Raw genomic sequence first — 72089 nt, 5'->3', positions numbered from 1 at the left:
TCCCTTCATTCATGAAACCCAAACATTATTAGATGCCTACACATCACTGCCTCGACATCTGTCTCGTCACTGCCTCATCACTGCCTTAATAATTTTATGTTCCTTTTCCCCTTGTTTTCATGGGTTGTTGATTTTTTGTTGTTTAAAGTAGCAAAGATTTCTTGGTGCATTTCTTTTGTTTTTATTTATGATGTCAACATTCTTATGAATCTGGTTGGATATCTGTAAAAATTTATACTATGAAGTAGGTTTTGTTATTATATATAAATGTCAGTTTGTGATTTTGTTATAATTTTAACTGTTTGGAATTGATTTTGCATCAATTTGACATATAATGCAAAAAAAAAAACTTTTTATTTTTTTCATGGTCCAAAAGGGCTGCGGTTTTGGGCTAAAACCGCAGCCCTTCTATGTTAAAAGGGTTGCGGTTTTTGACCGCAACCCTTCTTTTCTATTGAAAGGCTGCTGCGGAAAGGGCTGCTGGCCAAAAACGCATCCCTTAGGGTTGTTTTGACCGCAGCCCTTCCTTATTTTTCCACTAGTGAAATGAATTAAACTAGTCACTATTGGCTAATTCTCTTTTTAAAATTGCGCTTACCATTGCCTAATTTTAATTTGAAAGCAGGGGGTCTCTTACAAGACAAACTCTTTTTAATATTTTTAAAAACAGAGTTCTAAATAGATTTAAATACACAGAAGAAGTTCTAGATAACTTAAAATTAGAGTTTGATTTTGCATGAACAACCTAAAGTATTATATTACGTAAATTTTGTATAACTTTTGCTACGTAATTTGGAATATTATAATTTTTGTTCCATTGGATAGTGCTCGAAATATGCTCTAATAAATAAGATCCATTTACAATATAGTTCTACAACTTATGAAATAGAGAGCGCCACATAGGATTGTCATGTCATCAATTTTTATTTTGAATATTTTAAAAAATAAAATCCTACATATATTTAAATACATAAAAGGAGTTTTGCATAACGAGAAATTAGAGTTTCGTTTTAAATAAACAGCATAAATTATTATATTATATATATAAATTGAATATAATTTTTGCTACCTAATTCAAAACATTATAATTTTTCACCACTTGTTAGTGCTTGAAATATACTTCAAAATAAGAACCATTTACAATATAGTTTTAGTCATAAAAATATATTTAACTAGATGAAGGATAAGACATTATTTAGTCTTCCTTTTAGATAAATATAATAACAGTTATAACTATAGTATACTGTATGTGACTATAGTATTTTATCATAGGTTCAACTTACATGATTAAACATATTATCTTTCAAAACCTCAGTCTTACGAGTCCGAATCCTCTAGAGTTTTAATAAAATTCTACAAGTTAGAGTTGTATATGAACCATACATTTAAAATCAAGAGCGTGTATTGGGGAAAGGGGGAAAATAAGGCGATGGATTTTGATGAGAAAAAATAGAGTGGGTTTTGGAAAGATAATATATAATCTATTGATTTTTTATTCAATGGTTGATATTGCTCTAACTCTACATTTGTAAAGTTCTTTTAGAACTCTAGAGGATCCAAACACCAGTCTTACTCGACTGAACCAAAAAAATTTAGTATTCCAACAAAAATTATTAAGGAAAATTTGTTGTTACAACAAAATTAAAATCTATAGCGATATGATGAAAAAATTAGAGTATAATTTTACAAAAAAAAAACTTAGAATATTATAGAGAGCTCCACCTAAGCATGACATGTCATTCTCTTTAATTTTTATTTAAAAAAATAGTGTTGAAACTTGATATAAATACAGATAAGGTATTTTTAATAAGTGAATATTACTCTCTGATTTGGAATAAACAACATAAAATTATTCAACTATGTAAATTAAATATAGATTTTGCTACATAATTCGCAATATTATATTTATTTTACCATCGAGAGTGTTTGAAATATGTTTCGAAATAAGTTCCATATATAATATAATTTTGCAACTTATGAAAATATATTTATTTAGATAAACAATAACGTATTATCATTTATTTTAAATACAAATAAAATTAACTCTAAAAATAGCGTATTATAATTTATATGTAATAATAGCAATTATGCTTTTCAAAATCATACTTTGAAAATTGAGTTATATAAAGATTAAAAAAAAACATATAGTTTTGAACCTATAGCATACCATTATGATATTACATGCATGAAAAATCAAATGAAAGTTTGTCAACGACATAAGTGTATTATGCAATTGACTAATTAGTTATTTTATTCTTAGAATATTTGTTATATAAATAATTATTTGTGCTTTTATTTTTCATATATCTATATGTCAGATCTTATTTTTTTTCTCAAAAAACTTAATTCTACTAAAACTAATTGGAAAATCAAGGTTCGAGTTTCTAGAATATTTTAGGTCGCAAATCATAAAAAGGGGAAGTTTGATAAGTCTTGATGTGGTCATGACTGATGAATATATTTTTTTTCTCTTAAATAGTATTTTTAATTATTATTAGAGATTAGTTTTATATTTAATTTAATTTATTCATGATACCATCATTATGATCTTCTCTTTTGCTTTCCCATCGTCTATTCTATATGCATTAGTGTTTATGTGCTGTGCTAATAATTAAAGGTTGAAGTTGTGGCAGACCTCATATTAAAGTATCATTCGGGTAATTTTCATGTTAAATATGTGTTAGCTATTGTTAGTCATACCAATTATTGGGATACTATATAATAATAAACTTAGCTATAATATTCAATCGAACATTAAAAATATAAAATTTATATATCACAATAACAAATCTAGAAATTAAAGTAAAACGACAAATACTTTTTCTGTCCTTTTCTACTGCAACAATGAGTTTGGGCATGTATGGTTTGTAAGAAAATAAAAAGGGCAGTTTAACATAGATGGTTAAACTAGAGTATGGGATAAGTAAATCCTTAATAAAGTAAACGCAACTCTATGAGACAATTTGAGTAATTAATGATGGTTTTATCTCTATTATATAAGGGAATGGGGGAGCAATAATGGTGTCCTCTTTTGAAATATCTATTCCCCCCCCCCCCCTTTCCTTTCTAAATTACAAAAGCAATGTCAAAATCAAAATCGACACTCAAAGAAAACTACTGAAAATTAATTTACAACACTCACTCACAAATCACTTAAAAGAAGAAACTTTACAGATCACTTATACAATTGACAAAATCACGTTATAAAAATCACACAAATCACTCAAATAATCAGGAAACTTTATCAAAACTTAAAATTAACATACAAACTAAAACTAATAACCTAGAACGTCAATACATACAAAAGCATTTACAAAAATTTACTTACGAATCACTATTCTCAAGAATCATTCACAATTAATGGTGAGTCATGATAAAAAAATAATAGTGGTGTATTTTGTAGTGAAATCAGAATTTAGAAGTTAGACAAGGAAAAAAAAATTATTTACTTTCTTTATAGTATTTCCTGTATATAATGAAACTTTTACATATATTTGGACCTATCTTTTTCTATTATATAATAACGATTAATTATCAAAGTAAAAAGGTTTATGTAAAATATCATTCAAGAATTAAAGTACAACATATCTCTATTATATAAGCAAAGGGAGAAGCTATGGTGTCCCCGAATGAAGAGACTATGTTACCCCCTTCCCATTCTAAATTACAAATTCACTTACAAATCAAAAGGGGTTTCAAACAAAAATACCAAAAATATAATTATAACAATCATCACAAGTCAACTAAAATCATAAAATTGCATAATTTACGTTATGCAAATCACTAAAATGTGGAAACTTTACAGAAACTTAAATATTCACTTACAAACTACAACTTATGAAAAAATTGACTTGAAATCAAATTGTCCACTTTCTTTACAATTTATGAAGTACTGTACTTCATTCAAAAATCAACTAATAAAAAAGTATAATATTAGAAATCATAAATAAATTCAATAAAATTTCTATTTTGTTCATAGAATTTAACTTTGAAAACTAAAAAAAAAAAATGGTGAAGGACTTAAGTGACAGAAACCAAACCAATCAAAATTTGTAACTAAAAACAATTATACTTCGTATGTCTAATGTTCGAAATTGGCTCTTATGCCGAAGAAAATCGAGTTTCTGTTTCGAAAAAAATTCAAGCACGCATTGCGTGCAAAAAATTCTAGTTAACATAAAGTAAAGGCGATATTGTTAACTGTAGTTGTTTTTTTCCCAAAAGTAAAGTGATTCGAATAGATAAACTACTCAGAGTGGTAATTGTTGCAATAGAAAAAGTTCGGAGAAACTATAGATAACACAAAAATAAAAAATTTGCTTCACAACTAGTTTTTTATATTTTATAATCCGAAATTTAAATTTGACACATTTATGTACTTTTAAGTATTTAGAAATGCACTAATATTATCTTCATTGTACATGACATGCTTGGTAACTAGACTGACCTAGATTTAGGAACATTTTTATATTTTTACTATCAAATTAAAATTGAAACATGATTTTACTTTTAATCTATCAATAAATTAAAGGGCCCAATATAATATTTATTGTACAACCTCCGTTAGGATAGATTTAGAAGTATTTTCTAAATCTTTTATCTAGAAGTGTTTATTTAAATATAATATTTATTAGAATTATATTTAATTTAGGATATATTTTTTCAGTTTTAACTAAGTTAGATTTTATGTGATGTACTATAAATATCCCCTATGGGTTAATAAGAACTCCAAGCTATTTCCTTCAATCTATTTTTTCATGATATCAGAAGCGGTTAGATCTTGGAGTCGTCTACAAATATTTCTTTCCCGCCGGCATGGGTAAACAAATTACCAAATTATTATAATAGACGGTCTAATTTTAATATAAAATTAGACAACTTAAGTCTACATTCTCTTGACAAACTCACTCCATTTCTCTCTAACCCAACACTATCTCTAGGTATCTTGCACCATCGTAGTCGTTTATTCTCTTCTCCCTTCCTTTATTCCCCTTTTGAATCTCGAGTTACAACAAGTAATATTTAGAAATAGCCTGACAATCTTACGGAATGGATTAAACTCGTCCACTACAAAAAAAGCTCATATAGCGACGGATTTTTGGCGACAATATATATCCGTTTTTAATTTAGAGACGTAATATTGATAATCCGTCTCTAAATTTAAATATGAATATTTTATTGCACTTATTTAATTTAGAGATGGATTTTGAAAATCCGTCTCTAATTTAGGGACGGATTTTTAGTATCCGTCTCTAATTTAGGGACGGATTTTTAAAATCCGTCTCTGATTTAGGGACGGGTTTTTAAAATCCGTCTCTAAATTTAGAGACGGATTCTAAAAATTCGTCTCTAAATTTAAATATGAATATTTTATTGCGCTTCTTTAATTTAGGGACGGATTTTAAAAATAATCCGTCTTTAAGTTAGAGACGGATTTTAAAAATCCGTAAAAATCCGTCTCTAAGTTAGAGACGGATGTTGACATCCGTCTCTAATTTAGAGACGGATTTAAAAATCTGTCTCTAATTTAGGGACGGGTTTTTAAAATCCGTCTCTAAATTTAAATATAAATATTTTATTGCACTTTTTTAATTTAGAGACGAATTTTAAAAATCCGTCTCTAATTTAGGGACGGATTTTGAAAATCCGTTTCTACATTAGAGACGAATTTTAAAATCCGTCTCTAAATTAGGGACGGATTTTTGAATCCATCTCTAAATTAGGGACGAATTTTTGGATCCGTCTATAATATTTCTTCTACATATTAACAATATTACGTAGAGAAGTATACAAGTTGTATATGGTGTAGTTGGTTGGAGCTTCTTCTCGTTTCTTTGAGGTCACAAGTTCGATTCCTACGAACATCGATTCTTGCAATTGTGGATTCTTCTTATCCTTTCCCTTGTAGAGCTGAACCGGGTTTACTTGAGTGATATTCCAAAATGGTAATGAGATCAACTTGAACTAGGTAGGTAATAATAGGTGATTAAATATAATCATGATAATATTAGGAATTATCTTGTTGTTAATTTTGTTTATATATTTTTTAAATTTTCAGCGAATTTAGAGAAGGATTTTGGAAATCCGTCTCTAAACTTAGAGATGGATTTTGGAAACCCGTCTCTAAGCTTAGAGACGGATTTTGAAAATCCGTCTCTAAACGGATTTTGCAAATCTGTCTCTAAACTTTAGAGACGAATTTTCGGAATCCATCTCTAACTCGAATTAGTGACGAGGGTTTTGGGACAATATCCGTCTCTAAGCCCATATAGCGACGGATTTGACCTATTTAGGGACGGATTTTGTCCGTCTCTAAATGGACTTTTTTTTGTAGTGGTCACTAAATGGATTAAACCAGTTACTAAATATATTAAAGAATGTGATTACTGAATATATTAAAATTGGTTCATAAATAGAGTTAAATGGTCATTAAGTAGGTTAGAATAGTCACTATGTTTAAAAAGGTGGTGTGCTATCTTTTTAATATTGGGCTTGGACAACACCTACTTTTAAATTGAAAGTAGATGGCCTTTTACAAGACCAACCGAACAAATTAAATCCACCGGTGGGATTCACGAGCCTTTATGTAGAACCAGAAATTTTGTTCCAAACTCTTCATTACCTAAATCATATAGGCAAATCTTTAAACCAAATACATAAACTGTAACTGAAATCTAAATATCATATCAGTTATCAAATAACAATATATATATACTTGAAAAATTGAACAAGAAATTTAGATTTTTATTTTCTCTTATTATTATAATTATACCATATGATTTTATGTTGCAAAACACCATTCCAAATTGATGATTGATGATTGATGATTTAATATTGCTCGCCCAACTTGCTAAGATGATGATTGATGAATCACTGAACCAGCATCTCAAGACCATAACACAAGTACATATACAACTCAAAGATCCATCAAACAGTACACCAAGCTAAGATATATAATTTGACGCACAAAACAAAACAAAACAAAAAGAAAAAGAATTGTAATAACCCAAAACTAATAATGAACAAGAACATTAGAACTTGAAGAAAATAACGAAACTGCATGCATGATGAACAAGAAACTTAAAACTTGTTTATTATTATTATTATTACTATTACAAAGATTGATAAGTTAAAAAGATGGGAAGGGTTTAAGAAGGCAAAAAACCCTCTAACATACGAGGGGAAAAACGCCGTGCTCCCTCAAGATGGTGGCCTCAAATTAATGAGACACTTTTTGCGGGTAACTAAAAGGAAACCCACACCAGCAAGCTCGAAGTAAACCCAACCTACTACTGTAGTACTGTTACAACCTAATTAAACTCCAAATTAACTATCTAATACAACGTAACTTTAATTTGACATAAAAATATTAATTAAAACAAGCTAAGACTAAGCTAAAATTTACTACTTAATAATCGTTTTGCAGTATCCGAGACTTATATTTTTGTTGAAGCGGAGCAAGACTAAACAATACGGCGGGAGTACTCGAAACCTTGCTTATCATTATTGCCGCTACTGTCGCCGCTGCGGACTTGCGTTGTTCTTGGAGTGCTGGATGCATGATCAATAACTTTGTTGTTGTTGTTCATGTTGTTGTTGTTGTTGTTCTTGTTTACTACACTCGTACCACAAGAAGCAGGATGAACTTGAGAATCTTGTTTACTCTTAATCTTATTCTTCCTTTTTCCCGATTTCTTTAAATCAGAACCACGACGTGTTAACGAAACCATCACACGAGACACAATCTCTCTAATAACTTTAGCCATTATTGCGTATGCTAAAATATTATTAATTCACAAAGCTTTGAAGAATATATATAGCTGGTGAGTGAGACGATATGGAGGAAGACTTGTAGAGTCTAGAGAGACCTCTTCATATTGGGTTGGGTTTTTAAATACTTGGATTCTTCCTTGGATTGATTCTCTTAGCTTCTTACGTAGAGGTTAAGGTATTCTTTACTGCATGTTTTCCTCTTTATCTTAATGTCACCACTCTATCTAATTTTTCAATATCTTACTACCGTTTTTCAATATGATGGTCAAAATAATATCTCTTACATTCATCTAGGTATGTATAACTCCTACATATATAATGTTTATGTTATACTTGTATTTATATAGTTTTATGTAAAGGTTAAGGTGGCGAAGTATCTCACCGGCCTTCTAATGTAAGGTTTAGGGATTAAATTTCATCAAACTTATTATATATACTAGCTTTTGGACCCGTGCACGGGAACTTTTTTGTTTAATAAGCGTGTTTATATACCAACTACAGTAAAAGCATATATAAAAGATTCTCTACGTCTACTCGATTTAATATAAGCTTATGTATTGCTCAAAACTCAAATGAGTTTAACCTTTATACCATATTAAATTAATAAACTTTGAACGATGTATTGAAATACAGAATAATCCTATACATATTTAACCAAAAACAAAGCATCAATGATGCACTTTTCACAGAAAGACAAAAAATGCTCCTTTATGTTAATTATAAAGTTGTTTTTGCAAATACATGACACTCTTAGGGTTGTAGAAGACTTAATTATATATGTCATTAGCTGTAATATTAGACATATCATGTTCTTTCTCACTAATCAATATTATTATACACTTTCTACCCGTGACTTTAAAAATGACCACATAAAATTGGCTATGGCTGAAAACCGAACTTGGGACAAACCCATATGTGATAGGGATATATTTGACTTTTATTTATAATCATTGCAAAACACAATTCAAGGGAAATTTTATTCCATTTGACAGAATGAGTGTCATACGGGGTATAAATACCATACTATTCCCCTTTCCTTGACATACTATACTCAGACCCCCTTTAAATGATTCTCTAGAAAATACCAAATTTATGTTTTCTACTATATATAGTTGATATAGGATCATTTCCCTTTCCCCAGCTAAAAAAGTAACGTGATTGATTTTCTTGTTGCTGGCTCCTTGAGCCACCCCGTGTCCTTACCACCGCCTGATTGGTTGTTTTTCTATCTTTTTTTATTCTCATTTTAGTAGTGTAGTCTCCTTTTATTTGGAGCCCCTTAGCTTGAACATGTCTATGACCTCGAATATGAATGTTGATTATCCATGTACCACAATTAACCAAATTTAGTAGAAGTAGAAATACGCTACCATTGGTAGAAAATATGACTTGTTTTGTAGAAAATTAATAATTCATAATTTACGTTTAATAAAAATGCACGGGATGAGATAGCCCGTGCAATAAAAAAAACTCAAACGCATGAGATAATACATCACGTTGATGTCATTATTTGTATAATCCATGTTATTTAAAGTCATTAATTTTACTCAAACAAAATTATGGTTTTTCTTTAAAGAATTATGATTACCATAACTATCATAACTTACTAATAGAAAGTGGTCCTACTCGACCAAAATGCACACTAAATACCCTCTATTATGCAACTTAGTAAAATTAGAATTTAGCATATACTATTTTTCATATTGTTTTGCCCTACTTAATGTAAACCAACCTTAAATAGAAACCACCCTCATCCCTTTAATTTTATTCCCATAGCCACCCCACTAATCATACAATAAACTTCAAATTGAACAAAAATATTGACTTCAATTTATACTTGACATGCACCTATCGTTTATCTCTAGAACAAAGGGGTATTATAGACATTTATTTAGTTCCACTATAAAAATCATGATATGAATATATAGGTGTTAAATAAATTTAACACGCCAAGTTTGGATTTGTCAATATTTAAACTTATAGTATGATTAATACGATTCGATAAGTGTTTCAATAAAATAACCAACCCATTTCTTTACATTTGAAAATTTCATGTGATAGAATAGATCTAGTTCGATCTTGGTTATGCATTAGTTCTAGGTGATTATGCTCCACTTATGATGAAACTAATTTTAATTATGTTATAATCTTAACATATATTTATTGAGATATAAAGAGTTTTCTAACTTTCTTCCTTCTTTAATATATCATAATTGCATAAATGAAATCTCCTAATCATCTACAAACTTTATTTAAGTTATCAAATAGTTAACTATTTTCTTCCCATTGAGATCTCAAAAATTCCTTAAATCTAAACCATAATGTTATGATGTTATCAACTGAACTTTCCTTGATCTTTTTTTGTTTTTTGACTAAAGTTATCTTCATAATCTTTTGTGTTCCTTCACCAAGTGATATCTACCATTTTGTTTGATGACTCAATTTTTAGCTTCATTGAAAAATTCTCTAACTTCATACCATGTGGCTTCAAGGATTTTGTTTTAGATATAGAATATATAATTCAAAAAAAAATTTAAATACATACTTTATTTAATGGTTGTGTACAAATTTTAAATTTTTTGATAGTCATTATTAAATCCATTTCAACAACAATCACGATTTTCAAAATTATGAGTAGATAAAGGAAATGTTAACACAAAATCTATTATATTTATAAATGTGATCAATTATAATGAAAGTGAAATAAGTTATCTATGGACTTTACCTACAAAAAATAAGAAAAAATTATAATAATGTATTACATATAACTATACTTTACCTACAAAAAATATGCACTATATACATCCCACCTTTTTTCGCTATCATAATGTTAACTTTCACCAACAAATTTAACGACAATCTTTCATAGGCAAGTTTAAGCTCTCCCTCTTTAAATTTGCAACTTAGACCCGAAATTTTAGTCAGAGTAGATTAACACCACCCCCCCCCCCAAACACCCCACACACATTTTATTCAATGCTCAATATGATTTAACCCAATTTTTTATATGAACATTAATATATTCATTTCTTTTTTGTAGAAGATTATTAACATATAATATTTTCTGGATTTATAATTGTAAGACATAAATTATACTTTTACCCATGAAAATAATGTATTGTATAAATATACATAATTACACTTTCCAGTGTTTTCTCTCTGCAACATGAACTCTCACCCCAAAATTATGGTCATCTTTCATGAATATTTTTCATGATTTTCGTGATTGATATGTATCATATGATTACCATATCATAAATGCTTTAAAATTTAGGTGCGTTCTCCATTGATTTTATGACTTAAATCTCCATTGATTTTAAACTCCACACAATTTGTTCACACTAATGATAGATATTTCATCTTTTACTCTCAAACTTTTTGTGTTATTGGTTGCCTATCAGATTAACTCAAAGGCTTATATTCTTTATTTTAGTTCATTTCATTTTATTTAAAATATAAAATCTTTCCCATTTTTAAAGTTATATTGGCTTTTTCGATTATAAAAGAAAATAGAGGGAGTGGTATTTTCACCAAAATTATTTTTAAAGTTTTTTATTACTTTGTTGAAAAATATATTCATTGAACATATTGCTATACTCCAGTGTAGGTTGCACACAAAACTTTAATATTCCGATATGCTTGAGTATTTATAGTATTTTACTGTATACTTAATTACATCTAGTGTCTTTTTGTAGTTGGTGTTATATTCTATAAAATTGTAGATATTATTTATATCACTTTAAATTATTCTACTAAAATCACACCAAAAAAATCGCGTTTATTGTTACTTTCTATTAGAATTTGATTCTGCCTTCTACATTTGGCAAGCAATTACACTATATAGACTAATATGTTTATCCTTAATATATATGATTGAAACGATTTAACAACAACTATATAAAATAAATAAATTAACAAAATAAAGCTATAGATCTTACATTAAGATTTAATAAGAACCTTCGTCAAAATTTTATGATTGGCATGTACTTGTTGAACTTGAAATACCACTATGTAATTTTCTTGTCAAGATTCTCATATAGTTATATACCTTTTGCTTAACTGGATTATATCTTGTATATATATATATATATATATATATATATATATAACATTTACTTGCATCTATTTTTATTTGTCCCAAATCAATAGAAAAGAATTCAATAGATTTACTTGCAATAGAGTTGACTCACATTACGCTTATGCTAAATTTAAAATTGATCGTTATTTAATAACTGTTACAATATGAGTAAACGCAAATAATCGTAAAGAAATCAGAAATATCTGGAAAAAAAACATGCAAAAATATCAAATTTAAAAACTTGATTATTAATTATACATAACAACCTAAAAGTTATCTCTTACAAAAATTATATTATGATTTTAACTTGTGCATTCAGTTCTCTCTTATTGTCTTGCACCACGATGTTCTGTATCGTTGGCTATTTTGGCAGACGTTATCTATATAGAAAATTTTGGCAGTAACTACAAATAAGGGAGTGATTGCACATAAATAAGATTCTTTAATAACATGTGATAAAAGTCTTATAATAGTTTTGTTATATACACTTGGTTTTAATTTATAGTCTTGTAGCATTGTGCGTTCTATTGAAAATTAATGTAAACTAATTTATAATAGTACTCACTTTTCTTTAGAGTAATTTTAGTACTTTTTTTTTTTTTTTGTCTCATAATATATACCATCTACATTTTTACGGTAGGAATGAACTTTCTACTTAAAGCAACTTTTGAATTTTCACCATCTTTTACTCATCTATTTGTATTGAGTAGACGTAGGTTAAATTCATTTGGACCGAGCAAAAATGCACGGGAATTTTTTTGTTTAATAAACGTGTTTATATACCAACTACAGTAAAAGCTATAAAAGATTCTCTACGTCTACTCGAGTTAATATACGCTTATGTACTACTCGAAACTCAAATGAATTTAACCTCTATACCATATTAAATTAATAAACTTTGAACGACGTATTGAAATAAAGAATAATCCTATACATATTTAACCAAAAACAAAGATCAATGATGCATTTTACACAGAAAGACAAAAAATGCTCCTTTATGTTAATTATAAAGTTGTTTTGCAAATACATGACACTCTTAGGGTTGTAGAAGACTTAATTATATATGTCATTAGCTATAATATTAGACATAACATGTTCTTTTTCACAAATCAGTATTATTATACACTTTCTACCCATGACTTTAGAAATGACCACATGAAATTGACTACGGCTGAAAACCGAACTTGGAAGATACAAACCCATATGTGATAGAGATATCTTTGACTTTTATGTATAGTCATTGCAAAACACAATCCAAGGAAAATTTTGTCCATTTGACAGAATGAGTGTCATACTGAGTATAAATACCATATTAATCCCCTTTCATTGACATACTCAGGCCCCCTTTAAATGATTCTCTAGGAAATACCAAATATATATTTTCTACTATATATAGTTGATATATACATGATCATTTCCCTTTCCCCAGCTAAAAAAGTAACGTGATTGATTTTCTTGTTGCTGGCTCCTTGAGCCACCCCGTGTCCTTGCCATCGCCTGATTGGTGATTTTTCCATCTTCTTTTATTCTCATTTTAGTAGTGTAGTCTCCTTTTATTTAGAGCCCCTTAGCTTTAGCTTGAACATGTCTATGACCTCGAAGATGAATGTTCGATTATCCGTGTACGACAATCAAACAAATTTATTAGAAAAAATACGCTACCCATCGGTAGAAAATATGATTTGTTTTCGTAGAAAATTAAATAATTCATAATTTACGTTTAATAAAAATGCACGTGATGAGATAGCCCGTGCAAAAAAAAAAAATCAAACGGCATGAGATAAATACATCACGTTAATGTCATTATTTATATAATCCATGTTATTTTAAAGTCATTAATTTTATTCAAACAAAATTATGATTTTTGTTTAAAAATTATAAGCGAATAACATAAAGAATTATGATTACCATAATTATCATAACTTACTAATAGAAAGTGGTCCTACTCGACCTAAATGCATACTAAATTAAACCACACCTCTATTATGCAACTTAGTAAAATCAGAATTTAGCATATACTATTTTTCATATTGTTTTGCCCTATTCAATGTAAACAAACCTTAAATATAAACCACCCTCATCCAATTTTAATTCCCATAGCCACCCCACTAATCATACAATTAACTTCAAATTGAACAAAAATATTGACTTCAATTTATACTTGACATTCACCTATCGCCTATCTCTAGAAAAAGGGGTATTATAGACATTTATTTAGTTCCACTATAAAAATCATGATCTGAATATTAGGTGTTAAAGAAATTTAACACACAAGTTTGGATTTGTCAATATTTAAACTTATAGTATGATTAATACGATTCGATAAGTGTTTTAATAAAATAACCAACCCATTTCTTTACATTTGAAAATTTCATGTGATAGAATAGATCTAGTAGGAGAAAAAGGAAGGTTGGTATGGTACTTTTTTTCATGTGAATTTCTCTCAATTTAATTGATTATATTTTATTGAAACTTATTTTTCTAGCAGATTAAACGTACTGAAACTGATTATAAATTATGGAATATATCTAAATTTATTTTTCTAGAAACTTTTTTTTTATATAAGATGAAGATAATACACACTAATTATAAACATATTTAGTGAGATAACCTTGTCCTAAAACCTGCGAAATTGAAAGCAAAGAAATTACATCCTTAATTATACTCCATCTTTTTTGGAGTATTAACAATATGAACAGCATAACTAAATAATAATTGCTAAGAAACTCTTTGGATGAATCATCCTGTTGTAAGTATGACTAATAAACTATCGGAAACTATCTGGATAATTAATTATGTTCTTCCAATATGTTTCATAGAGGCTGGCGTGTGAATTGAAATCTAGCTGTAAATTTTAATTTCATGTAAAATTAACAATCTATAGCTAACTTAAGAAACTATTTCTATATATTATGGACTTGCAAATGATTGAATATAAAAGAATTAATCATATGAACAATATAATTTAGGTTATGGGGTTTTTTAAAACTTATGCATGTTTTTTTTTTTTTTTTCTATATGAGTCACGAAAGCAGTACAAAGTACATGCATGTTTATTAATAAAGTTAAATTCACTGAGCAAGCTTTTGTAAGAAATGTTGGTTGCAGTGGATACTCCATGATTGGAGTGATGATGATTGCGTAAAGATACTTCAACGGTGCAAAGAGGCAATTCCTAGCAAAAATGAAGGTGGTAAGATAATTATCATAGATATGGTGGTGAAAATCAACCATGAAAATGTCAACTACTCTAATTCCCAACTTCTGATTGACGTGTTGATGCTACTTCACTTAGAGGGGAATATTGAAATTTGCCTGATGATTGAAGATTGTATAAAAGCGTGTTATGAATTAGATTGCTAGTAATGCAAAAGTAAGGAAATGTTCAATTTGGTTAGGAAGTCATTAGGATGAGTGCTAACGTTTTTTTAGTAAATTTTCTTTGGTTCATCCCTTCAACTCCAAACATTGTTACAAAAAATAATGATATAGAAGAAACTAATGACAAATTGTGTTACAATCACGACAAAATAAAATGACAAATAATGTTAAACATTGTTACAAAAAAATATAATGCAATCCCATGCAAAAATATTAAGCAACCACGTGAGATATGATACACTATTTCATTCACGCAAGCCATGAATAACGAATTGATATTCCCATTTGATGTTGTGACGAATTCACCTTCTACAGAAAATTGGATGTTGTTGCAAACCGTGAATGATGATTGACATAATTTTTTTTCTCAAATGATGTATGGAAACGTGTTTAGGGTTATAAATTTTGATGTTGTAATGCAATGCAAATATGAGTAGGGTATTTATAGTGAAAAATAAAGGTTGTTTTTTTACTCATTTTTTTTATAAAATTAATAAAAATCATTAAATCACGAATTTCCATATTAAAGCTTGATTGAATCAATCCCTAAAATTACGTCATTCAAATTAGGAATGATTTTGATTTAGGTGATCAACTTGTACATGATTGAAGATTGTAATTGCTTATTTCCATATGGAGTGAATCTCCAAATTTTTCGGCCAAATTTAAACAAATTTAAACATAATTATGGGAATAAACGTTTCCTTAATTATGTAGATTACGTATCAATTAAAATCCTTAATTTACGTCAATTATATATGCCTTGATTCGTGTGACACGTGGACACTCTCATTGAGCTTCGAGGAATACTGATCAAAGGAGCATGCCACGTCATGCCACGTGAGATTGAAATCGCTAACTGAACGACACGTGGCCTCAAGGATTTTACTTTAGATATATATATAGATATATATATATAGAGGAGGTGTGGTATCGCCATTTGAATTGACTAAATTGACACAAACAATTCACGAAATTAATTAGAATCTTCAATTTAATAAAAGTTAGTGATATATCTTGACAATATAATACTTCGTATTTATTACAAAGTACAAACAATATGATTATTAACATTTACAATCGTTAAAAAACTATACTAAAGCCGTTGACAAAGAATTATTATTAAATCTCGACCAAAATTTTCAAACAGTTAAAAGTAGGTCACTTTTAGTTCAAAAAGATAATATCTACAAAAAACCTCAATAGTTTAAATCACTACCAAGATAATTTTAGATTAAAAAATATATATATGCCTATTCGTACATAAGATTGTCGACGCACGCATCGGGTGCATATACGGCTAGGATCGGACCAAAATTATACGGCTAATAACATCTACAAAAAAAACCTCAATGGTTTAAACCATAAAGAATTTTAAAGGGAGATTTATTGTCTAACATAATAGAGGGAGTACGACTAATGAGATGGGAAACGGGTGACATTAGAAAAAAAAACTATTTTTTAGATTTAACAATCTAAAGAAATTAAAATATAAAAAATTAATCATGATCTCATAGATTAACAATAAAGCAACTAAATATCAATCTTTTTTGACAGCTCATGATCCACTTATCACCCGTCTATCACCCGCTTCACCGTAGTCCGCAAATTTTTACCCATTTATTAAGAACGGGTGGATAGATAATCCACTCATCCATGAATAATTGTCAGCTTTACGGGTGCACTCTGATAAGCTAACAAAGAGGAAAGGGATAGAGAAAAACGAAAAAAAGAAAAAGAAAAGAAGAAATATAAAAATGAAAAGTTTGTAACCCTAAGCCTCCAAATTCCAATCGGAAGAATTTGCTACAATCACAAGCGAAATTTCATCTCTCTCTACCTATTATAGATTACATATTTCATTGCAGTTTTCATTTCTATCGAAAAAGTTCGTTTTGTAACTTCGTAGTTTCAGCATCAATTCATGCTACTTTTCGAGGAAAGAAATTGAAGGATTTTTTCGACGACTCTCGGAAATCAAAGGTTTGTATAGGACTAATTTCACTAATCTAAGGGTCCGTTCGGTATTACTGTGGTTTTCTGCTTTTTGGTTTTTTGATTTTCAAAGTCATATGATATATGTCATAAAATGAATAAAAAATTAGTCAAATTTATTAGGAACATGATGATTTTGAAAACTGAAAATTGAAAACAAAAAATGATACCGAATGAGCCCTAAGTTGTAAGATTTCAATTTTGTAATTTACCATCAAATATTTGAGTAAGAATTTTGTTCATTTTCTTCACTAGTATGCTCGCTCAAAAATTAATCCAGATTTGCACATTCCTGCAATAGGGGGTAAAAAAAAGAACGAAAAAAACACGCTCAGCACTCAGCAGACGCGTGAACATTTTGGAAAAAAAACGCTGAAGAGAGACTGAGAGAAACCCTAAACTCGCGAAGGAGGGACGACGACCGACGACGTCGACCGCACATTCGAATTCGTCGGAGCCGACGACGACGAGCGGTTGCCAAGTCACGAAGAGGAAGCGACGCTGCGAAGTGCGAGCAGTGGCGAGCCTGCGACGGAGTCAGGAGTGAGGAGACGAATAGGAAGCGACGCTGCGAAGCCACCGCCACCACCCGCGTCCAATCGCCGTCGCCGACCTCCCGAGACGCCCACTTCAGTCAGTCAGTAAGCTTTCTTAACCCTAAGTTTTAGTTTAAGTTTTTTTTAAAGGTAATATTTACAATTTATTGTTTGGTTGTGAATTACTGAATTATGATACTTGTGAAATGTTAATTTGTGATTGTGGATGTATGGTTGTTGATTGATTTGTTGTTGGATTGGAATTGGTCATAAACTCGTGATTTAGGAAATTGTTAGTTTGCAATTTGGAATTTCTAATTAGGAAATTATAAATATGAGTTGATTTATAATTGAAATATTGAATAGTTTGGTTTGAAGAGGAATACTTTCATATGTAATTGATTAATGTTTTGGACTTAAACAATTAAGTATTAAACCATTTGTGTTTGTAGTGTTTTTTTTCTAAAAAAAATTTCCGAATATCCGTCGTCTGGATTTTGTCCCCCTACTTTGAGAATCCTGGCTCCGCCACTGTTAGAAATTCATATCAATAAAAATGAATAAGCCTAAACTAAAATATAGTTCATCTGTTGTGAAACAGCTGTAATTTTTGGTTTCGGAACTTCTTCTGTGAAAGGAAGTACCTCGAGACCAAAGAACGTTGTATGGGAAGTGAGTTTCATTTTTGATGATGGAAAAGAAGAATGATTTATGTTGGATGGGGATAGAAATGGTCTAGATGGAGTGTTTTGAGATGCTCAAAGTTATTCGGAATTGCTTACTGACCATTATCTTTCTCTAGATATTATGAGGTACTAGTGTTTCCTTCTGTACATGGCTTAGCGTCGGTTTGCTGTTGTGATTTTTTATGGATGACTTTATGTTGTGGAGTAGCTTACCTTTTGCAGCACGCCAATGATTAGCTCAGAGACTAACCTCTGCCTTAAAAGTCTGATGGTTGACTATATGTTTTTGTAGAACTAGATGGTCCACTTCATAACGTGCTTTTTTTCTAGCAACGATTTATATATGTTTCATCTATGTTATGTTGATGTATAGAAAAGGTTGGAAGTTTAAGTCCTGTTACCATGGTTTGCACTAGTATTTGCTGTACAGGAAAGGTTGGAACTCAGGAGTTGCCTTTAAAATTGAAACTTTGGATCATATTTACAAGTTTCTACCAGGATGTTTGATTTTTATTTTGTGAAATACTTTTGAAATTCAAATTATGCCTGAAAACCTTGTTTAAAGTGATCATAACTGTGATATTTTCTGAAAATAATGGCCAGTAGGAAGCTATACATATTGATGCATTAAGATGTATGTGAAGAACAATTATAGGGTATAGACTATGATGTATTTCTTCTTCTAGTCATTTAGTCTTACATATCTTTAGTTTCTAACCATGACAAATCCATGAAAATGTCAGACTCTTTGTGGGTTGATCTCAAGGATTTATGGCAAGCAAGGCCGTGAAAACCGTAGCGAAAGCAGCCACTGGATACCAATATCCTTGGCAGGAGAAGCTAGTGAAGTATAAAGACGAGCTTACCAAAGGTGTTTGGGGTTACTGGGAGCTCGGGGCATGGAAGCCTTTGGGTATAAGTGCTCGTCATCGTGCTAGACTCCGTAAAGAAGTTCTAGTCGCAGGACAAGACTGGCCCTACGATCCGGAGAGGAAAGAAATGAAAACCAAGAGGAAAGGACATAAGGTTGATCGAATTGCAGCCGAGAAGCGAGCTCAAACTGCTGAATTGATGAAGAAGATGCCACAAATGTTGCTCGACTACAAGAAGCGTAGATGGGAGAAGAAGATGAAGGCAGAGGAGGATGCTGCCAAGAAATAAGAAATAGGTCTAATTGATCTTGAAGATCTTAGCTCTTTTCATCCTAGTCTTTAGTGATCAGTAGAAACACTTGTGTCTTTACCTTTTGGGATCATTCACAATATTTGCTTGATGCTGAGTTTTTTAGGAACTTATCTCTTCAATAAGGGATATGGAATCAAACTCTTTTTTTCTAGTGAGAGATTATGTATGCATCTCTCGCCTAGATCCCACTTTCAGCAATTTGCTAAGGTTTTAGTTGCCATCTCATTATATCTCATGTACGAGGTTACTTCATCAATTTTTAACAGTGACAAAAGTCAATATTGTAATTTGCAAAGACCAATTACAACTAGTATACAATAATGCAAGAAATCATGTAAAAGAACTTAGAGATTATATAATTTTAATTTCCTATGTTAGGTTGGTTGCAACATTTCATCTGAATTTTAGAGATTAAAATTGTAAATTTCACCTTTTTTTTTCATTAATACATTGTCTTTCATCATATAATATGGAAGAATTTTTTCCTTGGATAATGCAAAAGTGGGTTTTAATTCCCAAAATATGCCCAAAAAAATAAAAATTCCCTGCGTACCGTCCACGTAGGACGGCACGTGAGAAACTATTTTTTTTGTTTTATCCCACGAAACCGATACTCAGAGTAGCGGTTTATTTTAAAATAAACCGCTACTGTGAGTAGCGGTTTATAAATATAAACCGCTATCTCAAGTAGCGGTTTACCTGGGCAAAATGTTGCAAGCACAACTTGATTAATGAATCGCTACTTGAAGTAGCGGTTTACACAATAACAACAACAAAAAAAATTTTTTTGTAAATCGCTACTTCAAGTAGCGGTTTTACTTAAGTTGGGAAAAAAAAATTCTCACGTGTCGTACTGCCGTCCTACGTGGACGGTACGCAGGGAATTTCTATTTTTTTGGACATATTTTGGGAATTAAAACCCACTTTTGCATTATCCAAGGAAAAAATTCTAATATGAAAACAATTTTATAGATTTAAAGAGATTAAAAAGAGGGACTATATGTGGTAGAAGGGATTTAGAGAGTAATGATACGCAAATCGCGAATTATGTCTATTGCAAGTTTGCAACCAAGTATGAATGAAGTAAGTATATATGAAAATATATAATTTTATTGAATATTATTAGATTCATCCGAGTACGCTTTTTGGAGATATCAACTTTTTAAAATTCTTACAAAAAATTAAGTTTATATATTAATTATCGAAAGATTGTAGATTGTAACATGCAACTAGTAAAAAATTTCTTACAAAAAATTAAGTTTATATATTAATTATCGAAATTGTAGGTTGAGATTGTAGATTGTAACATGCAACTAGTAAAAAATGGGGACATTTTTTTTACCCCTTTCGAAAACGTGTGGTAAAATGAATTTCTTTTGAACTGTCCTCGCACAGTGCCAACTCACCCAGCCCAACAAGCCCCAACCCTTCCTAAATCTATAATAAGAATCGATAAAAAGCCAAGTTTGAAAATTCATTCAATTTGATTTAGTTCCTAAATCTGAACTCAGGAAATCTCCTAAACTTGGTGGAAAGAATCTACATTTCAATTCAATTTAGAGAAAGATGGAGGAAGTGAGATTGTTAATGGAGCAACATTTGAATCAAATGGCGGATCTTATTCAGAAATTTTCTTCTGAATTTCGCTCTGGTATGGGCCCCGCTTATGATAATTTCATCGGTTTTTTCCACGCCATTGATTGGAAGGTCTTCTCTCTCGGTCTAATGATTATAATTATTGTTATGGTAGAGTAATTCATTTGATTTGATTTTCAAAAAAAAATATGGTTTATTTTGGTTAATGTGATGATAAAAGTTGTAGGTGGTTGTGTTATTCTGTTGATTTGTCTTGTAAAGGTAAATTAATCCTCAATATCAGGTGTAATTAGCAAATAGCTTTCTTCTTTACTTAAATTGCTGGTATTTTAGATGATTTGAACTTATCTATCTGCAATGCTGGTATGATAGAGATGGATTTGGGTTCAAGTATGATGAATGCCACTGAACTAGATTGTTTGAAGTGAACTAAACTGAATTTGTCCGAAGTGAAGTAAACTGAATTTCCATTAATTCAGTCCAAAAGAACAGAGCTTTAGAGATATTGATACCCGAAGGATTCAAATATCTCCTTGAAAATTTGGCTCCCCGAGATAGTGAACAAAAAGTTGCTGATTGTACTATTTGCAACTGAAACTATTTGAAACTTTTTGTATCAACAAATTTTTAATATACACTAAGGGCATGCTTGGATTAGGCGTAATGGATTAAGTACTAGTATAGGGCCTTGTTTGGTTGTATATAGGAAGTCATACTTCCTAGGAAGTTATTTTTTCAATGTATTTGAAATTCCTAGGAAGTGTAAAATTGTGTTTGGTTGATAATGGGAAGTAGAACTTCCTATGGGAAGCTCTACTTACCTAGGGGGACCTAGGTAAGTAACTTCCTCCATTTTGGAGGAAGTAGAACTTCCTAGGAAGTGCAAATTCCCATGATTTTGCCAACCAAACAACTTCATATACTTCTACTTCCTAGGAATTTGCACTTCCCATGATTTGTTTTGTCAACCAAACAAGGCCTGAGTCAAACTACCTTTAAAGAAAGATCGGAAAACGAGAGGAATGAAGTAGCTAGTAGTAATCTGACCACAAGCTTCTCTACTAGTTCTACCCAAAAATGGATTTAGAAACCAACCATAATGACTACACCCATGAGGGAACTCTGGATCTTTGTGGTCGTCCCACAGTTGCTTCTAAGACGGGCAAATGGAAGGCTTGTGCTTTTCTTCTTGGTAAATTACTTCGTAGAAACATGAATTTTTCCATTTACCTTTCTTACATAACTAAGACTAGCTACATATATTTGTTTTCCTTTTACTCTTGATATTGCTTATGAAGCATGTGCGAGAATGGCCTTCTATGGCATAGCATCAAATTTGGTGGTTTACTTGACAGCCCAACTCCATGAAAACACTGTTTCATCAGTCAAGTACCCCATTATAATTGAGATCAAACATGTCAAAAGCCCGTGATAGGATTCCAAGAAGCAAGAAGACAAGATTTAACGTTGTAGCTTCTCCTAAGTAAAGTTTTTGACACAGAAAGATGTTAATCAGCACAATGAGCTAGTTGCACAAATGAACTGTAATTGGAATTTTTCTCTGCTCTATAAGACATACATAAAAGTGAATTCTCCACATAATCAACTTATTATATGTACTATACATTCCTCTTGAAATTGAAAAAGAGTGGAATAGAAGCTAAATGACACATTCCTTTTGAAATAAAAAAGTGTGTCAATAAAAGCTTGATGATACATTCCTTTCGAAATAAAATATACTGGGATCAATATGAGAAGACACCCTGAAGCTTGGAAAGTTTATAATGTCATTTTTTCCTTAATAAATTTTCGAATTTTTCCCAAATTCCAAATGTGTTAGTACTTGACGTTGGATGATTCAATTTGCTCGTAAGTTCTTGTCGAATTTTTTTTTGTTCTTGTTTTTCTTGATGCTTAAATGACATGCAGGAGCCTTGGTTAATGGGCATATTGGGATTCTATGCATTGCTATTGCTAGTAACTATCATCTCCAAGAGCCATGTCAACTTCCAGATGTGCCTTTTCCTTCTTGCTCGTATGTTTCCTATTCTCTTATAGTACTCATATTTAATGTTGGGTAAACTATTTGACATTATCTCACTGCCTACTTGTCTTTTAAGAATTTAAATTAAGGCACATTTAGTTCCTCCTATTCCCATTTGTAGCTAGATAAAAGAAGGGAAGGGGGATGCACTTCATCAATATTTATCACCTCCAGGAGGAGAGCTAGAAAAAGGCGTTCTACTCTGTCAAACGTGGCTCACCTGCTCGTCTTGTTCTGATTTTGATGTGTGTATTGCACAGGGTATTAGAGATGAAAGGGATTAGGATCGCAATGTTATTACCCTTTTTGTATGTGTCCTTATTGACAAATTGTTGGATGGAAAAAAATGTGCAGGAACCCAGAAATAAGTTGTTTTAAGTATAGGATTTATAACCCCCTTGTAAAAAAATTCATTGTTTTGTATTAGCTAGAAAAGACCTCATGAGGCTTTTGAAATTTTCTTTGAGATATGGCATGACAAGGCTTTGTGATGCAGTTTCTGGTGTGTATCTTGCTGAGAGACTTAATCGGTTCCTGGGTAATCAGTGGCAATTTTTTGCTACTCAGAACTATTTCGATCCACATGGCATTTTCCTTTCTGTGCTATGGTCTGGCCCGCTCCTCTTAATCGCAATCTTAATCTTGGTTAGTATTTCTTAACTTGCTTCAAGCTTTTCTCAGTTGATGGACTAACTTTGTAACAAATCTTTGAGACTTCCTCGTCTTCCCCGATCACAGATAAATACCCTCTTTTCTATGTGTCATCTAATCATTCAGTGGAAAAGGGCCGAGCTCAGACACCGTGCAAGACTTTCTCAGAAGAAGGATAGTTGAGTTTGTAGTCAACACAATTTTGTCAGTGAATGATCTATTGATCTCTTTGTTGATCAAAAGACAAAGAATGCCTTGCTGAAGGTGTATGACAACAACAGGATATTCGACAGTTAGATATCACTCAGAAGCTTAGGTTAGTGTCAATGAGTAAATTTTGAACATTTAGGTCATGGTCTTGCCGCGACTCCCATGTTTCTGGTGTAGTTTTCTTGACGTTTTAGCTTGTCTCTATATAAGCAAGGGGGGAAATGGTGAATTTTCTTGTATAATGATACAATTATTTGCTCAGTTTTAAATGAAATAAGAGTTCCTCATATTGATTCTTGATTTGGTACTTTTTCTATGTTGAAGGACGTATTATCTGTATCACTATATGTGTACTTTTAAGCTGATTTTTTTCCGTATCTGTAACCCCCTCTCAGATGTATCCTTTTGATTTCCCCTTTGCATGTCAAGTGTCAACTTTAGCGCATATATATCACAGGCTTCGGCTTAAGCATCCATATAAAGGAACTTATTCATCCCAGTTAAAAGTTGCAGCATTGTACTCCCCAGTCCCCACTGTTTACTATGATGCTGAATTGCCTTGGCATCTCTATGTATCTATCATAGTATATGGTCCCGGTTCCCTGAATTAGTGTCCAGACCGAAACTAAGTACATGCAATAACTATTTCCGGAGAGTGTACGTTCTATCAGCACAATCACGTAAGAGAGGAGCTTATTCTCATCTCTAAGAAAAGATGGAAGAACAATATTGAGGTGATGAAATTTCCATCACATGGAACAAACAAAACTAGCAAAAACAAATACCCTGTAAATTTGCATGATCAAGATGCCATGCTCATGCAAACCAGTGGTGCAAGACCTGTCGTCCTTAATTCTTCAGCCATTACACCAATATTACTCAACATTTTATCATTATAAATCTCACAATTCTTTCAAATTCAATATTTAACGCCTACTAACATTATGACCTTGAAAGGAACTTGTATACTAAAATTAAATCTAACAAAGGTAAAGATGCATACTAACATTACTGATCTTTTAATTGCTCTTTGAGGATAGGGGGATATGGCTATGACCTTGAAAGGAACTTGTATTATAACCGCAGTGAATACATTATCAATCTTGGTGCACTACAACTCTAGTTTGTTTGTGTTGTTACTTTTCACTTGTTGGACAACAAATTTTCAATTTTTTTTTTCTAATATACGAAGAAACCGAACTTTCACTAACCTATTTTGATAGTGTACAATTTCATTATGGGAAAAAAACTCCTTATAACGCTATTATGATTTTAAAATTTCCGAGTTAGATAATAACACCTATACTTATCTCAAAATATTAACACAAAACATTGACAGCTAACCATCTATACAAATATATTAAAAGACGTGCATAAACAAGATACTGTGCCACATGACGTTCTCCGTAGAGAGTTTTAGTTCATGTAATCCATGTCAATAATTTTTTTAGAAATTGCGTAGTATAGAGTTTGATCCCGAAACTTCAAGTACATATACTAAAGTCTTAACCACTAGACTAAGATGTATTTAGTGTTATTATCATAAAGTATTATATTTATAAATGAAATTTTTTGTTACCCGAGACATAGCCCAAACCTAATAACTAGTTAAAATTTAAATCATGAGCATCATATAAGGGAAAAAGCTAAATGCAACCCTAAGGGTTGCATATAAAAAGCTAAAAATGGATTAAACAAGCATTAACGGATCATTTATTACATAGATTAATGCAAACTTTTGTCATAAATTTACAACTAAATTTCATTTTAAGCAATGTATTTATGTCTTATATGCAGTTCTTAGGACTGCATATAGTATAACCCAAAATTCTTACACCTCCATTTCTCACAACAATACTTGCAATTACTACAAGAGAAGATATGATAGGGTATAAAAGAATTCAGAAGATTGTTAGAAACTCAGAAATAAGTTTGTCAAACCACCACTCACAATCGAGAATTTGTTAATTGTTATAACTAAATCTGGAACAAGAACAACACGCTTTTATTACACACCAAAACTAAGTACATGCTAAATATTAATGTTCAATACATCAACTACGCAACTCTTTCACCTTACAAGAGCCAAAACCTAAAAACTATTAAGAATGAAATTACTGAGTAAAAACCCCACCTACATCAAAACTTGAATTTAAACCAGGTAAAAAGAAAAAGGAAGCAGTGTAAAAATACAGCCTATGAATGTGATCCAACTATCTTGCACCTCGAGGTACAATAGTTGTAGCTCATAGTTATACCAGAAGATGCAGTCCTAAAAGTAACACATATATGGATACTTTGTAACAAGAGGGTTGAAGCATTTGGTAGGGCGCACGGCAAAGTTCATCTTCACTGTGGCAATCTGCATGATGGCATACTCAACTTTATTATAAGCAAGTTTAAGGTACAAGAGCTGTTAGAATTCTGCAGCATAGCAGAAATGCAATACATCAACAAAATCCAACATACTCATGAAAGAAAATTATCAGATACAAGATTAGTAGCAACTTTAATAGAGATTTAACTGGAGAAACAATAACAGGAAATCAAACTATTCTACAATGTTCAAAGTAATCCTAATTCCTAAACCATCTAAAAAGCTAATGATAATGCATGTCTATTCCAACAAACTGTGCAACAAATCATAAATCTAAAGATCTCTCAAGACACACCAACTATTACCTCCACCTTCAAATAATGGCCTACATGTCTATAGGGTATCCTTCGTTCATTGAAGATCTACATTGTACCCCCACAAATTTCAAAATCTACTAAGTTTCTTGTTATAAAATGGGTTAGATGTTAACTTAAACTTATTTTTTCCCTAATTCATGAAGTAGCTTGAGACTAATTAAATCAAATTCAAACCCAAATATGAGATTAGAACACATATTTATCCCTTTCATTGAATCTATTAACGAAATGATAACAGTAGAGGCATCATCGAAACAGTACTAGAACCCAAGGGTACTTTGAATACTTAAAAAAGAGAGGGCAAAATATAGATTTTCAGCAAATACAGAGGCACCCCATATGTTAATGTAGGCCCAAAGTCGTCTTTACCCCTTTTAAACTACAATTAACTTTACTCAAAAAGAATCAATCATAAATAAGTTCTCATATCACATCTTAATGTGTAAAGTATAATACAGATGATATAAAGAGGATGGAAATTTACATTGACTACTCGGCAGCAGGTTGTTGCGTCAGTTGAGAATAAATGTACTCATCAACTCTCTGTTTTGCCAAAGCTACCTGTAGAGAGAAATAAGACAATCTAATCAAGCCACTAGGTTGCGTTCACAAACTTCAACAAAAAAAAACCAGTGCAAGTTATCCAAGTTAACCATACCATCATCTATCTCCAGATATATATTATTTTCCTAGCATCAAATTCTTGCTAAAAACAGTGTATATTTATGTGGTACTTCTTTCAATTAGTTTAGAACCAAACAAGAAAATTATTCCAAGAATAGAAGTATGAGATTAGCAGTCCACTAAATCCCAGATTAGATGGTACAACTTTCAAATCTCTAACCAAGAATAAGCAGGAAAATGAATCAGGAGAAGGATATTCTTACCTGCTGAGCTGTGCCAATAAGCTGGATTTGCCTATGTTTTTGCTCACCTTTTCCACCAAATACCTGAAAGTTGAAATGGGATGAGTCACATGTAAAACAATATTAAATACTTGCCAGCTTGACACCTGAAGCGGGAGGCAAAAAGCATCATATGTAGCTAAAACTTCAATACATACACGAATTATAAGAACCCAGAAGATTAATATGATGACATGAAGGATTATATAGTGAGACAGAAATCAAGAAGAATTAATTATATGATGGTATGAGGGTGGGTATTAATAGAGTGGAACATCCAAGACATCTAAAAGACACATCTTAAAACTCAATTTTCAGACATGGAATTCCCTCCAACCCTTTATATTATGACTTTATGCATAAATCTGTTTATTGCAGCATTAGTATGCCAAGTTTACAATTTTCTCTTGAAGGTGACAAACAACGCAAAATCTTTAAATTGTTCATATTTTGTGGACAAAATAGTAAAGGTAAGGAAGGGGTATTCAGCTAGTGATAAAGTCTTTGAAGTACTTCCTCCGCTTTTTTACTTGCAACACTTTCCGAAAAAGGATATAATTAATTACTTGCAACACTTTTTACTTTTGCTTTTCCTTTCTCTCTATCTCTCTCCAATCACATGGGGCCCTCTCTTTTTTCCTCTCTACCTCTCTCCTACCCAAATTTTGCATTGGAGTTGATGAAAAAAAAGTGTTGCAAGTGAAAAACGGAGGAAGTATATAAATACAAAAGATACTATTGCCTTCCAGGTAAAAAGAAGACACATGCAGCACAAACATCCAAGATGAGATTTACAAGCCATTACTACAAAGTAACAACACAGCTTTTAGCCTTTAGGGCAATTGTTCCAATTTCTATTTCCATTTTTTGTATTACTGTTTTGTTTCATTTTCCCAATTTACACCTTCTTTGGACTGCTCAGTTGAGCATATCTATAGATCCTTAAAGTGAATGAAACTGTTCTAACGATATAATATCAATCTGTTCAACTGACATAACAGATTGCCCTTGTCTATCAGGCTAACATCCAAATTACAAAAAATGATATTATGCTAAAACAAATACTACTGTCAGTTCAGTGAATGACCCTATATGACTTATTGTAAGGGTTATCGGTAGAGTAGTTTTGTTTGTTCAGTAGGGTTCACATAGACATATTTTTAATCCGGAGCAGAGGGCTAACTGTAGTACATAGAACATTGTATGAGAAAAGTTCACAAGCTGCAATTTCTTAGGGTTGGATTTGATGCTGCCATATACCCTTTACAGTAGGACAGGAATATGCAAAGATTTCAAGGAAAATCCAGAGTTGCATCAAAATTCATAGATTATCTTCAGCTTGCATCTTAAAGATGGGCTGGAACAAGTCAGCTTTCCAAATGGGCTGAAAATGAAAAAAAAAAACATAGGATATATTGTCGTGGGAGTCCTTCATAGAAGATATTCAGGATAGGACCTATCATGTTCTGCATCAGCCAGCTTTTTGACCTTTAGGCTTTGTTCTAGGTGGTCTTTAGCCTAGTACTTTGCTCCCCTGTGTATAAAAGGTATTCCAGCCTCCAGGTTACGGACACATAGTAAGGCATGAGTGACTTTTTACAAGATGTAAAGTAGCTTTTGCACACAGGGCTGTTTGCTATATGAGGAGGCTTTGACCATCTTATTGAATTCACCCATCTTAATCTAGAATTGGCAACCCTTTTTAGTATTAATACTAAATCATTGCGCAAAAAACTATCACTGTCAATATGTCAAACATGAGACTGAATATTGTAGAATTTATAGCATTGCATCTCAAAAGGAAAAACCTTAATCATTGCACCAGATTCAGTTCTAATTCTTGATATGTTGGACCCAGCTCTGCCAATCAAGCCACCCACCATAGTTTCTGAGATCACCATATCCAATGTAACATATTCAGCTGCAGATAAACATTCCTCCAGGATTACGTTATAGTAAGAAAAACATTAGAATTGAGTGGAGACTAGAACAGCAGCAAAAGCAGAGGCTTGTGAAAGCACATTTACCTGCATTTGGGTCCATATAATGTTGTGGTGCTCGTGCAACACTCAAATTATATGTAGGACTGATAGAAATTACTTGCTTGGGTGGATTTTGCCTGAAAAATACAAAATTTAAACCAGAGAAGACTGCAAATGGTTGATCTTGCCTCAGGCAAGTGTGTACATAAAGTATAATTACCTAAGTTCGACACCAATCTCTTCCACAGCTTTCATCACAGCAGAAACTTCACCTGATATCTGATATTATCATTGACAATCATCACTTCTCAATATACGCACCCAACATGTATGCACAATCTTTCACATCTAGATGGTGAATGTAGTCAGCATCTCAGCATGACAGATGCCAGGAAAATTCAATAATCAGCCCAAATAAAGTTCAACAAGCTAATCTACAGTTTTAGAGGAATCTGAAACTGTTCTCCTCTCATCCATTCTATAACATACATAAACTATTTTCCCCACTTCTCGTTTGGATAAAGTTTCTTGACTAGTCAAAAAACTCAAAATTGGTTAAGTAACCTTAAACGTTTGGATCTCCCCAAGACCAACTAATAGTCATACTCTTACATGTGGTGGTACATAAGGAACTCTGCAATCATACGTAGTGCCTGCTTATGATTTTATGCAGGTTAATAAAGTAGACCCTTTCTGGTGTTGACACACTAAGTCTACAACAATAGCTTAGTTACTATAAATGCTTTAAGCTCTAGTCCTTGATAGGCTTAGGACCATTTATCTGTTTTCCTTATACTATACATTGAGGACACAGATACGTCAGATTACCAACTATTGAGCTCTCGCGTCTCAGCATAACAAATTCCATTCAATCTCGCAATCCTCAATATAGCCATATATACTAGAGGGAAATTAGGGGAGAAATAAGAAGAGTTGGCATAAAACAAAAGAGAAAACTGATCCATACTCAACGGCGGACTGACGCAAATGAGAATAATCAAGGAAAGCCTCCCAGATAACCTGTATTTCCTTTTTCCTCTTTCCTGATGCGGACCTACCAATCATTAATTTACACACTTGTCAGTGCCACAAAAAAGGGCAGGTGAGGGGAAGTGTGCAAAGGGGAACTGCATGTAAAGATTGGGAAGGAAAGGGTGGGAAGGAGGGAGAGGGAAGGGCAGGAGGGAGGGAGGGAGGGAGGGAGGGAGGGAGAAGGGAAAGGGAAGGGAGTGATGGAATAGGGAGGGGGAGGAAACGAAGATGGGACAGGGAAATGAAGGAAAGGAAGGTGGGAGGGGAGGGAACTGAGTTGGATTGAAAAGATTGACACCAAGGATTTCACATCCTTTCACCTGGGATATCATACCTCTACGTAGAGAACTAGATGTCCCCATGTATAGTTATCAGGGTTGTTACTACTTTCTACTGCCTACTGTCTTCTTATACAAGATTAGTCACAAATCAATGAAGGAGATATATTAACGTCAATGTATGCTTCAGTTCTCATTGCACAAACTCCAGGCTAAACTGAACAACTACAAAGTTCTATAATATATATCAACTTCATTGAAGTAGCACATGCTACCTGGCTCGAACCCATACATGGTCAAAACAAGCCTTACATCGAACCAAACACAGCTGTCAAATGATCTTCCTACCCGCACCAAAGAGAAAAAGACAGCGATGCGTCAAATCTACAAGGGAGTCAAGATACAAAATGGACCCACAAATACATTCTCTTATTGGACCACAATTCCGTTAAGTAATGACAGTTAATTAAATATGTAATGCGTATGTTTCGCCTCAACGGCGCACATTTGGAATGGAGATCTATGGAATCTATAAACTGTAGCAACACACCATAAACATTTTTCATTGAAAATAGTACACAAGGAATTGATCTGATTATCATATATGTTCAATAAATAGTAAGTGATAATTTCAACGTTCTCATATTACTCTTAATCATAACTTTATAAGAATTCATATATATATATATATATATATATATATATATATATATATATAGAGGCAAGATCACATGAGAATGCTTCTTACATGAGAAATGAGAATGAATCTCAACCACACGATTGGTTTAGAGTTACAACACTTATTCATTAGAGTTATATCACTCTAAAAAAAATTGAATTAAAAAAAAAATTGTTTTTTTTTGAATTTTTTTTTCCAAATATTTTATTTTTGGAGTTACATCACTTTTTCATTAAAGTTACATCACTTATTCATAAGAGTTATAGCGTGTAAAATTTATTCTCATTTCTCATATAAGTATGCATTCTCATATGAACTCACTTCTATATATATATATATATATATATATATATAAAGAACAAGGAACAATATCCAAGAAATAATGCCAAAAATAGAACTAGATAATGACAGGCTTTGTCACTTTTGCCCACACATACTCCTTAATAAGGTATAAACAAATGGAATTCAATCTTACCTGAACCAAGCGATCAGATTCATGAGCAGACGCACACAAAGGCAATTGATTTGGTGCGAGAACAGCAATTGTAGCACCAGAAGAGTTCCGGAGCTTTTCTATGTTCTGACCTGATACGCCTATCAAGCCACCAGCTTGTGAACCCGCTATTAATAGCTTTACTGAATTAGCGACTACATGTCCTGCACTGAGACCAGCAGCAGCACCATAAGGATCAGTTGCAGCAGCAATACTTAGAGCGGCCGCACTGCTTCCATCATCCTGTCAGCTTAAAGAAAGCAAATAAGTTTCATGAACAAGGTCAAAGCATTGTAACATCATACATATGTCTTCCATGAATCTGCAATATAACCATGTTACTTCTGTATTCTGGAAGGTTAAGGATGTCCAGATACACTATTCACCAGCAACTTGGTGGGAAGGAAACAAATTAGTGTGCTTGCTAATATAATTTTAGGTACTACTCTCCATTCATTACTTAGATGATAATGAAACTGGTATGAACGAAATATTTTAGAGCTACGATCAGGGCAAACTAAAATCCCCAATAATAAAAAAAAATTAGCAAGGGTCGACAACCAGACTGGAAGTGTTCCAGTCCAGGTTCAATCTAACCCAAACAATCCGATACAGTTTTTCAGTCGGGACTCAGGAGTACCCGGAGCAGATTTTGAACAGTCCCAGCCACAAAAGATAAGTTCTAGGTTCATGTAACCGAACCCCTCTTCTGGGCTCTTGGCATTATTACTGTTGTACTCCCCCCCCCCGACCCTTCTCTATTGTGATTGTGTGCACATGGATGTAAATGAATTTCGGGGGGATACATGAATACAAGACCACAAAATTAATTTATGTAAATGCAGTGAGCATAACAAAAAGGGGCCTCACAAGAACTCACTCATTATTCATTGGCTCTGGAACCCCCCCTTCTAATTCATCAAATGCAGAGTGATGTTTCATTCAGAAACACATAGATAAATTGTGGAAAATAAAAGTGAAATAAATATTGACACATCCAAGGAAGGTGTGGACTGGAGGTCAAAGCTTCATGCAGACAAAGTATATTCCTATATATACTAAATATCCTCAAAATAATCACTTCAATAGCTAAATCCCATCAGGAGTCTTGGTATAACAAACATTCTCTACATGAAACTATAAACGAAGTAATTTTACTTACACAACTTATATAAGAACGAGAGAAAGGAAAACAGGATTGAGTACCGCAAGAATAAGAGAGGCTATCTGAAGCAATGCCTTCTCTGCATCACTGATACCACCAGCATCATTCTCTTTCGAACTAATAATGATAACACGTTCCTCATATCGCTGACAAACAAAAAAAATGCAGTCATTCACACATCTTCCTTGATACTACAATTCATTTACATGCTGTCATTCACACAAGTTCCTTGACACTAATAAAGGCAAGGCATTTGTATGATCTCATTTCGAATTCCAACATCATGCCAGAATAATAGATAACATTGCAGAAAAACTTGTATTAACACATATTAGGGCATATCATTCATAACAGCTGAGTCTGCAGAAACAGGCATTCACCCATTTGAACCAACCCAATTACTAGTTACTAGCCTAAATTGAAGATAACAGAATAAGAATATCTCAATTCCTGAAAGAAAAGCATGATTGATACAGCAAAAAGTAAGTAAAAGAAGGGGAAAAGGAACTGACAGCAATAGGATCAGCAATCTTGACAGTAGCCTTAGTATCTTCCCTAATCTTTTGAACACGATGACCAGCTTTGCCAATAACCTTGCCAATTTGTCCAGAAGGAACAACAACCCTAAACAATATATCAGTCCCCAAAGCCTGGCGTTTGGTGGAAGGGACCTCGGCCGAGTCCGAAACGGGCTCTCGGGGGCGTTTGGAAGAAGGGCGGTCGGAGTAATGGGGTTGAGGGTAAGAAGGGTATTGTAATTGACCCAAAGGGATGGAATATTGGTGTTGTTGTTGCTGTTGGTGCTGCTGGTGTTGCTGGTAATGGTATTGGTATTGGTTTTGGTGGGTGTAAGGGATGTTTAAGGGATGTTGTTGGTGTTGGTGTTGGTGTGGTGGTTGTAGAGGTGGTGGTGGGTGTGGTGGAGGTATGTATTGATGCTGGTGTTGGGCGTAGGGTTGGATTGTTGGGTATTGCCCTTGTTGCGCCATTCTTTTTTCTTCTTCAGTTTCTCCTTTGTGTGATTGTGATTGTGTTTGCTAATTGCTAGAGTTGAATTGGGGTTCGGGTGCCTCCGCTTGGCTTACCACATGTAATCAAAATATTCTCCGTCTTGCGTACGATCGACCACACCTAATATATATCGTTTTGATGGCGTAACAGACTAATAAGATATCTGTATATCTATTAAGTATTAATAATCCTAATAATAGTAATAAAATATTGTTATTAAGACATTGGATGTTCTAAAAAGGATTTTTTGGTTAAAACACCCTTATGTTTGGTGATTTTTAAAACAATCCCCCTTTTGTTTTATTTTTTAAAATGAACCCCCAAATGTTTTATAAAAATTTTGGTTGCACCCCCAAAACCTAACTTCCGTCAAATCCAGACGTTTGTGGGCCCTTTTTTCCATTTTCCTTCCTAAATGTTGCGTGAAATGACATTTGTATCCTTGGGTAAGAAAACCCTTCAACTAACCTCTTCATCTCTCTCATTCAATTCCTTCGTTTCTGATTTCATCTCTCTCATTTGCTTCAGTCAGAAATTCAACATCTTTCTTGTCATCATCTATACCTTTTCATCTTCTCTTTCAGTCTCTCCTATCCAGCACTCTCTCTCTCTTTAAAAATTACATTAACAATGAGGAATAAAATGAAAAAACTTGCAACTACCCCAACAAACAATCCAGTGATAAATCCACAATTTTTTGGTGCATTTTGCCTTTTTGATGCTCATGATTTTTTGTTCAACACCACCAAATTTTCCACCTTTGGCTTAGTGTCTTGAATCCTTGCGATTTCACTCATTAAAAACGTTACTTTATGTGTCAACAACCTCTTCTCCAGCACTAGTTCATTAATGACCACCTTCTGCCATTCCTCTTGATTCTTGTCAACCCATCCAAAGAATCCACACCCTTCTCTTCCAGTATGAACATCTGAGAATTTGAAGGCATAGAAACTCTCCCAGGATTGTCATGCGTCCATGACCTCAAAATCTTAGCAGGATTTCGACAATTGCATTTGGTTGCCATAACCCTAATTGAACAATTAACCCAAATTAAAATAAGCAAATAAACCCTAGAATTGCAAAATTACCCAAAATTTAATGCCTAGAAATGAATGTAACACTTACTTGATTTGAAGGATGTCAGGAATTGTCATTTAGAGAGTGGAATTGCAATTTTCCGTTTGAAATTTTGGATTAGCAGCATCAATTTGGGGGGTGTCGGAAAATGACTGTTGTGAGAGAGGGAATATCCTGATTTGGGGATGAAGTGGTTGTTATAAAATAGCATAGGTGGGCCCCACAAACGTCTGGATTTAACGGAAGTTAGGTTTTGGGGGTGCAACCAAAATTTTTATAAAACGTTTGGAGGTTCATTTCACAAAAAAAAACAAAAGGGGGATTGTTTTAAAAATCACCAAACATAAGGGTGTTTTAACCAAAAAATCCTTCTAAAAAATACAAAGTTAAATTGTATCGATAAATGGTGAAAATTTTATCTTTGTCTTTCATTACTCCCTCCAGCTCCAAAAGTTGGGTTAGGAAGATCGAGTGAAGGGTCTTTGGTGGACTAGAAGTCGGACCCAAAACCACTCATTAGTTGAAATGGTGATATTCGATTATGCTCCGGTTATGATTATTGATTAGGTTTCACCTGATTCTAATTGATTCAGATAAGCTTAAGTCAACTTAGGTTGATTCCCCCTCTATTTAGTAGGTACTAGCTATCTTATTAGCTATAGTAAGCGTCTTTTATAATGAATTTCTAAATCGACAACATATATGAACGAGATATGTTTTGTGAAAAATAATAAAATAGCACATATTTCATAAACCTGATTATGTTATGATACGATAGGCATTGTGAAATCCACTGATAAGTTACAATCTAACATTGTAATAAGTGTTTGATGAATTATTTCTTCTATCGTACAACCTATATCAAACAATTGTTGAGAAATGACAATATAATTTATATACAGTAATTCCTACTCCTATAAGTACTACTATTATAAGAAGTAAATTTGTGTATCATATTTCTACTCAACAAGATTTATCTGTTTCTTTCACTTGTTTCTATATTGTCAGTTGTCACAGTAGAATATAAATTTTGAATAATATTCCTACAAACTCTAATTGTTGCGATTTATTTAAAATATTTAGGAAAAATTGATTCTAAAAATCCAACCTTTGGGTCGTTCTCTCAAAATAATCTCACCTTTTGATTATTTTTAATAATCCAACCTTTTAGCCCTATCTACTCATTTTGAACCGCAAGTTGTTAAAACAAGTTGATAACCAGGAGAATATTCGTACATATTTCTTTTTCTAATTCGTTATGATTTAATTAATTAACTTAACTAAAACAAAAAAACCACCAACATCACCACCAAGGAACCTTTGCCACCACCACCACCAAAGCTAACCACCACCATACAGTAGCACAAAATCCCTCCCCGCCCCGTGCGAGACCACAACCTTACCCCTGTCATGTAACACCCCCAAAATCCATACACGTCTAATGCTACGTCGCATCGACTTTGGGAGTGTTACCGCCGAGATGGAACGCAAGGCATAATTAGAAATACGGTAACTCAAATTCATTGTCTCAAAACCAAATTGCAGCGGAATAGAAAATGTAAATACAACTCGGGAATCATAGATGACCCCTCTTTATTCAAACTCAAACCATTTAACAATGTTCTATAAAATTCAGTAATACTTAAACCAAAAGTTTAACTTCAAACTACAGACTAGCCCCTTATGCTTGATATCATGCAGCAGCACCAGCTCACCTAGTCTGCTCCCCATTGAAGTGTCAATGGTTCATCACAGGTCAACAAACACATAATAACACACAGAGTCAGCTATGCTGAGTACGTAATGAACCATTGAAACTATATGAACATAAATGATCACACATTACAACTGCTATATGAAACTACGTTATCTCACATCCTTTAATCTTTCATTATTTGGCATCGAACGGGACCGTCATCTTACTAGAATCATACGGGCTACTGAATCCTTAATAGACAACTTGGTCTATTAGATGAAATGCAAATACGGTTTTGTTCCGTCTCACACCCATCACCTTAGTATGCATACCCCAAGATCGAACGGAACCTTCCGCCTACTTGAGTTATCAAAATATAAGGACACTACTGTCGTCACAGTAGGCCTGCGTAGGAGTGTAGGACAAGTCCCACATCCCCCCATTGTTCTATACTTGTAGGGAATCCAACTACAAGTATTGCCATAATCTTCTTTTAACTAACTACATTCTTTTTATAACTTAAGAGTCATTTACATGCTCTCTTAATTACCAAACTCAATCTTATCTCTGGTAACACTCTCGTTACTCTATAGATCAGATTAATAATGCTGATGTTACACTACGATAGAACTTCGCATTTCAATGCAACATATTTCAATGCATCATATTGATTTCACGTTATAAACGTCTAACCAAACAATCACAATCAAATGTTCCCTATCATGGTACTAGGTTCCAATAAATGAACTGCAACCTAATCATGATACTAAGCTTGAAAGTAAACTGGTACGCGTACGTACCTTGTAGCGGAGAATTTTCGCTGACTTAATGAACGAGCCGCTTATGAAATTGGGACCTAAACGTTAAAACAAAGCTTTAGTGTTACGTCCTTGATAACACTAACAACTACTACGTACTAAGACCATAACGATCTAACGATTCGAATTAAACGATAGTTAAAACCTTATTCCAGAACTTTCGTTATAATTCTAATCTAGTGGATTTAACGTCTTTTAGAAGTCAAAGTTAGTGAGTAACTAAGTTAGTTAGTAACATTAGTCCACTATTTTACCAATCCAAAAGGGTCATAAGTCCAACCTGTCTTATGTCCAGAAGTTAAGTCATATGTCCAAAAGTAAGTCTATGTGTCCAAAAGAAGTCAATGTCCAAAAGTAAGTTCCATGTCCAAAAAGGTAATCATATGTCCCAAAGTCAGGTTCCATGAAACAGGTCACTCATGAAACGATAATAACTTTAACTAATAATAGAACACACTTTTCCTACTTTCAACTTATTCCAATTACAAACCTAACCAGAATTTTAACTTAAAAACAGAATAATAACTTAACTAGTTAAACAATCTAATAATTTATTACACAACTTTACTTACTAATTATTAATTACTAATTACTAAAAAATACAACTTACGTAATTATGAAAACTGTAAATATAAATAATAACACCGATATAATATTTTAGGTACATAATAGGGTATACCGCTAAATTTGCCGGCGATAAACACCGACGACGAATTCCGGCGACCCTTGCTGCCACTCACGCTCGCGCTACTGTTTCGCACGACGCATACACACCACACCACGCGACCCTCGTCGCAGCACGGTCTCGCACAACACCCTCGACCTTTCCGCACCACTCGAACACCGCACATCACTCGCACAACCTTCGCACCACTCGTCGCACGAAAATCTCGAACAAAACCCTCGACACACGCACCAAACCTTCGACGAACTCGCACCAACTCGCACCAATCTCTCGACGGAACTCCGTCTCGCACTACCACCACTCACGCACAAAATACACAAGCGACGAGAGGGTAGAGACGAGAGGAAGAGCAACGAGGTTGAGAGAAAATCCGAGAGAGAGAGAGAGATCTGAGAGAGAGGGAGAGAGAGAAGTCGGCTGAGGAGAGAGTGAGGAGAGAGAGAAAAGTCGGCTGGGAGAGGGAAGGAGAAGGGTTTAGGGTTTTTCTGATTTTCCCTCTCCTTTTCCTTTTTATACTCCCCTTTTAACCCTAGGTTAAGTAAAAATCCGTTTAACCTTTAAAAAGCTCCGAAAGTTTCCCAAACCTACTCGTATTATCAATAACTTACTCCTATTATTTTGTAAATAAATTAAAATACCTTTTTATTAATTCTTTATATTTTCTTAATTAATACGAAATTACTACTAAAAATACGGAGTATTACATGTCAAATCTCCATTGTTGAAACTCCGGAGCTTTCTCTCACGTTCCAAAAATGTTCGTTGGTCGGAATTTCTCTCTCCTCATTTGCAAGCTTATCTTCTTTTCTCTTCTTCTTCACGAGTCTCTCCTACCATAACCTCACATTCAACCACATAGCTGTAAAGAGAGTAAGTGATTTGTGTACCAATTATTTCTCCTAATTTCCCTGAAATTAAATTTATTTCATCGAAATTTGAAGAAATTTTGATGTAGGTCCTTTTTTCATGTAAATTTGATATATGGGATTCAAGTCAAATTTAATAATGAATTGCAAATGACTAAAGGTATCACCTTTAGATCTAATGAGTGCTCTACTAAAAAGAAACTTCGAGCAGCTGAACTGCGTCGCTTGAAGACTCTTCTACTGCTGCAATCATCATTAAGAATTGTGGAGGGGTTATTCCCGGGGGTGGATGGGGAAGGGGTTGTTCATGGAGGGGGTGTTGGGGGATGTTTGCAGTGTGTGGGAAGGGGGTGGACGTAAGAGGGGTGTGGTGGGGGAGGGCTTGGTAAGGGGTGGGGATTGTTAGCAGGGGTGGGGGTTGTTCGCTGGGAGGGGGGTCTCACAGGCCACAACCAACATGGGTTAGGGGTTGGGAGGGATTGGTAGCAGCGTGCAAAGGATGGGGGTTGGGGAGGGGGTGGTCCCAAGGGAGGGTGGGGGTTGGGGGTTGGGGGAGGGGATGGTCCCAAGGGAGGGTGGGAGAGACAAAGGAGAAATATTAGACAAGAAAGGATAACATTGAAAAAATAAATTAATTTTATCATTTCACCAGGTAACCGTCTCCCGGTTTAAAATGAGCGCATAGCGTTAAAAGGTTAGATTATTAAAAAATAATTAAAAGATGAGATTGTTTTGAGCCCACAACCCACAGATTGTATTACAAAATCAATTTTTCCAATCTACATATATATCTAAAACCCAAGACAAACAACTGCCATGCAATGTGTGTTTCAAGACTCGAATCCATAACCTCTCATTTAATAATGCTAATGCACTAACAAACTACGCTACAATACTCATGTTGGCCGTGGAAAAAAATTATAAACTTCAAATATATGTTGGTTAATCATCCGAGACGTATCGCACGGGACAAGAATCCGTTGTTATTGAAAAAAATTGAAACTTGCAACGGGAGCTCTAAATCAAACTGGCAAGAGCGAGATGAGAAAGTATGAGAAATGTTTAAAAGAGCCCTAAAACCCAAGAAGAAGAAGCTGTACATGTTCCTTCACCATGCGTCTGTCTTCTCCTTCATATTCATTCTCTCTCCTCAAATCTCTACTTCGTCATTTCAGCTCCAACTCTAACTCCAACCTCCCAAATCTCTGCAAAATCCCAGTAAAATATCGTTCACAAGCCATCAAAGAAGCCCAAGAAGTTATCACAGACTATCTTCACACAACCAGAACACTACCCTTCTCATATGCAGAATACATCAGCAAAAACTCCATTTACTCTCTCTCTGAACTCATCTCTAAGGTACAGTTTTCCTCCATTAATTTCCGCAAAAGCTTCCAAAAGTTCCTTAGATATAACCCCATCAATGAATTTGGGTTCTTTTATGAAAGTATTGGGATTGATTATGTTAAGATTGATACTTTTTTGAAGCCAAATGTACATTTTTTCACTGATGATTATATTGTTTTAGATGTTGCTTGTACTCTTGCTGGATTAGGGTTCCCTTGGAATAAGTTGGGGAAGTTGTATGTGGAACAAGTTTCAATCTTTAAGAAAGAACCTCAGTTTTTGGTTTCTAAGTTTAATGGTTTGTTAGCAATGGGGTTTAGCAATGAACAAGTTGTTGGTATTTGTTTGGCTTTTCCTTGTTTATTGAAGGGAGAAGAGGTTGAATTAAATGGTGAATTTGATGCATTGTTGGATGATTTTAAAAGGGTTTTTGTTGATTTAAATTTGGGGAATCATCTAGTGCAAAATGTGGATGTTTGGTATGAAGTTTGTAGGAAAGTTATGGTTTTCTATGAGCTAGGTATTGAAAAAGGGAAGATTGGGGATTTGATTAGTAAGAGTATTAGTATTTTTGTGGATTATCCAGAGAAAGATTTAGTTGAAAAGACGGAGTTCTTTTGTAAGTTAGGTGTGGGGAAAGTAGATGTTGGTTTGTTGCTTCTTTCCAATCCAGAGATTTTGGGCATCAAATTTGATGATCGTGTTGTATCTGTGTCGGGTTTTTTGAATCATTTTGGCTTGGAGGAGAAAGAATTGGAATCCCTAATGCAGATATACTCATATGTATTTGATCGGAACACGATGCTTAATTTGCCCCATGTTCTTAGAGCCATGGATCTTCATGAATGGTTCTTCGATAAAGTGAAGGGCGGGAAGTATCAGTTGTTGTCTAGTTATAATTTAAGTAATCCTGATGAAGGTGAAGACGAGGATTATGTTCAGAATTTGGAGAAAATCAAATTTGCAAGGACATATAGTTATTCATTAAGTAAATTGGAAATTTTTCACGGATTTGGATTTGGAGAGAATGCTTTCACTGTGAAGCTTTTAATTTCTGTACATGGTTCTGCTAGTGGCTTACAAGAGCGATTTAATCTACTACTTAATGAAGGCATTCAGTTCTCTAAAGTCTGCAAGATGATAAGTCGCACACCTAAAATTCTAAATCAGGAGACTGACAATCTCAAACAAAAAATTGACTTTCTTCGCGAGGAAGTTGGTTCATCTTTAGACTTCCTAGAGACTTTTCCAGCTTATCTGATGTATAATCTAGAAAAGCGGATCAAACCCAGATACAGATTTCATGTTTGGCTTACTAAGCAGGGCTGGTGTTCCAGAAATTATACTCTTTCAAGCATTATTGCCATTAGTCACAAAGGTTTTATTGCCCAACTTTCCTGTATACATCCAACAGCACCTCAGATATGGTTGGAGCGATGTGGGCAAAAGAAGAAGACCAGTGCGCCCCAGAAGAATGTATCATAAGACACGTACCAGCTTGGAATGTATAGTGAGCAATGCAAGTTCTTGATAGTTTTAGTACAAACTCTGAAGTTGTAGGTTTATGCTGTTCAAACATAATAGTGTACACCACATTTTTTACACATATGATTGATGTCAATAAGAGGTCAATTCTTCGATTTGATTCAATATCCTCAATAAAGTGCCTATCTTCTTTATCTTCGGGAATTTAACTGTGACAGATGTGTTGTGAACCTGTTATCTGCCCATCCAGAAGGAATGATGCATCTCCCTGATGACTAGAGAACGAGATTTTCCATGAACATCTTGCAAGATTTGCAAAGGTTGTCCTTGAAGTAAAATCCTGGAAAGAATTGATGGATAGAAAATCTGCTTCTGTTTGTCACTATGTGATGTAAAATTGCTGTTTATGGACAAGATCAACTGTGCCCCCCTTGAAAACTCTGGTCACCTGGAGGCTGGAGCATTCGACTGTAATGCATATGAGTTGAAATTTTGAGCTATTTTTTTGAATTGAGATTATTTAATCAAAATTTGCTATCATGAGGACCATCTGATGTGAACCTCCCGCCCCCAAACGTATTTTTTTGCTTAGACAGCGGTGACATGGCATCTTTGGAAGGATGAATGTTCATCAGCAAGCTGCTAGAACTGCTATTGTTTCTGACAAAGATGTGAAGGTGCATTTGGTGAATATATCAGGCTTCTGTTGTAGGAAACTACAGTTTATAAGAGTTGCAGAACACCTTCAGCAGGTGATACCATGAAATTAGTTAGCTATAACTAATACATGGTGGTGAGATTAGCTGTTGAAAAGATATCGTGTACATGTTGAAGTGTCAGATTTTTTGCTCTGTAAATTGTCTTAAGCTTTTTTCACACTGGAATATGAGTATATGAAATATGATCCTCATTGACATCATACGTTGGTGCCTCTCCGCTTTTTCTTCCATGTCAAATAGGAGACTTACCATTCAATTTCTTCTGCATGATCTTGTCTAAGGGATCAACTATAGTTTGTTTTGAGCTGCCCTTTCATCTATGTCCTCTGATATCAATATTAAATTGTTTGTTTCTTCTTCAATGATTGATCTGAGAACTGTTCCAAGGTTGGATTGACCTGAGGACTCTTGTGATGCACCGATGCCTACAAAAACACGCCGTAACCAGGGTGTGTTCTACTGTGTAGAGGATTGTTTGGCTATTCTGCCCTATGCAAATAAGAAACCTTTTATATCAGTCATCAGATGACTCGGACTGAAACAATTATTCTGATATGTGAACAATTGTTCATCTGTGCAAGGCGAAGTTACTTTTTCTTGCAATCAAAACTGGTTCAGTACATGAGACTTACAAGTTACAAGCTCGTGTAATAGTTAACCTCCATCTCTTAAAGGGTACAAGCACTTGTGTTTTGCTTGATGAGCTTTACAAATACTTGGGACAAAAGAATCTTCAAAAATTTACTTTCCTCATTTCCTATTGGACTTTAAATTAGTAATTCCAACAACAATTTTCCTACTTTCATGTGCAGTTAAATATATTCTTCTGTTTCGTTTTAAATGCAATAAAGGGATATTATTTGTGAGATATAAAATATTCTTTTGTTGCATTTGAAACGAAACGGAGGAAGTATTAAAGTTGTGATGTGTTATGTGTATTCTCTCCATTCTCTTCTAGTGTTCCTAACTTCTTTTAAGAGACAAAAGAAAGTAAATTAAGAACAACATACGGGATTAGAGAGAGTAAGAGCTAGCTAACCATCATTATATGACACTTGAATATGACCCTACACAATGTATCGAGAGACTCATATCCAAATCCTAACTAACATGAAACAAGCAGAAATCAACTTGAGTTCGATCCATATGGAATGTCATGTAATCATACCACTCCATCATATATGAAGTATATTTTTTGATCCCGTTATGAGAAAAAAAAGTATATACTATTCAAAAAATTCTTGGACACGAAACCATATCTTCAAAATACTAGATTGTTAAGTACCATCTACATTGCACATTCGGTTCCTAGTTCGAGGATGTTCACTACTTTAAAATTTCAAGCATGTTCATCGAATCATCGTGTAGGATCCATTACATATCGAAAACTGCAAATATAAGCTACTTAATACTTACTATATAAAATTGAGCTTATCTCAAGTCAAATAAATAAAAGAACTACATATTAGATAGTCAAAGCATTTAAAAGAAAACTAAAATTATTAGCTAATGAGTAACACAACAATTTACACCAAAAAACATAGTCAAGTGAAATCTTGTCAAATAAAAATAAACCAAAAAAATTCTCCTCGTATTTTTTAGACGAAGATTGTAATACAAAATGTACCAAATATAATAAGTAAATCTAATATACCGGATCATACCAGTACTAATGCACTAGATCCCGTCAATAAGACTATAACAACTCACAAGTAACAACCCTTACAAGAAAGATCCTCAATTTCCCCCTTCCTCACAAGTCACAAGGAAATTCTCCTTGCCTAAAAAAAAAAAAAAAAAAAAAAGGGTAAGACGGTAACAAAAAAAACAAAGCAACAAACAGAAAAACTGAAAACTCAAAAACAAAACTCATTCCATTAGATCCGAAACACTGAAAAAATGAGATGAAAATGGAGGAAAAAGGTAGCAGCTTGAGCAAGAACGATGAAGTCAACTTCCAAATTTCGGAGAAATTGATGTTGGGTGGGACCCATACACATTATTGGTGGGCCATAGCAAGCGCCGCCCAATTAGGGTGGGGTATCAGAGCTTGCAAGAAAGGTTATGTCGGAAATGGCAGTTTGATGCCTCTCAAAGCTTTCTCCGTCGCATCTCTCTTTGTCGGCGCCGCCGCCACCGCCGCCTTTGGCGCACTTAGAGCTTCCGGCATCCATACGGTCAGTATGATGTGTTCATTTTCTCTCTCCTCATTTTTTTCTTTTGGAAGAAAGATTGTATTTTTGATGAAATTTTTTATGTATTTTAGAATTTTGTGGATGTGGGTTGTGATTGTTGTCAATTTGGGTATTTTTGACTTGCATTTGAGATATGAGGATCTGGGTTTTTAGTTTTCTCTCTCCTCATTTTTTCTTTTTGGAGGAAAGATTGTATTTTTTTGATGAAATTTTAGGGTTTTGTGGATGTGGGTTTTGATTGTTGTCAATTTGGGTATTTTTGATTTGCATTTGAGATATGAAAATCTGGGTTTTGTTTCTTTTTGAAGAGTTTAAATTTTTATGTGGTGTTTTAATTGATTTTTTTTCATGTTAGTGACCACTTAGTGTTGCTGGTTTATTGTTGATATGTGAGGAATTTGAAGGGAGGTGGTGATTTAGTTTGTAATATTGAGCATATTTTGAGATTTGTGTGTTTTAGGTTGTTGCTATGTTACTTTAGTGCTCATGTTCAACTGATCAAGCCAAATGCAACTGCTACCCTTTTTTGTTTTCCATCTCATGGATTTACAAACGAGTATTTGATGTGTTGTAGCAACATGAGAAAGTTGGATGGAAATTTTCGAAGCAAATGTAGTTTTGAATTGTTGATGTTATGTTAGAGACTTAGAGTTATTAGTTGATGGATATTGAGATGACAACTTTGATTCTGGGATTGGTTTCAGTCGGTTCCGCTTCCTGTTGTTGTAGTAATACCCAAGAATGACCTAAAGAAATTTTGTTTAACAGCTTGTGGTTAGGCTCTATGAATAATTATACCAAATTGTGGTTGTGAGCCCGCTGCATAGCTATGAGATAAGCCGGAGGCTTGGCATTTCAATTACTTCGAGGAATGCCAAAATATGCACAGCGATTCACGGATTCAGATGTAAGGATTAGTCTGTGAATGATCCATTAGTCATATCCAACCTCCAAGCAAACTTGTGGGTAGCAACAAATCAACTTCACATCACATTTCTCTTTTTGCCTAAGCCCTGGCCAAGCTCCAATCGGCAACATATATCTTTTTGGGGGCAGAGGTGGAGGAAGAGAGTTGTATAATGAATTGCTCCATTAGGTATTAAAGAGTTCATCCAAGTCACCAGCTCTCTCTATTTGTCCTGCATCATTCTGGTCATTTCCATTTTGTTGTCGTATCAGATTCAGGTTGGAGTAAGCTAGAACTTGGTTGATTTTGCTACATTCAAACTTCACTCCAGAAAGTTTTCTACTAGTCTTTCTTTAGGTTTTCCACTGATTTCGAATACAGTAGTTTTCTTTCCGTTGATTTTAAGTGATATATTCCTTAGACTTTATTGAAACTGAGATTGTCGTACACATTTTGCATATTGTTGTTACTTGATAGTTTGTACTACTACCTCCCCTATTGTTTGGTTTATTATATGTATTTTCTTTTTGTGGAAATAATTACTCCAAATTTGTTGTCTACAAGACTACAACAAAGTATCATGTGAAATTCCATAACCAAGGGCCAAGAGCTGTTGCTTTAGTGGTATCTGCTGCCTTATCCCAGGGAGATCCCCGGCTGGAATCCGGAGAGCAGCAAGCTAGTTGGTGGTGGTGGTTTTTTTTTTGGGGGGGGGGGGACGGGCTGACCTGAGATAGTTGGTCCGGCATAGGCCCCATGTGTATCAATCCAAAAAAAAGAATGTGATAGTGAGATTTCATTCAAGATTTTGTTACTAATCCTAATAGGTTGCCTATCTATTTAGGTGGAAGATTTGAAAGAAGCTGGTGCTAACATCCGGACTGGACTGGGAATGCCTCCACAAAACAAGGTTGAATAACAATTTATCTCTGGCGATTCATACTAAGATTTTACTTCTAATAAACAAGCACGCAGTTGGGATGAACCGCAAGACTTCCTCACCAGGTCTTGTTCAACTTAAGGACATGAATTAAAGAGACGTTGATCTTTCTCGTTGAGCCTCATTGACAGGATCCTTGCGTTTGCCTGTGCTTTGCCGTTTTTTGCCTTTTGCTTCAGCTTCCCCTGTTCACTGCTTGGTTGTGGAGATGTCACTTTTCTTAGGCTTAACTTGCAGTTGTGCATAGTATTTGGATCCTGCGCCTACAATTGATTGGCGTTGGTGATTAAACAATCAAACATTATGATAAGATCAAAATTTTAGAATTCAGAGATTTATTAGTAAACTTTGGCTTTGCTTATTTACGTCTATGTCTTCATCCACTATTGGTCTCCATGCTTCATCTAAGAAAATTTAAGTGAAGCACATCTGTTATTGAATGATGACAAGAATCATTGAAAAATTGCCATTAACTTGAATATTGACGTTACATTCTTCTTATCAAAAACAAGAAAACAATTAGCATAACATCTATTAAAGCACACTCCCACCTTCATAATAGATGCTGAGGTGCACCAGCAGAGCTAAACTCAGCATGTTTAAAAGAGCTGTCTTGAACAAATATCAAATAGGTTTAGAAAACTAACTTCTGGGATGGAGAATTAAGGATTGTGAGATTTTGGTCTTATAAGATATCACGTACTTTTGAAGAATTCAAAATTAGGCAGTGGGTCAAGTCAATTGAGAAAAGAACAAATCGCCTATATTTATATATAGCGACTAATTTAATCTATTTAGAGCATGTTCTCTTCGACATAAAACAACTGAATTGAACTAAACTGATTGCAACTGAATTGAACTGAACTTAGGGCCTGTTCTCCCCAGCTTATTTTCAGTTCAGTTCAGTTCAGCTCCAATAAGTTAAGTTCAGTTCAGTTCAGCTCCAATAAGTTAAGTTCAGTTCAGTTCAATTCAATTCAGATCAGTTCAGTTCAGTTCATCTCCATTCTTTTATAATTATTTTGTTAAATATTATTATTATGTTGGTATAATTTATTTTACTAATCACTCTTATTATTATTATTATCATTATTATTATCATTATTATTATCATTATTTAAATATATATCATTACTATTAAGTATTATTATGATTATTATTATTATTATTTAAATATATATCATTACTATTAAGTATTATTATTATTATTATTATTATTATTATTATTATTATTATTGTTGTTGTTGTTGTTGTTTCTATATATTATTTTGTTTGTTATAACTTTACTCATTATTATTACTATTATTATTAGGAGGAACATGATTTAGGTCAAAGCACAAACAAACCCACTTTTTTTAGCCCATAAACCAATCAAATCGCGTCAAGACGGTTTATGATGTCAACCCAATCATTATTTTTATTACTAAATATTTTATATTATTAAATCTAATTATTAAAATAGTAATATTAATTTACTTCTTAGATATTATTGTTATTATATATCATCATCAAGTATTCTTATATTAATACAAATAAATAAAATATTATTATTAATTATCATTATTATCATTAATTATTATATTATTATTATTAATTTATGATTATTAATATTATTATTTATAACTATCATTTAAAAATATCCAAAATACTATTATTATTATTATTCATTATTATTACTTATCTTTATAATTATTATTTAATATTCATATTATTCTTGTTTAAAATATTATTTATGTATTTATTACATTCAGTTTATTTCAATTCAATTCAATTCAATTCAGTTCACTTCAGTTCAGTTCAGTTCAGTTCAGTTCAGATCAGTTCAGTTCAGTTTTGTTCAGCTCTGATAAATTCAGTTCAGCTCCAATAAGTTCAGTTCAGTTCAGCTGTTTTATGCCGAAAAGAACATGCCCTTATTGCAACTGAACTGAATTGAAATGAATCAAATTATAACTAAGAAATGATAATTGAACTGAACTGATTGCAACTGAATTGAATTGAACTGAACTGAAATGAATTAAATTATAACTAAGAAATGATAATTGGAGCTTAACTGAACTGAATTGAACTGATTGCAACTGAATTGAACTGAACTGAATTGAACTCAACTGAACTGAAAATAAGCTGGGGAGAACGGGCCTTTAGTGACCAATTTAATCCACTTAGCAATCACATTCTTTAATCCATTTAGGGTCTGTTCTCTTCGGCATAAAACAACTGAACTGAACTGAACTTATTGGAGCTGAACTGAACTGAACTGAACTGAACTGGACTGAACTGAACTGAACTGAATTGAATTGAATTAAATTGATTGAACTGAATTTAATAAATGTATAAATAATATTTTAAACAATAATAATATGAATATTAAATAATAATTATAATGATAAGTAATAATAATGAATAATGAATAATAATAATAATAGTATTTTGGATATTTTTAAATGATAGTTATAAATAAGTAATATTAATAATAATAATAATAATTAATGATAATAATGATAATTTATAATAATTATTTTGTATTATTTGTATTAATATATTAATACTTGATGATGATATATAATAACAATAATATCTAAGAAGTAAATTAATATTACTATTTTAATAATTAGATTTAATAATATAAATATATTTAGTAATAAAAATAATGATTGGGTTGGACCGCGAAAATTACATCATAAACCGTATTGATGCGATTTGATTGGTTTATGGGCTAAAAAAAGTGGGTTTTTTTGTGTTTTGACCTAAACCATGTTCCTCCTAATAATAATAGTAATAATAATGAGTAAAGCTATAATAAACAAAATAATATAAGAAACAACAACAATAATAATAATACTTAATAGTAATGATATATATTTAAATAATAATAATAATAATAATAATAGTAATAATAATAATAATAAGAGTAATTAGTAAAATAAATTATACCAACATAATAATAATATTTAACAAAATGGTTATAAAAGAATGGACCTGAACTGAACTGAACTGAACTGAACTGAACTGATTGGAGCTGAACTGAACTGAACTAAACTGAACTGAAAATAAGCTGGGGAGAACAGGCCCTTAGTGAGTAGTTCAATCCATCCAATAACTAGTTCAAAAGACTATCGGGTTACCTTTTAGAATTTTTTGCTTTTGTTCGAGATCCAAAGGAAAACAAAGGAATGAGAAGAGAAGGGATGACTAGGTTGATGCGAGATGCATAAAAATAGTTTAGGGTTAGTCACTAGAGATGTCAGTGGGTAATGGACCCTACCCGAATTCGTGAATTTAGATATGTTTTTAGTGTATTTGGATCCTCAAACTTTGGACCTTACAGATCTGGATAGGATATGGATCCTAGTTTTTAAAAACATGTATGGACCGGATTCTAAATAGTTACCCGGACGCGGATCCATTATCCGTTTTTGAAAGTTATTTTAAAATATATAATTAATAGGGTAAAAATTAATGTTGAACTCTTAGTTTTATTTTTGCTTTGATTTGCTATATTAAGGTTGAAATTTAGGGGTGAGCACAATCGGGCACCCGGTAGAATTTCATAGACCCTGACTCAAATCCGGACCTAGTGGGTATTAAAAATCAGGAATTGGAATTGAAACTTGTCCAACCGGGTCCTAAAATTTTGGACCCAGACCCGGAACCGCTGGGTACCAGGTCCAGAAATTGGTACCCAGTTGTAAGTTTAACAGCATACTAAGACGGGCCAATTGAGCTTTAAAATTTTAAAAAAAATTAAATGCACCTAAAAGCCTACTAAGTACTAACTTTTTACTTAACAACTATTATCCTATTACAAGCATATTCTTATGCTATTAAATATCATTCATCTCCATTCTCCCAATTCAGCACCTCACTGTTCAGATATGACAAAAACACAATTCTAAGTACCGGGTACCTGGACCTAGACCTGGAACCGGTCAACCCGGACACCCACTAGGTATCGAGTCCGACAAAATTCTACCCAGAATTGAAACCAGATGCAACCGGATCCCTTTTTGGACCAAGATCCGGTCCCAGTTGGATCGGGTCCGGGTCCATATTGGTCCAGGACTGGGTCCAGGTACCCGAAATTTCTGCTCATCCCTAGGTTGAATGCTTGTCTACTTCAACATCGACAAATTAAGATGCTAAATGGTGTTGTTTTGTTCTTTAAAATTTCTAATTATTGTGAAAATTAGGATCGTTTGAAAAAAATAGGTTAGACCTGTTTATGACCCGGATCCATATGGTCCACTGGATCTGGATTCTCAATTTCATTACACAGCGGATCGGGGTCGGATCTGGATTCTTGCCTAAAACGGATATGGATCTGGATATGCCTAAAACAGGTATTAGAACTTCTCACTTCTCATGTAAAACACCATTCTCACCTGAACTCAATTTTACATATATATATATATATATATATATATATATATATATATATATATATATATAGAGAGAGAGAGAGAGAGAGAGAGAGAGAGAGAGAGAGAAGTGAGTTCATATGAGAATGCATATTTACATGAGAAATGAGAATGAATTTTACGTGCTATAACTCTAATGAATAAGTGATGTAACTCTAATGAACAAATGTTGTAACTCTAATCCAATCGTGTGGTTGAGATTCATTCTCATTTCTCATGTAAGGAGCATTGTCATGTGATCTTTTCCCTATATATATAACTGAGTTCAGGTGAGAATGGTGTTTTACATGAGAAGTGAGAATAAATCTAATACTTTAGATGAGCGAAATCCAATGGTCAGCGTTATATCCTCAGTCCTCAACCCTTGTTCGTATCTCTCACATCCCTCTTAATTTCCCCTTCTCTCTCCTCGATACCTGATTTCACCCCTATCCCATCCCCTCCCCTTCTCCTTCTCCTCAAAACCTCTAAGCTTCAATGGTGGATGAAGAGGGAGAATGCATCGTTGTGAAGAGAAATAAGATGGAAGAAAAGGCTACAAGAGGATTTAAAATTACGCTCGGTAAGTTCTTCATCTTCCTTCATCCATTTATTACCTTTGAATTTCAGAATTGAAAACCCTAGCTTTGATATCTTATTAAATCTTCTCAAAACAAACACATTTAGGATATAATAAAATAGGTTTTGGTTCTCGTTGGATTTGTGTTTTCTAGAAATTCTTCTTCAATTTTTTATCAATTTTGTTGCCAAAAATTCAGATATAGTTCTAGAATTGCAAGATCACATGAGAAATGAGAATGAATCTCAACCATATGATTGGATTAGAGTTACAACACTTGTTCATTTAGAGTTATACCCACCTAAAAAATTTAGAGTCCAAAAAAAATTCAAATTTTGAATTTTGTTTTTCTAATATTCTTTTTTTGGAGTTACATAACTTTTTCATTAGAGTTACATCATTTATTCAATAGAGTTATAGCGCTTAAATACCATTCTCATTTCTCATGTAAGTATGCATTCTTATATGAACTCACTTCTCTCTCTCTCTCCCCCCCCCCCCTCTCTCTCTCTCTCTCTCTCTCTCTCTCTCTCTCTCTCTCTATATATATATATATATATATATATATATATATATATATATATATATATATATATATATATATATATATATATATATATATATATGGGGGTGTAAGCGGACTACGAAAAGTCCAGAGTCCAATCCAGTCCAGTCCAAACTTGTCGGACTGGACTGGACTGAAAATTTTTCGGATTGGACTCGGACTCAAATTTTCGAGTCCAAATATTTTTGGACTGGATTTGGACTCATTCCTTTGGAGTTCAATAAGTCCAATCCAGTCCAAAAATATTTTTATATATAATATATATTTAATACATATATAATGTATATATTAAAAAAAATTGATGCTATTTTTAAAATTTTGGAGTTTTCAACCTTCCCTCTCTAAATATTTCAACTGGCGCCAGACAATTTTACTTGGTGCAAGGCACTTAGATCCATTTGTTAAATAAGTAAATTATACTAGCAATACTGCAGTAGTAGGCTAGTAGCCGATTAATTCTATCTCACTTCATTCCTCAGGCCTTACTACTCACTTCCTCTTACTCTTCATTTTCTTTCTACCTCGCTGTCTCGACTCTCGCATTCTCTATTTCTCCCTCAGATTAATTCTCAGTCTCTCTGCTTCCTCTCAACTTAGATCAAGGTAAGCATCTAATTCAACTTTTTATTCATAGTATTTTACTTTAATTTAAGCTTTCAATCTAATTTGTGGATATTGATAATTGAATCAAATGTCAAATGCTCAAGCATCTCAAAAAACGTTGTGAATCATTGAATCTAAATCGGGAAAAAAGATATAATAATCGGATTGGACTGGACTGGATTCGGACTCAAGAAAAAATTATCGGACTGGACTCAAAAAATATTTGAATCGGACTTGGACTCAATTTCTCGAGTCCAAAAAACTTTGGACTGGATTTGGATTTGGCAAAGTCCAATCCAGTCCAATCCACTTACACCCCTATATATATATATATATACTAGTTGCATATGCACGCGATGCATGCGTTGACAATCTTATGCAGTTATATACAAATTGACATGTTTTATTTTTTATCTAATATTATTTTGATAGTGATGTAAATTATTGTGGTTCTTTTATAGATGTTATTATCTTTTTAAATTAAAGGTGAATGATTTTTAACCTAGTTCAATATAGTCACTGTAAAATTTGGTCGATGATTTAATAATTTTCTTTTCAGCGACTTTAGTATAGTTCTTTAACAATTATAGATATTAATAAACCATATTGTTTGAACTTTGTAAATATGAAATATTATGTTATCAAGATATTTTGCTAACTTTTTTTGGTTGAAGATTCTAATAGATTTCGTAAATTGATTGTGTCAATCTAATTTGCCAGGTTATTGATGGTATTGCATATTTCATTTTTGACCTACTCATATGGCAAGTTTCATTGATTCTCATTTTTCAATTTTTTATAAAAAGAAAAATATTAAATTATTAAAGGGTATTTTAGTCATTTCAAAAGAAGACACCACACATCCTCCATTGGCTTATATAATAGAGATATACTAGCATTTTTTGCATGTTATGCGTACTTGTGCTGTTAAATTTTTTTGATTTTCTCAATTATTTATTAATTAGTGTTTCAAAAAATTTGATTTTGAACATATATTTATAATTATTATTAACTTTTTAACTATATTTTTCTTAAATCAATGCTTCATTGGTTTTTTTTAGTTATTTTTCATCATTATTCAGATATATTATCGAAAGAAAGACATTTACAGTAGAAGAAAGTTTGTGCTTTTATAACTCGTACATTCAATGACTGATGCAGTTAATAATATAATGCGACGTTGACTGAAAAAATTATTTGCTCTAACCATTGTTTCACTTTGGGGGTCAAATAAAATTACAATTCGCTCCACTATTGGAATTCAATCATGCAACCACTTCATCTCCCACTTTCTGTAGTCCCTACTTTCCACAGTCACGCTCACCCCCACTCTTTTATTGTCTTGAGATCCCGTGATCTTTATCACAAATTAAAATTTCAAACCCTAATGTTGGTAACTCTTGATATGGCTAATTGAACCCGTGTAAATTGCAAACCAAAAATGTAGATTTAAACATAGCTAAAAATTTATATTTAATTGAATGTTCTCTTGAATTTGGGCAATGTAATATTTAAATAAAATGGAGATTTATTTAAAAAATTACTACATACAATCAATTGAATCTTCTGTTATTAAAGAAAAAAGTTCCCGTTCAATGCCAGATTTATTTGAAAAAAAATTATCCAATAATTTTGACCACGAATTCATCGAACACACTTGATATTTTCGAAAATGGAGAAAAAATGAATTTGATTGTGTTTTTTATCCATTGATGTTGGGTGTGTGAGATTCAGATGTTATCTACATGAGTTTATTATATGAAGATGATGATTCAGTTTCTAGATATTCAAATTGAGATGGAAAAGGATAGAATTTTTATGACAGTGAAGACTGAGAGTTCTAAGCAAGGGTTTGTTACATTTTGGAACTTTATTAGCAAACTTAGATTTTGCTAAGATTATATTCGGCTAGGTAGAAGTAAGATTCTATGCACCTCTCGTAAAATTTAAAGCTTTGTAAATTTCATACTATTTGACCCATTTTTTAATTTATTTTTGGAAAGTAAAATATAGAAAAAACTGCATTGCCAATTATTTGTTACATGCACAATTCACCCTTTTGTTCATTTTTATTGTGAGTTTGTGATTAGCTCACTGACCCGGGTTAATAATACTTCTTCAAATGGACGGTAATATATAGAAATAAAAATCAATTTATATGTGGAAATATATTATATGACATTTTATCGTTTCTTTGAGATGAACACCTAGAAATTATGAGCTCTCAAATTTCATATGTATGGTAATATTTTTCTTTAGTTGTGATTTGGTTGTTGTGGATAAACTGAACAATATATGACTTATAAATTTCACAAAGATACAACTACACTAAAATTATGGACACTAAATTTCACATAAGTTCTATATGTGATTTCAATCTTTAATTTTACATAGAGATGCCATCAGGGCCGTGGCAACGATTTTCGGGGCCCTGTGCAATTTTTTAAAATTGGGCCCTTTCTTTTAACTTTTTTTTTTTTTGATTGATTCTTTTAACTTTCTATATATATACGAAGTACATACAATACTCAGTATAGATGATGGCTAAAACTAATTTTTCTCCTGGTATATTTTTTTGAAGGAACAAAATAATCTAGATTAAGAAAGAAGAAACAATATAATTAACTAATATTAAAAAAAAAAGTGGAAAGAAAAGAAATAAGAATAGAAGTATGCAATAAGAGGGAAAGAATGTGAAAAGGCCAAAAAGGTAAAAAGAAAGGATTATTAGTATTGCCATACAATAGTAATTATTATGGGAAACAATAGTAATTATTATTATGGGGAAACATAGTAATTATTGTGGGAAGTTGTGTCTCCATGTTTAGTGTGTGTTTTTTCAAAAAATTGTCATTGTGAAGAATTGAACCCTTGACTAGAGGGTTTCATTTATAAGCACTCACCACTAAACCAAAGCAATTTTGCTTGTCATAGTTTGATGCGTCATTATAATATAGCATACTAGATTTTGGGGCCCTTAACTGGCGGAGGCCCTGCGCGGTCGCCCCGGTCGCGCCGCCCCTCCGCCGGCCCTGGATGCCATATAGTTAACAGTTAAGATAGCATATTCTTAGCGGACTTTAAATATTGTGATGTGGTGTTTTGTACAATGAAAAGAGTCCCATTGTTATTATACTAAACTTTAAGAAATCTCATGCTTGTCGTTACAATTAGGCTAATCTCTTTTAAGTTTTACAAAACTCATGAGCCAAGTAAAAATTACCTTTGTTGAGACTTTGTTATCTTTCCTTATCTCTGTGTTTCGGGAGTTTTTTTATTGTATTTAATTGGTATCTCTCATCAAAGTGAAATTTGTATATTGGGTAATCCGTTTTTTAGTTGATATTTTAATATCAGGTGTATGTTAGTACATAAGATGTTTATATTTTTGTGTAAGTGTTAGTACATAAGAGATTTATTCTTTTGTGCAAGCTAAGTGTTAGTACATAAGATGTTTATTTTTTGTGTTATACATAAGGTGCTAATATCAATTATTATTGATTTTATCATGGATCACGTTTTGTATTGTTAATCACATTGTAACTCACTAATTATTATCATCATTTTATAGGATACACCGTAGTCTTTGTAATATGACGACCCACGATCTTATAGTTTGCAATGAACTTATAATTTTGATGCTATGGATATATGAATAAAACTTATAGTTTGAACTTTTTAAAAAAACTGAACATATATATGTGGTCGGTGTTTGAACTTTTTAAAAAACTTATAATACAACTTATTGTATGATTAATACGTCGCTTGGTAAACTTTAAGTTTAATATTATAATCTGTTAAGACTTTGTTTTTGGTTTAAGAAGAGAATACACCATGTTCATTTAAATAGTTGTAATACCTTAAGTAGTGCCTGAAATCAGCTTCTTGCTATAAATTTATTTCTTAATTAATGCCAAAATATATACCTAAAATATCGAATTTAGGGGATATGAATTTTAATTAGTTCCTAAAATACCGTATTTTAGGGAATATGTTTTATTAAATTAGTTTGGCAGTTTTATGATGATGCATAAGTAATTCATAATTAATAGCATTCGATTCCTAAAATTTAGTTGATTTACATTCCATAACAGTGCCAATTTCTTAAATAATTTTCCAATTATATGCCTAAAAAAAAGTAATGCATAACAAAAATATTTAGAGACAAATACACTTGGCAAAAAAATTGTAGAAGACTTTACAAAGGATTGACATATCAACAATTCAATTTGCTTTTGACACATAAGTAAATCCTTATTGCTTTATAGTATTATATAGATAGATAGATTATTATTATCCCAACTAATTAATTATAATCTCCAAAAAATAAAAATGAAATGAATATTCTCTAATTAAGTTTCTTAATTCTTGTATAGGCTGTTAATGCATTTTATTTGAAATCGTTATCGCAACTGAAAGTTTAGATATTAAGAATCTTTGTGAATCTTTTTTTATAATTGTTTGAAAATTAATTTAGTCATCAATTTATATTTTCAATTGTGATTTTCCTTTTACACATTTTTATGTATTCATTTTGGTAACGTAAAACTTTATTTATTACCCATATGTGTAAATGAGGAAAGAATTAAGAAAATATTGTCTTTATTATTTTTTGTGATATTAAGGGTATATAAGTATGTTCAAGAGGGGACACCATAACTCTTTCCTTGACTTATATAATAGAGATATATATTTATATATCTATCTTTTTTTTTGTAAAAATAATCCTTTTCATCTTTCCTTTCTTTAACTTAAAGTATGAGATTAGAGCACATGAATCATTTATATATACCCAAGAATCAACTAGCTAAGTGGCATAATAACTACTCTGGCCAGATGGTAAACATGTAAAGAATATAATTGTAGAAGAATATTTTAATCCCTTTCATTTTTTGTTATCTGTAAATATAAGATAATAAGTTCACGTGAATCTAACATAAGGTCAGTCAATTATTATTAATCATATAATAATTTCTTAATATGATGCGACACCTATAATAATTTAGACTTTTGGAAAAGTAGTAGTAAATAAATAAGTCACTTGCTCAATAAAATAATATATATTTTTTTTGTTGTCAAAAACATCCTTATAAAGCATGAAATTTGGAAGGAACCAATTTATCACTAATGGAATAAAAAGCAAGAACAACGGTCAAAATAGACCTAAAGGATGCGTTTTAGCACACAACCCTTGCCGACTTGCCGTAGCATCCCTTCGGTAAAAGAATGAAATATGGAAGGGTTGCGGTTTTGAGGCTAAACCGAAACCATTCCTGGTATACAGGGCTGGGGTTTTTGCTAAAGTCTGTAACCTTGTCACTTGAAAAAATAATTTTTTTTTTCTTTTTGCATTTTATAGTTCTAAATGTATCCAAAAACAGTTAAATGAGTATATATAAATATATTGTTTTTAAGCTTCACGAAATTGTAAAGAACACCATATAAAGAACAATACAAAATATAAATTCATGAAACCAAATCAACAAGATCTGGATAAATTATCACAAATAAATCTGAAAAAAATCCAAGCGAATATTCTGGATAAATTATCACAAACAAAATCCTAAATCGCTAGAAAACACCCTAAATTCAAAATTTGGAAAAAAAATACAAAAAAAAAGAAATTCTAGATTTAAAATTACATGAAAAGTAACCAAAACATTGATTAAGAAATTAAACTAAAAACCGAAAAATTGACAACCTCCTTAAAGAGTTGTGTCGTGCTACTGCCCCAATTTTCTCTCGCCTCTGTTAAGGCTTGCTGCTGCTACGTTCTTGTTTGCGCCACCGCCAATCGTTGGTGCTTCATTGTCGTTTCGGTGGCTGTTGTTCTTGTTTTTATTGTTGCATCGTTGCTGTGCCGCTATTGTTGTTGTATTGTTGCGTCGTTACTGTTAGAGATATATTAGGATACTAAAGAAATGATAAATATCTTTAGGATATGTTAATATTTAGGATATTAATTATCTTAGGGAAATATTATCTTATGATTTATTTCAGATAAGTATTAAGAATAATATATCTTCTAGAGATGGTTTTCAGATAGGAGTTTCTATGTACTATATATATTGTAGTCATCGTTCATTATTGAACACACCTTAATAAAATCATATTATTTCTCTCCTCATAAACTTGTCATGATATCAAGAGCAGGTTAGATTTTGGGATCGTCTACAAAACTTTTCTCCCTACCGGTGGGTTAGAAACTTAAACCCACCGGTGGGTTAGAAACTTAAACCCACCGGTGGGATTTTTAAACCTTTACCTCAAATAAAATAAAAACCCAAAAAAAAAAAAATGTCAAGCAACGATTAAACCTACTGACTCAAAGTGATTGATATATTGTGTGAATGGGTGTTGAAGGTGATGCATAATCAATCATAGTGCATCAAGCGTCTCCGTGATGTTAAGTATGTTAGGACTTAGGAGTTGGGATTGGATTTCTTCTTGGTGGCGCACAAGAAAGCTCAACAGTCAACACTATTGGTTTAATTTTTTTTATTTTTTTATTTTTATTTTAAAAAAAAATGGCTCTCCTTATGTCGTGGATAGGGGATCAAACATAAAATTGAAAAACAGACGATTCAAAGAGAGGTCTTGAATCGCGGGAGGGAAACAGAAGAAAAGTGATAGAAAGAGAATGATGTTTTCCGTGGATTGATATATATGTGATAAGAGGTTCGAAAAGAATGGCGTCCCTTGTATACTTAACGGGTTCGAAAAGAATGGCGTTCCCGTTTTGCTGAAATATTTGGTGAGATCGAAAAGAATGGCGTTCTCATCAAGAAAAAATAAATTTATTTGCAGGTTCGAAAAGAATGGCGTCCCTGTTTGACAGACGATTGATGGATTCGAAAAGATTGACGTTTTCATCTTCAAGAAAAAGAAAATTACGGGTTCGAGAAGAATGGCGTTCCCGATTTATTGAAATATTTGGTGAGTTCGAAAAGAATTGGCGTTCTCATCAAAAAGAAGAAAATTTTGGCGGGTTCGAAAAGAATGGCGTTCCCAACAATATATCTATTTAATTTGATTTGACTTAATTTTTTTTGTTCTCCAATCGCAACGTTCGTATTAGTGCCCTTGCGATTGCGGGAGGGTGTTAGAGATATATTAGGATACTAAAGATATGATAAATATCTTTAGGATATAGTAATATTTAGGATATTAATTATCTTAGGGAAATATTATCTTATGATTTATTTCAGATAAGTATTAAGAATAATATATCTTCTAGAGATGGTTTCCGGATAGGAGTTTTTATGTACTATATATATTGTAGTCATCGTTTATTATTGAGCACACCTTAATAAAATCATATTATTTCTCTCCTCGTAAACTTGTCAGTTACTGTGCCGCTATTGTTGTTGTGGTCTTTTGTCGGGGAAGGAGGGAGGAGGGTGAGAGAGAAAGGAAAACCAGATAGGGAAGAAGAGAGGAGGAGGTTGTGATAGGGAATGAGGAGAGAGAAAGAGAGAAAGAGAGAAAGGAGAGGAAATCCTAAATAATAACCCGCCTCAATTTAGCGCGCTTCTTTTAGAAAAGCCTAGTCCACCTGATCATTATAAAAATAAAAAGGGTTGTGGTTATCCCAAAAACCGCAGTCCTTCGTATACGAAGGATTGCAGTTTTTGGACTGATCGCATCCCTCCACTATTAAGGGTTGCGTTTTTCAAAAAACACAACCCTTGCATTTTTTCCACTAGTGTATTTTTTTTTGCGAAACAAACCTTAAACAAATTTTTTTGCGAAAACAAACCTTATGCTGAATTCCGGTCATAAACTCATATCAAGGTTTCAGCAATTTTCGATAATTGACGCAAGGTTGCGACATTCACCATGTCATGTGTAAACACGTGACTTTTTTAAACCCAACAAAATCCATGACATGGTCAATGTCGGAACCTTTGGTCAATGAACAGAATCTCGCATAAGGTTTGTTCTCGCAAAAAAGAATTTGCTTAAGGTTTGTTTTCCCCAAAAAAATTATATTAGATGATTTCTCACAAACTTAATAATAGTATTATATAAGGTAGAGCTGGCAAAATATTACCCAACCCGCCAACCCGACCCGAACCCAACCCATTAATAATGGGTTGGGTTAAAATTTTGAACCCGTTTAATTAAATGGGTCGACCTGACCCAACCCGTTTAATTAAATGGGTTGGGTCAGGTTGAGAATTCCAACCTGATTTTGACCCACCTAACCCATTTATGAAAAAACAAGCTAAAAAACCCCTAAAAGAATTTGGAGTACTCTACTGCTCTTACTTAATCATTACACTTAAGGTTAAATAACTACTTACGAAGTTGTAATGATGTTAATTTTGAACATTTGTGTTGATTTTGAACAAAAATTATGTTGATTTTGAACAATATTATCATATGGTTATATAATGAATTAATTTTAATTTGCTGCCTACTGTTATTTGCAAATAAATTATGTTGTTTTTATTTTTTTTTCTAGAAAAAACACGAAAAAAAAAATTAAATGGGTCGACCTGAAGGTTGACCCGTTTATCATAAGGTTGGGTTGGGTTGTAAATTTCAACCCGTTTAAGTTAACAGGTCAGGTTGGGTCAAGGGATTCTCAACCCGCCAACCCACCAACCCAACCTGATCTTGACCCAACCCGACCCATTGCCAGCCCTAATATAAGGTGATTTTTGACAAACAATTCTCAAATAAATCACTATCATTTCACATTGTATATTAACGACAACAAGAATCAATGATGATAGAAAACTCTATCAGAATAACAAATGGGGGTCAAAATACAAAATTCTTTCTATAGATTTTTTTTTTTTTTTTTGAAATTTGATCCCTTCCATCTTTTGTTTTCTATAACTTAAAATATGAGATAAGAGCACATGTCTCATTTATAAGGAAGAATCAACTAGGTGGCATAATAACTACTCGGGATGGTAAACATGTAAAGTAATTGTAGAAGAATATTTAATCCCTTTCATCTTTTGTTTTTTTATAAATATAAGATCATAAGTACACATGAATTATATTCTTAGAGCAATATAAACTAGAATAAGGTGATCATTTTGGCCCGGCCTGTTTTTGGGCAGAATTTTTCGGCCCGGTCCGGTCGTGTTTTTTTGGCTTCGGACAAGCCAAAAACGACTTTTTAGTCTATTTTTTGGCCCGCAAAAGCCCGCTAATTTAGGCCCGAAATATCGGGCTTTGGACACAGAAATTTGGCCCGAATTTAGGCCCGGCCCGGCCAATGGGCAAAATTTTTTGGCCGCGACCCGGCCCATGATCACCTCTAAACTAGAATCAACTAGTTGGCATAATGAATAGGTGGTAGAATTGATTCACAAGGCCCACTAAATAACGCTAACGTTGTGGGAAATGAATAATTTGGATTCCAATTATTACCCTATATATTGAGAGGTTGGTTGCTTAAATTGAAGTACTACCAACACATAAACAACAACCACAAACACATACACAAATAACACAGGCAAAAATGAAACGCGCTGCCATTGTTGATCCTATCATAGAGATTACTAAATGGGCTGTGAATGAGTACAACAAAGGCGTAAGCTTCTACATACCCTATTCATTATTTTTATTTCAGAATAATTTTGAATTGTGTAATTTTTATAAGGTCCATATAATCAATTACATTAGCATTTTACACTTGTTTGCTCTTTTTTTAACTTTTGTGTTCCTTACACTAGCTTGTGTAGTATGTCCAATGTTTTCTTTGCGCATTGATGGATTTGAGTATCTATATTACATTATACTAAAACAAAACCAATATGAAAAAATAATCACCTTATCAGAAAATTTTGCACCTTACTCATTTTTGTTGGGAGATCAAATTTTCTTGAAAAAAATATTCTCTTGTAATGCAAAATCTTAGATAATTCTGCTAAGTTTTTGAATTGATTATGAACATCTTGAATTTAAAATATTCAGATACACTTCATTAAAAAAAAAAAGAATTTTTGATATATAATATGTGCTGAATTTGGATCAGGCCTAAATTTGGTATATTATATTCTAAATTAAAGATTGATGACGTACATTACAATTTACAATACATTAATTCGTACCAATCTAACAAGATGGTGACGTAACTATAATAATATAACAAAATTACACATGACTATGAGTTTGATCTCATGTATACACTATCAACTACGATCAAGTTTTCGAATGCTTAGCCGCAAGATTATAGATATAAAGAACAAAAAGAATACGGATTTGGGACTAATGCTAGTGAAATTTGCAGGGACATTGTCTGAAGTTTGAAAAGGTTTTGAAGTCTGAAGTCGTCGCTGTGAATGGTATGCTCTACAAAATTGATCTGGAGGCATCCAACGGTGGCTTGTTGGATAAGTACTATGCACAAGTATATGATTACCTCGGAGAACGAACACTCCAAGAGTTCAAGCCTCTGTTGCAAGCCAACTCCCTGTTGGAAGTCGATGCAAGTATCGGCATTCTCAAGCCTGTGTTGGGAGTTGATGCGCATGTTGCCATTCCCAACTAATCTCATGCACACGCAATCTTATGAATAAATTGTGCAAGCTAATTGAGCATTTAGTGTGCTCAGTTACAAGTACAACAAAAGTATTATGATCTACTACTACTAGTACCTTTTTAATAGTCTTATTATATGACTTAGTTCTTGTACTTGTGTACTACTACCCCTACATACCTAAATAAAACGGATTTTATGGATCCAGTTTATATGCATGATGCTTTATGCAATTTGTTAAATTTATTATGAGAGCAAGCTAATCAAGTATAATAGGATACTCACTTCAAAACCATATGAGCCTAAACAAAATGGATAATGTATTTTGAGATGAATATCATGCTTAAATTTGCAAATTTTGCCATCATCAATTGGGAAAAATCACTATCTAGCAAACTAGCTAAGACAAATGATACAAAAAGGTAACACGATATATTGGTCAAACAAGTAAAGTGAAAAAAAGCCTATAATCAATTGCAAACGAAGCCAATAGAATTTTCCTTTTATTTTTTGTGTCAATTAAGAGTTGAAGATGACATTAATATAGACAAAATTTGATACAAAGTCCAAAATACCACCCTCAAAACTAAGCTAACTAACATCCCCCAAATATAATCTATCAAATTTATGTTATTATTGATTCTTCTATCTTCATCATACGACATTTTATATATGTGCAAACAAGCATGTTGAGGGATGTCTTTTAGAGACACAGCAAAAAACAGCAGATTCTCATTCTTATAGTTTGAACTTTTTTAAAAAACTGAACATATATATGTGGTCAGTGATCTTACAGTTTGAACTTTTTTAAAAAACTTATAATACAACTTATTGTATGATTAATACGTCGCTTGGTAAACTTTAAGTTTAATATTATAATCTGTTAAGACTTTGGGCATGTTCTCCCCATCTTATTTTCAGTTCAGTTCAGTTCAATTCAGTTCAGTTCAGACCTGTTCAGTTCAGTTCAGACCAGTTCAGTTCAGTTCAGCTCTTGACAATACTTTTACTCTCACATATCACTATTCATTTCAGTTAAGTTCAGTTCAATTCAGTTCAGTTCAGTTCAGATCAGTTCAGTTCAGTTCAGTTCAGTTCAATTCAGTTCAGTTCAATTCAATTCAGTTCAGTTCAGCTGTTTTATGCCGAAGAGAACAGGCCCTTTGTTTTTGGTTTAAGAAGAGAATACACCATGTTCATTTAAATAGTTGTAATACCTTAAGTAGTGCCTGAAATCAGCTTCTTGCCATAAATTTATTTCTTAATTAGCGCCAAAATATATACCTAAAATATCGAATTTAGGGGATATGAATTTTAATTAGTTCCTAAAATACCGTATTTTAGGGAATATGTTTTTTTAAATTAGTTTGGCAGTTTTATGATGCATAAGTAATTCATAATTAATAGCAATCGATTCCTAAAATTTAGTTGATTTACATTCCATAACAGTGCCAATTTCTTAAATAATTTTCCAATTATATGCCTAAAAAAAAGTAATGCATAACAAAAATATTTAGAGACAAATACACTTGACAAAAAAATTGTAGAAGACTTTACAAAGGATTGACACATCAACAATTCAATTTGCTTTTGACACATAAGTAAATCCTTATTGCTTTATAGTATTATATAGATAGATAGATTATTATTATCCCAACTAATTAATTATAATCTCCAAAAAATAAAAATGAAATGAATATTCTCTAATTAAGTTTCTTAATTCTTGTATAGGCTGTTAATGTATTTTATTTGAAATCGTTATCGCAACTGAAAGTTTAGATATTAAGAATCTTTGTGAATCTTTTTTTATAATTGTTTGAAAATTAATTTAGTCATCAATTTATATTTTCAATTGTGATTTTCCTTTTACACATTTTTATGTATTCATTTTGGTAACGTAAAACTTTATTTATTACCCATATGTGTAAATGAGGAAAGAATTAAGAAAATATTGTCTTTATTATTTTTTGTGATATTAAGGGTATATAAGTATTTTCAAGAGGGGACACCATAACTCTTTCCTTGACTTATATAATAGAGATATATATTTATATATCTATCTTTTTTTTGTAAAAATAATCCTTTTCATCTTTCCTTTCTTTAACTTAAAGTATGAGATTAGAGCACATAAATCATTTATATATACCCAAGAATCAACTAGCTAAGTGGCATAATAACTACTCTGGCCAGATGGTAAACATGTAAAGAATATAATTGTAGAAGAATATTTTAATCCCTTTCATTTTTTGTTATCTGTAAATATAAGATGATAAGTTCACGTGAATCTAACATAAGGTCAGTCAATTATTATTAATCATATAATAATTTCTTAATATGATGCGACACCTATAATAATTTAGACTTTTGGAAAAGTAGTAGTAAATAAATAAGTCACTTGCTCAATAAAATAATATTTTTTTTTTTCAAAAACCACCTTATAAAGCATGAAATTTGGAAGGAACCAATTTATCACTAATGGAATAAAAAGTAAGAGTAGCGGTCAAAATAGACCTAAAGGATGCGTTTTGGCACACAACCCTTGCCGACTTGCCGTAGCATCCCTTCCGTAAAAGAATGAAGGGCTGCAATTTTCACCGCGGCCCTTCCAATATGGAAGGGTTGCGGTTTTGAGGCTAAACCGCAACCATTCCTGGTATACAGGGCTGGGGTTTTTGCTAAAGTCTGTAACCTTGTCACTTGAAAAAATAATTTTTTTTTCTTTTTGCATTTTATAGTTCTAAATGTATCCAAAAACAGTTAAATGAGTATATATAAATATATTGTTTTTAAGCTTCACGAAATTGTAAAGAACACCATATAAAGAACAATACAAAATATAAATTCATGAAACCAAATCAACAAGATCTGTAAAAATTATCACAAATAAATCTGAAAAAAATCCAAGCGAATATTCTGGATAAATTATCACAAACAAAATCCTAAATTGCTAGAAAAACACCCTAAATTCAAAATTTGGAAAAAAAATACAAAAAAAAAAGAAATTCTAGATTTAAAATTACATGAAAAGTAACCAAAACATTGATTAAGAAATTAAACTAAAAACCGAAAAATTGACAACCTCCTTAAAGAGTTGTGTCGTGCTACTGCCCCAATTTTCTCTCGCCTCTGTTAAGGCTTGCTGCTGCTACGTTCTTGTTTGCGCCACCGCCAATCGTTGGTGCTTCGTTGTCGTTTCGGTGGCTGTTGTTCTTGTTTTTATTGTTGCATCGTTGCTGACTTGCTGTGCCGCTATTGTTGTTGTGTTGTTGCGTCGTTACTGTTAGAGATATATTAGGATACTAAAGATATGATAAATATCTTTAGGATATGTTAATATTTAGGATATTAATTATCTTAGGGAAATATTATCTTATGATTTATTTCAGATAAGTATTAAGAATAATATATCTTGTAGAGATGGTTTTCGGATAGGAGTTTCTATGTACTATATATATTGTAGTCATCGTTCATTATTGAACACACCTTAATAAAATCATATTATTTCTCTCCTTATAAACTTGTCATGGTATCAAGAGCAGGTTAGATTTTGGGATCGTCTACAAAACTTTTCTCCCTACCGGTGGGTTAGAAACTTAAACCCAGCGGTGGGATTTATAAACCTTTACCTCAAATAAAATAAAAACCAAAAAAAAAAAAAATGTCAAGCAACGATTAAACCTACTGACTCAAAGTGATTGATATATTGTGTGAATGGGTGTTGAAGGTGATGCATAATCAATCATAGTGCATCAAGCGTCTCCGTGATGTTAAGTATGTTAGGACTTAGGAGTTGGGATTGGATTTCTTCTTCGTGGCGCACAAGAAAGCTCAACAGTCAACACTATTGGTTTAATTTTTTTTATTTTTTTATTTTTATTTTTTTAAAAAAATGGCTCTCCCTATGTCGTGGATAGGGGATCAAACATAATATTGAAAAACAGACGATTCAAAGAGAGGTCTTGAATCGCGGGAGGGAAACAGAAGAAAAGTGATAGAAAGAGAATGATGTTTTCCGTGGATTGATATATATGTGATAAGAGGTTCGAAAAGAATGGCGTCCCTTGTATACTTAACGGGTTCGAAAAGAATGGCGTTCCCGTTTTGCTGAAATATTTGGTGAGATCGAAAAGAATGGCGTTCTCATCAAGAAAAAAAAAATTATTTGCAGGTTCGAAAAGAATGGCGTCCCTGTTTGACAGACGATTGATGGATTCGAAAAGATTGACGTTTTCATCTTCAAGAAAATGAAAATTACGGGTTCGGAAGAATGGCGTTCCCGATTTATTGAAATATTTGGTGAGTTCGAAAAGAATTGGCGTTCTCATCAAAAAGAAGAAAAATTTGGCGGGTTCGAAAAGAATGGCGTTCCCAACAATATATCTATTTAATTTGAATTGACTTAATTTTTTTTGTTTCTCCAATCGCATAGTTCGTATTAGTGCCGTTGCGATTGCGGGAGGGTGTTAGAGATATATTAGGATACTAAAGATATGATAATATCTTTAGGATATAGTAATATTTAGGATATTAATTATCTTAGGGAAATATTATCTTATGATTTATTTCAGATAAGTATTAAGAATAATATATCTTGTAGAGATGGTTTTCGGATAGGAGTTTTTATGTACTATATATATTGTAGTCATCGTTCATTATTGAGCACACCTTAATAAAATCATATTATTTCTCTCATCATTAACTTGTCAGTTACTGTGCCGCTATTGTTGTTGTGGTCTTTTGTCGGGGAAGGAGGGAGGAGGGTGAGAGAGAAAGGAAAACCAGATAGGGAAGAAGAGAGAAGGAGGTTGTGATAGGGAATAAGGAGAGAGAAAGAGAGAAAGGAGAGGAAATCCTAAATAATAACTCGCCTCAATTTAGCGCGCTTCTTTTAGAAAAGCCTAGTCCACCTGATCATTATAAAAATAAAAAAGGGTTGTGGTTATCCCAAAAATCGCAGCCCTTCGTATACGAAGGGTTGCAGTTTTTGGACTGACCGCATCCCTCCACTATTAAGGGTTGCGTTTTTCAAAAAACACAACCCTTGCATTTTTTTCCACTAGTGTTTTTTTTTTGCGAAACAAACCTTAAACAATTTTTTTTGCGAAAACAAACCTTATGCTGATCAATTCCGGTCATAAACTCAAGGTTTCAGCGGTTTTCAATAATTGACCCAAGGTTGCGACATTCACCATGTCATGTGTAAGACACGTGACTTTTTTAAACCCAACAAAATCCATGATATGGCCAATGTCGGAACCTTTGGTCAATGAACAAAATCTGGCATAAGAGTTGTTCTCGCAAAAAAGAATTTGTTTAAGGTTTGTTTTCCCAAAAAAAATATATTATGTGATTTCTCACAAACTTAATAATAGTATTTTATAAGGTGATTTGAACAATTCTAAAATAAATCACTATCATTTCACATTGTATATTAACGACAACAAGAATCAATGATGATAGGAAACTCTATCACAATAACAAATGGGGTTCAAAATACAAAATTCTTTCTATAGATCTTTTTTTTTTATATAGAAATTTGATCCCTTCCATCTTTTGTTTTCTATAATTTAAAATATGAGATAAGAGCACATGTCTCATTTATAATGAAGAATCAACTAGGTGGCATGATAACTACTCGGGATGGTAAACATGTAAAGTAATTGAAGAAGAATATTTAATCCCTTTCATCTTTTCTTTTCTATAGATATAAGATCATAAGTACACATGAATCATATTCTTAGAGCAATATAAACTAGAATAAGGTGATCATTTTGGCCAGGCCTGTTTTTAGGTAGAATTTTTCGGCCCGGCCCGGCCCGACCGTGTATTTTTTTGGCTTTGGGCAAGCCAAAAACGACTTTTTAGTCTATTTTTTGGCCCGCAAAATCCCGCTAATTTAGGCCCGAAATAGCGGGCTTTGGACACAGAAATTTGGCCCGAATTTAGGCTCGGCCCGGTCAATGGGCAAAATTTTTTGGCCGCGACCCGACCCATGATCACCTCTAAACTAGAATCAACTAGTTGGCATAATGAATAGGTGGTAAATTTGGTTCACAAGGTCACTAAATAACGCTAACGTTGTGGGAAAGAATAATTTGGATTCCAATTATTACCCTATATATTGAGAGGTTGGTTGCTTAAATTGAAGTACTACCAACACATAAACAACAACCACAAACACTGAAACACATACACAAATAACACAGGCAAAAATGAAACGCGCTGTCAATGTTGATTCTATCATAGAGATTACTAAATGGGCTGTGAATGAGTACAACAAAGGCGTAAGCTTCTACGTACCCTATTCATTATTTTTATTTTAGAATAATTTTGAATTGTGTAATTTTTATAAGGTCCATATAATCAATTACATTAGCATTTTACACTTGTTTGCTCTTTTTTTAACTTTTGTGTTCCTTAAACTAGCTTGTGTAGTATGTCCAATGTTTTCTTTGCGCATTGATGGATTTGAGTATCTATATTACATTATACTAAAACAAAAACCAAATATGAAAAAATATTCACCTTATCAGAAAATTTTGCACCTTACTCATTTTTGTTGGGAGATCAAATTTTCTTGAAAAAAAATATTCTCTTGTAATGCAAAATCTTAGATAATTCTGCTAAGTTTTTGAATTGATTATGAACTACATCTTGAATTTAAAATATTCAGATACACTTCATTAAAAAAAAAAAGAATTTTTGATATATAATATGTGCTGAATTTGGATCAGGCCTAAATTTGGTTTATTATATTCTAAATTCAAGATTGATGACGTAAATCACAATACATTAATTCGTACCAATCTAACAAGATGGTGACGTAACGATAATAATATAACAAAATTACACATGACTATGAGTTTGATCTCATGTATACACTATCAACTACGATCAAGTTTTCGAATGCTTAGCCGCAAGATTATAGATATAAAGAACAAAAAGAATACGGATTTGGGACTAATGCTAGTGAAATTTGCAGGGACATTGTCTGAAGTTTGAAAAGGTTTTGAAATATGAAATCATCGCTATCAATGGTCTTGTGTACCAAATTGATCTGGAGGCATCCAACGGTGGCTTGGTGGGTAAGTACTATGCACAAGTATATGATTACCTCGGAAAACGAACACTCCAAGAGTTCAAGCCTCTGTTGCAAGCCAACTCCTTGTTGGAAGTCGATGCAAGTATCGGCATTCTTAAGCCTGTGTTGGGAGTTGATGCGCATGTTGCCATTCCCAACTAATCTCACGCACACGCAATCTATGAATAAATTGTGCAAGCTAATTAGTGTGCTCAGTTACAAGTACAACAAAAGTATTATGATCTACTACAACTACTACCTTTTTAATAGTCTTATTATATGACTTAGTTCTTGTACTTATGTACTACTACCCCTACATACCTAAATAAAACGGATTTTATGGATCCAGTTTATATGCATGATGCTTTATGCAATTTGTTAAATTTATTATGAGAACAAGCTAATCAAAACCATATGGGCCTAAACAAAATGGATCCGGAAATTTTGAGATGAATATCATGCTTAAATTTGCAAATTTTGCCATCATCAATTGGGAAAAATCACTATCTAGCAAACTAAGACAAGTGATACAAAAAGGTAACACGATATATTGGTCAAACAAGTCAAGTGAAAAAAGTCAATAAGCAATGGCAAACGAAGCCAATAGAATTTTCCTTTTATTTTTTGTGTCAATTAAGAGTTGTAGATGACATTAATGTAGACAAAATTTGATGTAAAATCCAAAATACCACATTCTTTTCAAATAATGGGCAACTAAAGAAGCAAAACTGAATGCAATTTTCGAAGCCCTTAAGTAAATGCACCCTTGCAAAGCCCGAGGCCTGACGGTATGCATGTAATTTTTTGCCAAAAATTTTGGCATATCATGGGGGATGATGTCTCTAATTTTGTGATTAATATTTTTACATGGTTCGGCTATGCCTGCAAATGTTAACACGACAAATGTTGTAATGATCCCAAAAAGACCCTACTGATGTTTCTCAATAAAGGCCAATCAGCTTATGTAATGTCCTGTATAAACTATAAACTGGTTTCGAAAGCAATTGTAATTAGGCTAAAAACTATTTTCCCTAATCTGGTTACTGAGAATCAGTGTGTTTTTTTGTGCCTGTAAGACAGATTACTGACAATGCTTTAATAGCTATGGAATTGTTTCTACTATGAGGCATAGAAATAAATGCAGGAGAGGAGTAATTGCACTTCTCGACAAATTTAATATGTTTTCTTATTCTAAGCAATTATTCTATTCTGGAAAATAAAGAACTTATGAATATGAATAAGGCTTATGACAT

The 72089-nt window shown here is 32.7% G+C and overlaps 7 protein-coding genes and 1 long non-coding RNA gene across 8 annotated transcripts; 6 read left to right on the top strand and 2 right to left on the bottom strand.

The window, feature by feature from the left end:
- The first annotated feature begins 17501 nt into the window (after positions 1-17501).
- Positions 17502-19921, top strand: LOC104905292 (hypothetical protein). The gene is made up of 2 exons (XM_010693782.4): positions 17502-17868; positions 19193-19921. The coding sequence occupies exon 2, from the start codon at positions 19221-19223 to the stop codon at positions 19608-19610; it is 390 nt and encodes a 129-aa protein (XP_010692084.1). The 5' UTR covers positions 17502-17868; positions 19193-19220; the 3' UTR covers positions 19611-19921.
- Positions 19922-20611: 690 nt separating this feature from the next.
- LOC104905293 (uncharacterized) lies at positions 20612-24422 on the top strand. The gene is made up of 4 exons (XM_010693783.4): positions 20612-21341; positions 23160-23265; positions 23771-23919; positions 24013-24422. Exons 1-4 carry the CDS (start codon positions 21201-21203, stop codon positions 24106-24108), a joined length of 492 nt encoding a protein of 163 aa, XP_010692085.1. The 5' UTR covers positions 20612-21200; the 3' UTR covers positions 24109-24422.
- A 1640-nt stretch (positions 24423-26062) lies between these two features.
- LOC104905294 (flowering locus K homology domain) lies at positions 26063-34469 on the bottom strand. Its single transcript, XM_010693784.4, has 9 exons — positions 33876-34469; positions 33405-33509; positions 32181-32441; positions 29937-29995; positions 29762-29853; positions 29543-29655; positions 27717-27779; positions 27314-27390; positions 26063-26497 (listed from the first exon to the last, which is right to left on the bottom strand). The coding sequence occupies exons 1-8, from the start codon at positions 34350-34352 to the stop codon at positions 27319-27321; spliced, it is 1242 nt and encodes a 413-aa protein (XP_010692086.1). The 5' UTR covers positions 34353-34469; the 3' UTR covers positions 26063-26497; positions 27314-27318.
- Positions 34470-34667: 198 nt separating this feature from the next.
- On the bottom strand, positions 34668-35814 carry LOC125495560 (uncharacterized). The gene is made up of 2 exons (XR_007272197.2): positions 35500-35814; positions 34668-35402 (listed from the first exon to the last, which is right to left on the bottom strand). It is a non-coding gene; the product is annotated as an uncharacterized LOC125495560 (long non-coding RNA).
- Positions 35815-40493: 4679 nt separating this feature from the next.
- On the top strand, positions 40494-43267 carry LOC104905295 (hypothetical protein). The gene has a single exon (XM_048640317.2). The coding sequence runs from the start codon at positions 40630-40632 to the stop codon at positions 42346-42348; it is 1719 nt and encodes a 572-aa protein (XP_048496274.1). The 5' UTR covers positions 40494-40629; the 3' UTR covers positions 42349-43267.
- Positions 43268-44880: 1613 nt separating this feature from the next.
- LOC104905296 (uncharacterized) lies at positions 44881-47455 on the top strand. The gene is made up of 2 exons (XM_010693787.4): positions 44881-45244; positions 47014-47455. The coding sequence occupies exons 1-2, from the start codon at positions 44972-44974 to the stop codon at positions 47086-47088; spliced, it is 348 nt and encodes a 115-aa protein (XP_010692089.1). The 5' UTR covers positions 44881-44971; the 3' UTR covers positions 47089-47455.
- A 15193-nt stretch (positions 47456-62648) lies between these two features.
- Positions 62649-63973, top strand: LOC104905297 (hypothetical protein). The gene is made up of 2 exons (XM_010693788.3): positions 62649-62807; positions 63507-63973. The coding sequence occupies exons 1-2, from the start codon at positions 62736-62738 to the stop codon at positions 63765-63767; spliced, it is 333 nt and encodes a 110-aa protein (XP_010692090.1). The 5' UTR covers positions 62649-62735; the 3' UTR covers positions 63768-63973.
- Positions 63974-69879: 5906 nt separating this feature from the next.
- On the top strand, positions 69880-71195 carry LOC104905300 (uncharacterized). The gene is made up of 2 exons (XM_048640323.2): positions 69880-70039; positions 70738-71195. The coding sequence occupies exons 1-2, from the start codon at positions 69968-69970 to the stop codon at positions 70996-70998; spliced, it is 333 nt and encodes a 110-aa protein (XP_048496280.1). The 5' UTR covers positions 69880-69967; the 3' UTR covers positions 70999-71195.
- The last annotated feature ends 894 nt before the right edge of the window (positions 71196-72089 follow it).

This window comes from Beta vulgaris, chromosome 1 (genome assembly GCF_026745355.1).
Source record: "Beta vulgaris subsp. vulgaris cultivar EL10 chromosome 1, EL10.2, whole genome shotgun sequence".
In the NCBI taxonomy this organism is placed as follows: domain Eukaryota; kingdom Viridiplantae; phylum Streptophyta; class Magnoliopsida; order Caryophyllales; family Amaranthaceae; genus Beta; species Beta vulgaris.
This window is presented reverse-complemented; position numbering and strand designations above follow the sequence as displayed.

What these genes read in the sequence shown, in the direction of transcription:
- LOC104905292 (XM_010693782.4), top strand. Translation starts at nt 19,221, where the DNA reads ATGGCAAGCAAGGCCGTGAAAACCGTAGCGAAAGCAGCCACTGGATAC.
- LOC104905294 (XM_010693784.4), bottom strand. Translation starts at nt 34,352, where the DNA reads ATGGCGCAACAAGGGCAATACCCAACAATCCAACCCTACGCCCAACAC. An exon ending in TTATATGGACCCAAATGCAG is followed by an intron (nt 29,656 to 29,761) that starts GTAAATGTGCTT and finishes GTTTATCTGCAG; the next exon opens with CTGAATATGTTACATTGGAT. An exon ending in TTATTGGCACAGCTCAGCAG is followed by an intron (nt 27,391 to 27,716) that starts GTAAGAATATCC and finishes TTCTCTCTACAG; the next exon opens with GTAGCTTTGGCAAAACAGAG.
- LOC104905297 (XM_010693788.3), top strand. Translation starts at nt 62,736, where the DNA reads ATGAAACGCGCTGCCATTGTTGATCCTATCATAGAGATTACTAAATGG. An exon ending in TGAATGAGTACAACAAAGGC is followed by an intron (nt 62,808 to 63,506) that starts GTAAGCTTCTAC and finishes TGAAATTTGCAG; the next exon opens with GGACATTGTCTGAAGTTTGA.
- LOC104905296 (XM_010693787.4), top strand. Translation starts at nt 44,972, where the DNA reads ATGAAAATGGAGGAAAAAGGTAGCAGCTTGAGCAAGAACGATGAAGTC. An exon ending in GAGCTTCCGGCATCCATACG is followed by an intron (nt 45,245 to 47,013) that starts GTCAGTATGATG and finishes CTATCTATTTAG; the next exon opens with GTGGAAGATTTGAAAGAAGC.
- LOC104905300 (XM_048640323.2), top strand. Translation starts at nt 69,968, where the DNA reads ATGAAACGCGCTGTCAATGTTGATTCTATCATAGAGATTACTAAATGG. An exon ending in TGAATGAGTACAACAAAGGC is followed by an intron (nt 70,040 to 70,737) that starts GTAAGCTTCTAC and finishes TGAAATTTGCAG; the next exon opens with GGACATTGTCTGAAGTTTGA.
- LOC104905295 (XM_048640317.2), top strand. Translation starts at nt 40,630, where the DNA reads ATGCGTCTGTCTTCTCCTTCATATTCATTCTCTCTCCTCAAATCTCTA.
- LOC104905293 (XM_010693783.4), top strand. Translation starts at nt 21,201, where the DNA reads ATGGAGGAAGTGAGATTGTTAATGGAGCAACATTTGAATCAAATGGCG. An exon ending in TCCACGCCATTGATTGGAAG is followed by an intron (nt 21,342 to 23,159) that starts GTCTTCTCTCTC and finishes AATGACATGCAG; the next exon opens with GAGCCTTGGTTAATGGGCAT. An exon ending in GTGCCTTTTCCTTCTTGCTC is followed by an intron (nt 23,266 to 23,770) that starts GTATGTTTCCTA and finishes TTTGTGATGCAG; the next exon opens with TTTCTGGTGTGTATCTTGCT.